The sequence below is a fragment of the Gossypium hirsutum genome, chromosome A03, assembly GCF_007990345.1.
Source record: "Gossypium hirsutum isolate 1008001.06 chromosome A03, Gossypium_hirsutum_v2.1, whole genome shotgun sequence".
In the NCBI taxonomy this organism is placed as follows: domain Eukaryota; kingdom Viridiplantae; phylum Streptophyta; class Magnoliopsida; order Malvales; family Malvaceae; genus Gossypium; species Gossypium hirsutum.
Window position 1 is genome coordinate 25,468,473 of NC_053426.1, and position 72,089 is coordinate 25,540,561.

At 34.6% G+C, this 72,089-nt stretch overlaps 2 long non-coding RNA genes and 1 other non-coding gene across 4 annotated transcripts; 2 read left to right on the forward strand and 1 right to left on the reverse strand.

Annotated features, from left to right (window-relative positions):
• Positions 1 to 19,547: 19,547 nt before the first annotated feature.
• LOC121225590 (small nucleolar RNA R71) lies at positions 19,548 to 19,653 on the reverse strand. The gene has a single exon (XR_005923453.1). It is a non-coding gene; the product is annotated as a small nucleolar RNA R71 (small nucleolar RNA).
• A 26,013-nt stretch (positions 19,654 to 45,666) lies between these two features.
• Positions 45,667 to 48,313, forward strand: LOC121220110 (uncharacterized). The gene is made up of 3 exons (XR_005917286.1): positions 45,667 to 45,830; positions 46,304 to 46,389; positions 47,969 to 48,313. It is a non-coding gene; the product is annotated as an uncharacterized lncRNA (long non-coding RNA).
• A 3,834-nt stretch (positions 48,314 to 52,147) lies between these two features.
• Positions 52,148 to 54,826, forward strand: LOC107888149 (uncharacterized). 2 transcript variants are annotated; one of them, XR_005917296.1, is made up of 2 exons: positions 52,148 to 52,311; positions 54,481 to 54,826. It is a non-coding gene; the product is annotated as an uncharacterized lncRNA (long non-coding RNA). The 2 variants fall into 2 exon arrangements; XR_001681298.2 differs by lacking the exon at positions 52,148 to 52,311 and adding an exon at positions 52,792 to 52,871.
• Positions 54,827 to 72,089: the final 17,263 nt, after the last annotated feature.

Consider the following 72,089-nt stretch of genomic DNA (forward strand, 5'->3'; position numbering starts at 1 on the left):
CCTAAGGAGGGCATGTTAAAGAAGGTATGATTATATACTTTAATACGAGTTGGTACAGGTATGTACTTGAGTTATGTTACAAGTTGTACAAGTAGGTACACTAAGCTTATGAGTAACTTAGCCTTGACAGATTTGAGTTACTGCAGTAGTGTAACTTTGAAAATACACTAAAAATAGTGGAAAATGATTTAAAAGTTGAATACAATATGAGAATAAAGCTTATTGAGTCTAGTTTCTTATAAAAGAAACCATGTAAGCAAAACAATTTCCTATAATGAGATATTCGAAGTTGCATGGGGCAGAGTCAGAATGACTTCGAGATCCCTTATTCTGATTTTAGAAAATCATTATAAATTGTAGAAAAATGGTTATGAGTTATGATTTATATTCTTAGAATCCTTAATGAGTCTAGTTTCTATAAAAATGTATGAGAACATTATTTCAGTCCTGTGCTATGAGATAATTGAACTTTAATGCAGAAAGGTCTAAATCGTTACACAGTGAATCAAGGGTAACTTTGAGGAATAAACTGTACTAATTGGCTAAACCAAAAATTCTGGAACATTTATGGTAGAAAGGTACATGAGTCTAGTATCAAGTAATATTAACGGAACTTAATTTGGAGTTTCGTAGCTCTAGATATAAATAATTTAGTGACTATTTCTCAAGACAATAGCTTGTCATGAACTTGAGTATATGTTGTAAACATTGATAAAACATGTAAATGAGCTGCTAATTGTTTTCATATGAACTTACTAAGCGTAAAGCTTACCCCCCTTCTTTCCCATGTTCTCTAGGGTTGCCAAGTTTGCTCGGGTTGGAGGCCGTCAGAGATATTATCACACTGTCGAGTTCACGCTATTGGTGTAAGTAAATCCTACTGTTTCGAGTCTACGGCATGTATAGGGTTTTAATGTTGAGTATGTGATATTATGATTTAGCCAAAGGTGTTGGCTTGTATTGATAAAGTTATGTATCCATGTGAATTGGCCTATGTTGGCTAATGATGTTGTGGGCCTAAATGATTATTTATATATATATGTATGATACTATCTCTTGTGATATGGCTTATAGCATGTATGCCTAGAGATTGAAATGAGATTCATTGATGAGTTAGTAACTGATGCAAGACTAGGTGATTGGTAAATAGTTAATAATGCCTCATGAATGGGTTGTGGAAATGATTATGTATGCTTAGTGATGGACATGAGGTTTGTGATGTAATGATAGTTATGACTGGTATGTGATAATGATGTGAGCAAATTCTATGGTATTTATTGCATAAGAAAATGACTTGAGCATAACATGTTTGTAGATGTTTAAGAGCTCGTTTATGCCATGTTGTATGTTATTGGATAAGTATGTGTGCACATGTTGTGAGGGTGACAAATAGCTTGGAAAATAGCCTTGCAATTGTCCATACGGGTAGACACATGGGCGTGTGTCTAGACCGTTTGTGACATACGGTCTGCCCCCATGGGCGTGTTGTCCAACCGTGTGTCTCCTGCACCTAAGTTTTTCAAGTTAGTATGCATGGTAGTAGTACACGGGCAATAGACATGGCCATGAGTCTCAGCCGTGTGAAGGACACGGTCATAGGACACGGGCGTGTGCCTTGGTCGTATGGTTTTGGTAGAATGTCCAGGTTTTTGGACACGGGTTCGAGACACGGGCGTGTCCTTAGTACACCGGCGTGTGCTGTATACCCACACGGGCGTGTGAAGCCTTGATGCAAGAGATTTTCTAAGTTTTTCATGAGTTCTCGGTTGGGTCCCGAACCACCCCGGATGTATGTTTTGGGCCTCGTAAGCCCAAATATGGGACAGATTGCATGTGAAAAGAAAAGTTTTAAATTGATTGAAATTTTACAGCATGGTATTTGTGTAATTGATTGAGTTTAAATCAGGTAATACCTCGAACCCTATCCCGACATCGGGCATGGGCGAGGGGTGTTACAGGTCAAATTTCTAACATGAACCTTAGCTTGAAATATCGGTAGAAATGGATAGAGCATGTTACGAGGATCTCAAAAATGTAAAGAACGTTAAAAACGAGGCTAGGAGTCACTTACTATCAAGATTGAAAATGTCAAAACCCTAGCTTATGAAACCCTTGCAAATTTTGGCAGCCACAAGGAAGAAGATGAGTGAATTTTGCTTTGATTTTCCCTTTTTATTTCATTTATTACTAAACCACCAAAATGTCCTTCCTTATTAAACTTAAAATTTTTCATCCATGCCCATTTTTGTCCAAAAACTTAGAATTTGGGAAAATTGCTACTTAAGACCTCTTAGCTAATAATCCAAAACAATTTCATACAAATTGTTTCTAGAACACAAGTTTTACAATTTATTCAATTTGGTCCCTAATTTTTAATTGAACACCTTACACCTAGAATTTCTTCATGAAACTTTCACACATGCATGCTTTCATGTCCTAGACCTCAAAATAATCATAAAACAAATATTTTTACGTCAGATTTTGTAGTCTCGAAACCACTATTCTGACTAGGCTCTAATTTGGGATGTTACATCTATTGGATTAGAAAGAAGCTTTATGTTTTGTTTAAGCAAAAATAGTTTATAATGAATTTTGACTTGTGTTGTGAAAGAATATAAAAGATTGTATCTTTGAATTTTTCTATCATCAGTGTGAGGGGAATACTTGAATTATCATTAATTGATAATTAAGATCGACTCAATTTTCAAACTGTATGAGTTATTTGTTTGAAAGATTAAATGAGATATTTATATCCAAGTCTATTCCCATATCTGGAAACAAAATTTAATTTCTTTATGACTAAAAGACGGGTATTCAGAATGAGGAATGTATATTTTAAAAGACAGTATTATGAGTCGAAGTTGTACTAATTGATAAAGTTATTGCCTTCATGAAAATTTGGATGGTCTATTACATCCTAGTAAGGTTCAAAATGGTTGGAAGTATTGTTAATTGAAATATTAGATTTGAAACAGCCTGCCTCAGGCATAGTGTTTTTGATTTTTTGAGATACGATATTGAATAAAATAGGATGTGTTTCAAGGCCAGAAAGTAATGTAATAGCTAAAAGTATCCAGTGTTATGGAAAGATCTGAATCTGAGATAGCATAGATAATTTGAACCATCGAAAGATGATGAGTTAGTTATTGTTTGATCTTTGAGAACAGTAAAATGTAGTTACTAGTATGGGGGTTGAAAATCCTCGATTTCATTGAGAATGATGGTTATACAATTGATCTTGTCTATTGACGGTTCGGTCTTAGCTGGGTTCAAGACTGAAAATTGAAGTTTTATTGTAAGCCTATGTAACTGGGAAATGCGTTAGTAATTCGTGAACTAAGGGAGTATAGTATTGATACTAGAATGAAATGGGAAAGAGCTACTATAGATTTCATAGCTGGATTATCCCCGTCTCTGAAAAAGAGAAATGTTATGTGAATTGTTGTCCTCTGTTTAGCGAAATTGCAAATCATTTTGGCATGTACAGAATTCTCACTTGATAGGTAAATGGAATTATATGTCTCTGAGGTTGTCAGATTTCTTTGAATGTTAGTCTTCATTGATTGGATTGAGATCTAAGGTTTATATCGTAATTTCTTGGGAATCTAAAAATTTACAGACAACTAAGAGATCGAATTCGCAAACTATCGGGCCATATGAAATTATAGAGAATATAATGCTGTGATGAACTGGCTAGTTTCACCCTTCAAATTCGAAAGAATTCAAGTCTGTTATGTGTATGTGAGTTATGATGGTATGGATCAGATTCTTCATGTATATGAGACCTCTAACATAAGTCAAGATTTAGTTAATGTGTTGTAAAACAAATAAATGCTCATGCCCTTGGAATGAAGGATTGAAGTGTTAGGAACTAAAAGTTCAGTATTAGTAAAGATTCTCTAATGATGTTATGAATAAAGGAGCTTATGCGAAAATCAAACCGCATTTCCAGTAAGATTTTCAGGGAAGAAAATCCCCAAAGGGGGGAGAGTTGTAACAGCCCAATTTTGGGCCTAGTCAGAACAGTGGTTTCGGGACCACAAATCTGACGTAAGAAAATTCATATTTATTATATTTTTATGGTCTACAATTTCATGGAATGATTTTGTGAAAATCTCGTTTGAAAATTTTGACATTTGGGCACTTAATTTAGTAAAAAGGACTAAATTGTAAAAAGTGCAAAAATTGAGTTGTACATGCGAGGTGTCCAATTGTTATGAAATTTTAAATTGGAGGTCCTTATATGGTAATTAGACCATTGTTTAATTTTTTGGACAAAATGGGCATAAACTAGGTGAAATAAAATATTTTTAAGTTAGGGGCATTTTGGTAATCTAATAATTAAAAGAATTAAAAAGCCAGAATAAGCCAAATTGTCCATCTTCTGTAACACCCCTTACCCATATCCAAGGCCAGAAATGAAATTCTATTATCAGACTTGGGAAAAATGATCCTGACATAATTGTCATATGTAATCTTTCAAATAAATAATTCACACAGATTAAACACTTGAGCTGATCTAAACACCGTTGAATGACATTTCAAGTAATCCTTTATTCTAGTTACTAAACAATTCATCATGCAGTCCTTTTCTATTCATTCCTTACGCTAATCAAAACCATCTCAATTGCATTAGCTCAACTAGCCAAAATATCTCAATTGAAGTCATTAATTATAATTGACTTACTTGAGAGAAGTAATCCACCATATCGATTGAAACTCGTGCTTTTATCACTTATGCCTTTACTATTGTCAAATCCTTACACGAAAATTTGAGAAATTCCAATACTAAAATCACCACATTACCAAGATCAAATCGGAAGTATAGTCATGCTTGTCATGATTATCACGAGCTGAAGAACGCACTTCGAACATAAGTCATAATTGACAAATTATGGAATAAAGATAACAAGAAAACCAAATAAAGAAATCCAAGATACGATACTATGCCGAAAAATCGAAAACCAAACTCATAAGAAAATATGGAAGATCTCAAAAATTCCTCAGAGAAAAGAAGTTCAGAAGAAAATATCATTTAATCCCACTAGAATCAAATATAACAAGAACAATGTACCTTCCCATACATATATATCAAATAGAGCATCAAGTAAAAGAAACAGTATCATAATATCATACATATCCTCTCATCAATTCTTATCAGACGAAATGTAATAAAATGCCCGAGGAAATACAGCAACGCAAATTATAAACTAGTCAGACTACCAATGCTTCTATCTAACACCAGAATTAGAAAACATTCCCATATAACAAGAATTTCTTCACAAGATCAATAGCCATTGAAATTTTTCTGAGAATGGATAAATACATAGAACATCTTAGAAGAAACTGTTAAATCTGTTCAGCCTAACTGTCACACTCAGATATTACACATTTCAAATATCATTTCCCACAACTAGTTCTACCATCACAAATTTCATGTTAAACCTTTCACTAAAGAATAGCAGTTCTGAATAAATTTTGATTTACACTTTTCTCGACCATGTACCTGATTAATTCAATTTACCAAAGTAAATTCATTCTCTAACTGGGATAGTGCATAGCTCCAATAATCTTTATGTCAACCTGATACTTTTCTAGCTTTGACTTTCCTTATCAACTCATTCTCAATCTCTAATCATACTTATAATTATTCTATCATTGAACTCTTTGGTTTTTCAACCGGGAAATTATTCAGTACAAATCTCATGAAATTCCATTATAAGTACCACTTCGATAAGGGGAGGGGTTGTAGGGCCTCTGACTCGACTTTTTTATACATATACATATGACACAACTTTTATCATCATATCAACATCGTCAAAACCATGTCATTTATTTCAGGCAACGCAACATTTATGTTGGTTTACACCAATTTTCCAATTATCCCATTTAGACAAGTATACTTATCCATGCATCTTATGTTTTCTAGATAGCTTTACTTATCCATTCATTTAATCAAATAAGTCATGCTCATGACATCACATAAGGGCTAAACAAACATGAATATTTGCATCACAATCACAACTTTCACTTTTGTATCATCATATACATATCATTACAATCATATAATTCACTCTAAACAATTTAACATAGATAAGTTCATTTCGTTATAATTCTTTATCTCATAAAAATATCATTAACATTCATCAACATTCAATGTTCAATCAAGACAATGACATTTTCATTCGTATCATGATATTACGAACCCTTACTCATACCTCTACAAATTTCTATTTATCCCATTCAACTTGTCAAGTAAGCCAAGTGCACTACATCATATGAGCATTAAGAAAATATAGATATTTATCACAACATAAACTTTCATATCACGTGTTATCACATATATATCATAAACTTTTATTCATACTTTTCTGAACTGAGACTTATCATAATCATAATTTTACTCAAATACCTTCAATCACCTTGAACATGGTTGGTACAGCTCGGTTAGAGAGTACCTTTGTCTAAATAAGACGGTGCTCTTACGCGTCGGGAGACATCACACTATCACGGATCCATGGCATGTATAACTAGACTTTTACACATGCTAGGTTAGTCCGAGTACTGACTAAACCATAGCTCTGATACAACCAAATGTAACACCCCTTACCCGTATCCAAGGCCGGAACAGGGTACGAGGCATTACCAGACCTAACCATACGCATAGACGAAAATCGGGACATAAAATTTCATTTAATTCAAAATTTTTCAAACACATGCATAGACCCATATTTAAAGACATATAACATGGCATAAATGAGCACTTACACATCCATAATCATGCAATAACAAACAAAGCTAACTATATCATCACATCAAAACATAGGACACAACATAATTAGTTAAACTTACAAACCATAATGGATAAGGACCACATCTCATGATCATATATGATAACTCAATGCAGACCGGTACGTATGGTCAAAGTCATAATAATAATACATATCACAAACCAACTTCCTATACATGCCACTCACTTGATATTTCTAATATTTGAATTAATTCTCCCAAAAATGATAGCTTGATAGTGTGATTTTACCTTCGATGATCTCCAACCCCGAGCCGACCTGTCAAAACTGAAGACGTAAAGAGGAGGGGTAAGCTTTACGCTTAGTAAGTCCATATGAAGTTGATAAGCAATTACCCACATGTTTTTTTTCAAGGTAAAACATCATAATTGTACAATTTACTCTTGTTCAAGTTAAGTTGTTTTACTGAGTTATAGTTACTAATTCATTTATATCTGGAGCTAAAAGACTCCAAATTAAGTTTCATAAATTTTACTTGAAATTAGACTCATATAAATTTCTCCCATAAAATTTTCAGAATTTTTGGTTTAGAAAATTAGTACATTTTATTCATTAAAGTTTCCCTTGTTTTGCTGTCCAACAGTTCTGACCTCACTTCATTAAAAATTATTTTTCTCATAGTACAGAATTCAGATAATGCTCTCATCTATCTTTCTAGATAACATACTCAATAAGTATTTTAATAATATAAATTACAACCCATAATTATTTTTATACAATTTCTAATGATTTTCTCAAATTGAAATAGGGGATCACGAAGTCATTTAGACTCTGTCTCACATCAATTTAAATATCTCATAATATAAACTTTGATTGCATATAACGTTTCTTCTATGTGAAACTATACTCATCGGGATTTAACCTCATATTTTATTCAGCCCCTAATTCAATTTCCACAATTTATGGTGAATTTCCAAACTTACACCACTGCAGTAACCCAAAACTGCCAAGGCTAAATTTACTCATTCATTACTATTATTCACCAAATCCATACAATATCATTTCATTCATAATGGTAAGAACACATAATTATGCTTCATAATTATCCAAATCATGTCATTTTCATAATATTCACCAAATACTATATACATCATAGATCATCACATGTCAAGGCATCACACATAAGTTTAGTGTACATACCTGTACAACTTGTAACATAACTCAAAGACATACTCACCAATGGCTTATCTAATTGGGATCATCAACGAATACTTTGCCAAATTACCCATTGAACACTCGGAATAAAATCGGATACACGGAAAGCATGCACATAAGTGCCATACCCACAGCTAGACAAACTCAATAGCCTGCGGAATATATGTGTAGCCAAGCTACCATGTAACCCACCCATAAGTGAACTCAGACTCAACTCAACGAGCTCGGGTGTTCGCATCCATAAGTGAACTCAGACTCAACTCAACGAGTTCAGATGCCTAGTTACATCTCACGAACTCAGACTCAACTCAACGAGTTTGGAACTCAAATATCCTAGTGACATGTCACTTGTATCCTAATCTATTACTAAAGTTCAAACAGGATTTTCCTCGATCACATATCTTTTCCGTCTTCCATGGAATGTTGGAACCGATACCTGGTAGCATTTCATATTTATCAAATAGCTCACATAATTTGCATATTACTAAATAATAATCCACAAAGCATAATATTTCATGATAATAATCATCATATCATATAAATAACATTAAATTACTTAAAATAACAATTATGTTAATACATTTACACATGAACTTACATCTCATTTAATATCAAGGCAATAACATTAAATTACACATTGCATTATTAAAAATCATATGAACTTACCTCGTAATCAAAAATGGCTATTTTTACCATTTTGTCCACAACCTGATATTTTTCGATTTTAGCCTGAATTTCAATTTTTCCTTGATCTATCATTTCAAATATAGCCTAATTAGGACTCACATTATTCAAATTAACCCAAAATCATATTTTGGCAAAATTATAATTTTGCCCCTAAACTTTGTCAAAATTACATTTTTCCCTTAGGCTTGTAAATTAAACTTCATCCTATTTCCTTATGTTTTATGACATGCTGATTATATTTCCCTTCTATAGCAACCTCAAATTCACACTTTAACATGTACTTATGAACGTTAGGTATTTTTACCGATTATGTCGTTTTACTCGTTTTCACGTAAAATCGCTTAGTAAAAGTTGTTTAACACAATTTCAAGCTTCATATTCTACCATAAAACATCAAAATAAACACATTTCACCTATGGGTATTTTTCAAAATATAAACCCTAGGTTAAATTATTGCTAGAATAAGCTTAACCAAGTTACCGGATTTCAAAAATGTAATGAACTTTAAAAATGGGGCTAGGGAGCACTTCCAATCAAGCTTGGGAGTTTGAACAAACCTTAACCATGGCTACTACTGGTAGAAACGGTTGAATGAAGAAGATGATAGCTAATTTGGCTTATTTCCCTTTTTTAATTCTTTTAATTATTAGTTTACCAAAATACCCCTAACTTAAAAATATTTTATTACACCCATTTCATGTCTATTTTTGTCCAGAAATTAACCAATGGTCTAATTACCATTTAAGGACCTCAATTTAAAATTTCATAACAATTGGACACCTCTAGTATGTAGAACTCAACTTTTGCACTTTTTACGATTTAGTCCTTTTGACTAAATTAAGTGCCCGAACGTCAAAATTTTCGAACAAAATTTTCACAAAATTATTCCATGAAATCATAGACCATAAAAATGTAATAAAAAATAAAATTTTCATCGTCGGATTTGTGGTCCCGAAACCACTGTTCCAACTAGGCCCATAATCAAGGTGTTACATCTTCTTCTTGTTCTAGCCGAATCTACCATGGAAGCCATGGCTAGGGTTTGGTTCAAGCTTTCAAGCTCCATAGTAGGTGCATCCGAGCCCTGTTTTTAACGTTCTTTACATTTTTGAAGTCCTCGTGACTCGATTTACCTATTTCTACCATTATTTTGAGCTAGGATTCATGTTTAAAAATTTACCCATGAGTGATATGCATGTGTTTTGATGTCTAATGGTAGAAAATGAATGTTGGGTGTTAAATAAACGACTTTTACTAAGTGATTTTAATGAAAATGTTTAAAAGGACCATTTTGTAAAAAAAATATAAAAATGTCATAAAACTGTGATTTAGTGGAAGTTGTAGGCTACTATAGTTATGAAAATGATTCGATTAGGATTAAAGTGCAAAGAAATTAAATAAAAATCATTTTACGAGCCTAGGGGCAAAGTGTAAATATGACAAAGTTTAGGAGCAAAAATGTAATTTTGTCATAATATGATTTTTGGGTCACGATGAATAATGTGACTAATTAGCAAGCTAAATGTGATATTATAGATCAAGGGAAATGAGATTCGGACTTAAATCGGGAAGGTATGAGATTATGGACTAAAAAGGAATAATTAGTCGTGCTTGGATTTGAGGTAAGTTCGTGTGATAATAATAATACATTGTCATACTTTAATTGTAAATTATATTATTGTCTCATAAATTGAATGATGTGACACCCCTAAATTGACCCTAGTCGGAAAGCGGTTTCGGGACCGCTAAACCGAGTCACCAAATTATTTGAATATGATATTTATTGTCTAAAATATGTGAATATGAATGTGTGAAAGTTTTAAGCTTCGATTTAGTCGATTGCATGTGAATTCAGCTAATAGGACTTATGTGTGACACTTTTGAAATGTGATAGGTTAATCTATAGGATCTATTAGTGCATGTAATAAAAGGGTGGACTTGCATGTCAATTTCCCCCTTAATTTAGTAGTGGCCGGCCATGACAAGGAAGGAGGACAAAATGTTATGGGCAAAACATGTCATAAACATGTTATGTTAGTGATTCATGTTAGGAAAAATAAAATAAGGAGTATGGGTAATAATATAATAATGCAAAGGGAGGAGTGATGAAAAAAAAATTGTCTCATCCATGTTCCCCCCCCTCCATTGCCGTGAATTGAAGGAAGAAAACAAAAGAAAAAAAATGTTCATCTTCTTCTCCTACCTCTCTCAAGCCGAAACTAACCAAGAAATGGAAGAAAGCACACCTAAGGCATTCGGCCATCTTGTGTGGGGGAATTAAGGTATGATATCATGTGATTCTTTTGGAATTTTTGTGAAGTTGAGTTTGTTTTGGTGCTCATAACATGACCCATGTGTTAATTTTTGAGTTTGTGTTGTAAGAAACATTTGGTTATGTCCTTATATGTCAAATTGATGATAAATTTTTGATATTTGGTGAATGAATATGGGTTTCGGTCATGGTAGATAACAAAGAATGTGGTTGTTGTTCTTGTTAATTTGGATGAATTTTTGGTGGATAGGTGCTTGAATCAAACAAATGATCATGTGTGTACACTAGGTGCTAGTTGAGAAGAATCGGTCACTATATTGGAGGCCATTGCCGAATATGAGTTTAGTTATTGAGTTGATGGAATAAAAGAATTCTTAAAGATGTGTCACAACAAATTATATGTTAAGCTAAGGTTGTTAAATTATCAATCTTTCTTCCTAGCCGAATATGTGTTTATAAAGTTGAGTTGTTAAATAGATTTTGAAGTTAGCCCATGCATTTATTTTTGAATTTAAGAAGAATGATACATTCGACTATGCTTTGATGTGCTTGGATTGTTGTTCATTGAGTAAATGATTGACGAATGGTTAGAAGAATTTGAATGCTAAACTAGTTGATTTGTTTGATGATATATATATGTATTCGGCAATGGGATAAAATGTGTATTAAGGTAAGTTTCATGGTGATTAATTGGCTATGAAATTAGCTAAATTGAATAGGTATGTTTAATAATATGCTTAGTATAATGTATGATCTTATAACTCGGTTTGGTATTGAGATAAAGGTTAGATGTATGATTGGATTTTGGTATGTGTTAAATTGGTCAATCAAAGATTAAATGATATGTGATTGCTAAATGTGATTGTTAAGTGAATAATATTAGTTAAGTACTTAAGCAAATCTATTGTTTTACTTAAGCTTAAGAGCAAAGAGGATCAAAGTCGGATAAGGGAAAAGAGAAAGTAAACGAATAGCCGTGGACATCTAATCGTCAACCACTTCCGAGGTAAGTTTTAAGTGATTAAACGTTGAGTAAATTCAATCATAATAGGACATAATGAGTTGATTTAATAAGATATGATGTGGCCATGATATGTCTTAAACTCAAATGGTAAGTTCATATGTGTTTGGACTTGGAAATTTAAGAGCAAATTGTAATAATTTGCTTTGGACAGCAGCAGTAACGTGATTTTAGAAAATCACTATAAATTGTTGGTGTGGAATTATAGGCTGCATAAAATATGTAATCAAGGCTTAATTAGTCTAGTTTCTTATAAAAGAGACCTTGTGAGCAAAGAAATTTCCTATAAAGAGATATTTAAAGTTGTGTGAGACGGTGTCAGAATGACTCCGAAATCCCCTGTTCGGTTTTAGAAAATCATTATAAATTGTACAAAAATGGTTATAAGATAAAATTTATATGCTTAGACTCCTTAATGAGTCTAGTTTCAAATGAAATCAAATACAACACATTTTGAATTCTTTAAAATGAGAAATTTGATTCGTAGTGAAGAGTGGTCAGATTAGTCAAACAGTGAAACAGGGGAAACTTTAAGAAAAATCTGGTATTGATTGGCCAAACCTAAAATTCTGGAAATTTTATGGATGGAAGATATACGAGTCTATATTCAGGAAAAATTAACAGAAAGTGATTTGGAGTTTTGTAGCTCTAGTTATAAATAATTTAGTGACTATTGCTCAGGAAAAACAGCTTGTGCTGAATTTGAGATTATGTTGTAAACCTTGATAAACTTGTTTTAGTTGCTTATAAGCTATCGATTAAACATTGGTAATCAAAGTACCAAGTCCGTATTAAAGTGAAGCTATAAGCCACAAATGACTAGTATACCTAGTCAATTTTGTTATGATGAAATTGATGTACAAGTATATATATGTGATAGGGCCGAGTGGCCAATGTGATGAATGTGAACATGTGTATGTGTGATAAGGCCGAATGGCCAATGTGATGAATGTCAACATGCATATATGAGATAAGGCCGAATGGCCAATATGATGAATGTGAACATGTGTATGTGTGATAAGGCCGAATGGCCAATGTGATGAATGTGAACATGCATATATGAGATAAGGCCGAATGGCCAATGTGATGAATGTGAACATGTGTATGTGTGATAAGGCCGAATGGCCAATGTGATGAATGTGAACATGTGTATGTGTGATAAGGCCGAATGGCCAATGTGATGAATGTGAACATGCATATATGAGATAAGGCCGAATGGCCAATGTGATGAATGTGAAAGTGTACATATGTGATAAGGCCGAATGGCCAATGTGATGGATGTGGAAGTGTATAAATGTGATAAGTCCCGAAGGGCAATTGTGTCAGTACTATATCCGGGTTAAAACCCCGCAGGCTTTATGCAAGAATATTATCCTGACTAATGTCCGTAGGCTTCGTGCTCGTACTATATCCGAGCTTTAAAGACCCGACGGCTAAATGCTAGGATTCAAGTAAGACTTTGATATTGAGTATCTGCATTAAGTTACCATCAAATAAGTATTATGTATTCAAGATGTTCAGGTACGTATTACTTACTCATCGGTGGAGTGATTTCGAGGTGAATTATCAGTATCAAAGAGGTAGGTAAATGTGATTAATATTATAACTCCAAATGTGAGAATGATCTAATTGGTAATGGTATGTTTGTATAATAAAGTATGCGATGAAATATTCTTATGTATTAGTGCATATTCTGCCCAAAAGCCTTATGATCTGAGTATGGGTTGGGTTGAGCTAGATGTGCCAGTACAAGGTAAGGATTATGATTTGTAAGCTTACATATATGTGATAAAGAATATGTTGGTTCTTTATGTGCCTATGGTAATTTAGTACTTGTCATGTTGAAATACTTAAAAGTATGGATGTGATTATGAACAAGTGGAAAGGATTATTGAAAGTTGAAAATCGATGAAGAATGTGCTTTGGAAATATTTGACCATCTAGGTCATTATTATTCGAAAGTATATATGTGGCAGCCAAGTGTTGCGTTTAATGATATTATAGATCGAGATGAAGCTCTAGATTAACTTCATCGAACAGTTGAAATGAATGACCAATGATAGTGATTGAGAACACTTTGTTTTGCTTAAAACTTACTAAGCATTAAATGCTTACTCCGTTCTTTGAATCTCTGTTTTATAGATTTTGGTTCGTCAGCTATCAGACTCGGGATTATTGAAGTCGAAGTCGCCCACACTATCAAAACCCTTTTGGTACACTTTTGGTTGAACTCTGAAAATGGCATGTATAGGACTACCCTTTTGTTGTTGGTCATGTACCCTTCGGTTTTGTATAATTTTGGATAGCCATGCGAAAATGGCTTATATATGTTTGAGCATAATGTTATAATCATTTGGTATGGATATGGTTATTGAGAGGTGTGGATATGCTTAACAAGGATTGGCCATGGGAATGGTTAATCACTATCATAATTTGTGCTATTTATGCTAAAAGGGCTAGTTGAATCATGAAAACTATGAAATAGGTAAAGTCTACCTTAAAGGCAGATACTGACAGCAGCAGTGATGTAGATTTGGAAAATCACTAAAAATAGTAGGAATGGAATTAAATAGTGAATAAATTATTTAAATGAACCTTGATGAATCCACTTTCATATGGAAGAAACGAAACGGTCATATGAGTGGTATGTTAAGAGATAATTAGGTTTTCGTGAAACAGGGCCAGAACAGCTTCTGGATTCCCTGTTCCGACTTTGGAAATTCATTATAAATTAACCAGAGATAATTAGAAGTCATGCCATATATGTATAGATTCCTCTCTGAGTCTAGTTTCTATAGAAACAAACATCATCAGTATTGAAGCCCTGTACAGGGAGATATCCAAATTGTAATGCATGAAGGTCAGTGTAGTCGCACCCTGTAACAGGGGAGACTTTAACTAATAAACTGTACTAATTGGCCCTACCAAAAATTCTAGAAAAAGATATCTAGATGGACATATGAGTCTAGTTTCAGGGAAAAATCACGAAACTGATTTTTGAGTTGTGAAACTCAAGATATGATTTTTAAGGTGACAGCGACACAGTTAGCCAGCTGTCTGGAAAATTTTAAAATGGACTGCGATAGTAAGCGAATTTAGTCTGTGAACCCCTCGTGTCCGACTCCGGCAACGGTCTCGGGTACGGGGCGTTACAAATGAGTTGTCATACGGATGTATACGTCGAGAATTTGACAAGTAAGTACCTACGATAATGTTATCGTTGATTGTGTCTGAATCTAAATTAGTAAGTTGATTTGAACTTGTTGAGTTAAAGGTTATTCTATGCTATGCATAAGAAGTGATCTATAATATGTCTATGATGTGTGATGACAATGTGATGAATTGTGATTTTGTGTTAAAAAGTGATTATCATGATTATTAACAATATGTGAAATCATGAGCTTAATTACCATCATGAGATATATGATTCGATCCTAGGGACAAATTTCGAAGAGATGTGTATTCGAAGAAGCCCCAGGTGACGCTGAGGAATGTTTAGGATTCGGATATCATGACACCATCATTTATGAGATCCCCTGTAAGACCATGTTTGGGACATGGCATCGACATCCTAGATAAGAGCCAGTGTAAGACCATGTATGGGATATGGCATTGGCGTTGATATGTGTGCCAGTGTAAAACCATGTCTGGGACATGGCATCGACGTTGATATGTGTGCCAATGTAAGGCCATGTCTAGGACATGGCATCGACGTTGATATGTGTGCCAGTGTAAGACCATGTCTGGGACATGGCATTGGCATTGATATGTGTGCCAGTGTAAGGCCATGTTTGGGACATGACATCGACGATGATATGTGTGCTAGTGTAAGATCATGTCTAGGACATGGCATCGGCACCGATATGAGACTTCGTATAAGACCATATCTGGGATATGGCATCGACATGTAGATCCATGTAAGACCATGTCTGGGACATGGCTTTGGTACTTTATTTGGTGTATGATGATTCTGAACGTCCTTCAGTATTCGGAGCTATCAACGGACCATTCAAGATTTTTGGTTAAGAAGTGGAGTAATATGAATAAGAATATGTGGTACAAGTATGTACGCGAATCTCTAAGCTCATGGTTATTAAGATTTTGAAATGTCGAGACCTCGTTGAGCTAAGATGTATGAATTATGATCATGAATTTTGTTGCAATATCATGCTAACTTACATTGTGTAATTGAACATGGAATTCATGAGATGGTGAGTTCATGATTAGTTGAAAATGAACTTATGATAGTTATCATTATATTGCTCTAAAATAGTGTTGGACAGCAGCAGTAGTCTGACTTTGAAAATCCACCAAAAATTGTGGAAATCGAATTAGAGACTGAGTAAGATATTAAATTAAAGCTTATTTAGTTTAGTTTCACATATAGGAAATGGTGTAAGCAAAAGAATTTCATATTATGAGATATTTAATTTTTGTGAGACAGGGCCAGAGTGATTTCGGGCTCCCTTATCATAAATTTGAAAAATCACTAAAAATTGTACAATAATAATTATGGGTTAGAACTAATATGACTAAGTTCTTAATGAATATATTTTCAATATAAAACAAACGGTAACATCATCTGAACTCCATACGATGAGATAATTAATTTTTAGTGAAGAAGGGTTGAAACTGTCAAACAGCAGTACATGGGAAATTTAAAGAATAAACTATACTTATTGGCTAGACCAAAAATTCTAAAAATTTTATGGTAATAAGATATGTGAGTCTAGTTTCAGGGAAAATTAGTGGATCTTAATTTGGAGTTCCGTATCTCAAGATATTAATAATTTAGTGACTATGCCTCAAGTAGACAGCTTGACTGGATTATGAGCGAATAGTGGAATTATGTGCAACTTCGATTGTGTTACCATGAGAATATGTTGTAAGAATTTGGAAAAAGCACGTTAATAAATTGCTTATTATTATTTTCTTACGGACTTACTATGCTATAAAGCTTACCCCCTCCTTTCCATTTCTTTAGTGTTGTCAGGTTAGCTCGGGTTTGGAGATCGTTGGAGGCAGCATCACCCTATCAAATTATCAAGTTGGGGTATTAATAAACCTTAAGTGTTTTGAAGTGAGTTGCATGTATAGAGACTTAGTACTTTATGATATGTTTTCATGAATTGGCCAATTGAGTTGGCTTATAATGATTCATTTGTATAGAGCCATGAGATATGGCTGATATTTGATCATTGGGTTGTAAACTTAATTGATTTTGCATGACTGATCTAATGTCTTGATGATGTGCATGTTGTGATGGCTTGGTATCAATGAATGTATGATATAGTTTGCATATTTGATGGATGAACTTTGATCAATAGATGTGACCATATTCTTAGTATAAAAGTGTAAATTTAGAGTAAGTTAATGATGTTAATGAAGAATGAAATTAGTTAGAATTCCTTATGGAAACATGTTAAAGATGAGTGTGTAATATGTGACATTAAGGATATGAATTAGACATGAGGATGAATGCTAGATGACTAAGTTGAGAATATCAGCATGAAGACAACCATGGTATAAGGTATAAGTGGTAGTGAAGATTACAAGGCCAAATGAATATGATTTGGTATGTCTAGACTTGATATAAAATGAGTATGAGAAACACAAGTATGATGACATGAAAATGCAATGTTTGTGACTTAATTGAGGATGTTTAATCATTAAATGGATGCCGTGTTATATATCCTTGATGTTATATAAATGTGTGAGGGATTAAGGTTGACCAAGGCTTGGAAACTAGCTTAAGTGTTGGCCACATGGGCAAAGACACGGCCGTGTGTTTCAGTTGTGTGGGGAACACAGCCTTAGCACATGGGCATGTGATTTGGTCGTGTGACCCCATTTCGTTGCTGACATCATAAACAGAGAGTTTCAGGCGCTAAGGACATGGGCGTGTCCCAAGCCACACTGGCGTGTGTGACCACATGGCCTAATCTACACGAGTGTGTGACTCTCTAAACATGGAAAATTTCTCTAAGTGTTGTAAAATTTTTAGAAGTCCTTGGTTTAGTCCCGAACCACCCCCGATGTGTGTTTTGGGCCTTGTAGGACTGTATAAGGGGCGATTTGCATGTGTTTGAATGTTTTTGAATTGGTTGAAATTTTATGGCCCGGTTTTACATGTATGTGTATGTTTAAGTCTGATAATGCCTCGTATCTTATCCCGACGTCGGAGACGGGTAAGGGGTGCTACATTTTCAAATAAAATCAAGTCTTTATTTCATTTATGCATGATTGAAAGGCACTTGAATTAGTTAAGCGATCCTAACCAGACGATGGCTACTGGACGCATAATTGAAATGTGCATGCTCATTTTATATCCTAACATCATTAAATTGCAGGTTGCATAACAACTCTAACCAAGATCTATTATCTGGAGAATTTTATATTTGTGTGATTAAACTTTTTCAAACCTAACACGTCCCTGTTACCTCACACGAATGCTAAGAAACCCTTAGTAAATAAGGATCAGTAAAATGCGTATTTACTAAGTAAAGTATTCTGAAGGACCTAATGTGATTTTCCAAACTCATTAAAGATCAAGCTTCAATGGAATGTTTTTTTTGAATGTTATTAAGCATGTTGATAATAAATTGAGTTTAATTAATGTAATTGTCCTAGTTTATTTATGTTATAATTGTTGCAAATTGTGTTTAATTTTGCTAAAATCTATTTCATTCATATAGTTTGCATACTTAGGATAATCTGCATTAGGGACATTGCATTTAGTTTAATATATTCAATTTTCACTTCTCAACCATATTGTGTTTTTATTTACCAAGTTGTTAGTATAATTTTACAATTAAGTGATTAAACACAAATACAATCCTTGTAGAGATGATAACTTTATACTTACTTATTACTTGATAAAGACTGTGTACACTTGCACAAACCTACGCATTACAAGTTTTTGGTGCCATTACAGGGGATATTTAACTGTTGCCATTGTCTTTTTTTTGTGAAATTATTTACTTCCAATTTGGTTTATTTCTAACATTACTAACTTATTCTTTTTAATTTTGTGATTTTCTTTTCAGGTGTTTATAAGCATAGATCAGATTATCGATTTACTCCCTGTAGACCTTGAAATTGAGTGAACTTTTAGAAAAAGAAGACATGAACGAACAGCTCAAAGACAAGTCGAGATGGACCTTGGAAATCAAAATCAAGACCAAGGTAATGAAGCCAATCATGTACGAAACCCAATCCTCATTGCCGATGATAGGGATCGATGCATCAGACAATATGCTGTGCCACTTTTTAGTGAGTTAAATCCAGGAATTAGAAGGCCAGATATTGAGGCAACCCAATTTGAATTGAAACCAGTGATGTTTCAAATACTTCGAATGGTGGGCCAATTCAGTGGTATGCCCACGGAAGATCCACATCTCTACCTTCGATTGTTTATGGAGGTGAGTGATTCATTCAAGATAGCCAGTGTGACTGAAGACGCACTGAGGTTGAAGTTATTTCCATACTCATTGTGAGATCGAGCATGAGCATGGCTCAATTCATTGCCACCAAGTTCCATATCTATATGGAAGAATTAGCAGAGAGATTTTTAGTTAAGTATTTCCTGCCTAGAAAAAATGCTAAGTTGAGGAACGAGATCACACTTTCCAACAATTGGATGATGAATCTTTATATGAGGCTTGGGAGCGATTCAAGGAGTTACTTCGTAAGTGTCCTTATCATGGGATTCCTCATTGTATCTAGTTGGAGACATTCTATAATGGTCTCAATGCACATACAAGATTGATGGTAGATGCTTCTGCGAATGGTGCAATTTTGTCTAAGTCTTATAATGATGCTTATGAGATCATTGAGAAGATCGCAAGTAATAACTATCAATGGCCAACAAATTGAATAGCTTTAGGAAGATGTGTAGCTAGAGTTCATGAAGTTGATGCCCTCACTTCGTTATCAGCTCAGCTATCGTCTATTTCCTCTATGTTAAAACAATTTATCGCTAATACTGTTAATAAATTTGCAGTTCAGTCACCAACTCCGTTTAAAGTAGTTTCCTATGTGTACTGCGTGGAGGGTCATTCTTTTTAGAATTGTCAATCAAATCCCGGGAACCAATATCAAAATAGGAGTGGATAAGGACCTCAATCCAACTTCTACAATTCTTCATGGCGTAATCATCCAAATTTTTCTTGTAGTAACCAAGGAAATGGACCAAATAACAACTTATTATAGCATAGACCCAACCAATCTCAAGGGTTTAATTAGCAAGCTTCAAAACCACCTCAAGCTGAGGCATCGAATAGTTTGGAGAACTTGTTGAAAGCTTACATGGCAAAGAATGACGCTTTGATCCAAAGCCAAACAACAACATTTGGAAAATGGGTCAGTTAGCTACAGAGCTTCGTAATATATAGCAAGGAACCTTGCCGAGCGATACTGAGAATCCAAGAAATTTGGGTAAAGAACATATCAAGGCAGTGGCATTGCAAAGTGGTAAAATTCTGGAAACCCGATTGATTGATGTCGAAGATAAGCCCATTGAGAAGAATCAACCGGCTATTGAAATTCCTATACCAAAAGAGACAGAATCTGCAATGACTGACAAGGTAAATTCTACCTTAGTGAAATCAGATACTTTAACATCTTCTTTGGATGTAGATTTACCTACTTAGAAGAGTTATTCGGTTCAACCGAAAGTTCCATCACCTCTAAATTCACAAAGATTGTAGCAACACAAGTAGAAACAGGGGGTGCAATTCAAAAAGATTTTGGATGTTCTGAAGCAGTTACACATCAATATTCTGTTGGTGGAGACTTTAGAACAAATGAAAATTTATGAGAAGTTTATGAAGGATATATAGTCTAAGAAGAAACGACTGAGTGAGTATGAAACTATTGCCTTGACAAAGGAGTGCAGTGCGTTCTTGCAGAACAAACTGCCACCGAAATTGAAAGTCCTAGGAAGCTTTACTATACCCTGTAACATCGGTGAATCTTACTGGGGTAAAGCTTTGTATTATTTAGGAGCAAGTATCAATTTGATGCCTAAGTCTATTTTTAAGATGCTAAGGATAGGTGAAGTAAGACCTACAACTGTGACGCTTCAGGTAGCGGATCGATCTTTAGCATATCCTGAAGGAAATATCAAGGATGTTTTGGTAAAAGTCGATAAAGTTATTTTTTTTGCTGATTTCATTGTCTTAGATTTTGAAGCAGATAAGGAAGTGTCGATCATCCTTGGGAGACCTTTCTTAGCCACGGGAAAAACGTTAATTGATGTGCAGAAAGTTGAACTCACCATGCGAGTTCAAGATGATTAGGTAACTTTAACATTCTTAAAGTAATGAAATTTCCCTATCCGGTAGAAGAGTGTTCAGTTATGGAAGAGATAGAAGCCTTGCTTTCTATGGAAAGCAATTTTGAAGAAGATGTATTAGAGAAAGACTTAGATCTTAACCCTTTGGAGGATGAAGAAGGTGAAGAAAACATGGCTTTGACAGAAGCCAACCCAAGAAATTTTATTCAATCCACACGGTTTGAACCGTTGGAGTTAAAAGTCAGAGAATTTGTGCAACCCAAGTTGTCAATTGAAGAACCACCTAAACTCGAACTAAAGGTACTTCCTTCCCATTTGAAATATGTTTATTTAGGTGACTGTTCCACTTTGCCTATGATTATTTTAGCAGAACTGATGAAAGATCAAGATGAGAAACTAATTATTGTTCTAAAGAAATTTAAGAAAGCAATTGGTTAGACCATAACTGATATTTAAGGTATAAGCCCTTCTTTTTGCATGCATAAATTAGAATAAGGTGAAAGAGCTCGAATTGATGGGCAAAGGAGGCTCAATCGTATTATAAAGAAGTTGTGAGAAAGGAAGTGATCAAATGGTTAGATGCAGGAATCATCTATCCTATTTCAAATAGTTCGTGGGTAAGTCCGGTTGAGTGTATGCTGAAAAAAGTTGGAATCACGATTCTTGAAAATGAGCACAACGAGTTGATTCCATCGAGAACTATTACAGCTTGGAGAATCTGTATTAATTACAGAAAATTGAATAAAACAACTCGGAAGGACCATTTTCCATTGCCTTTTATGGATCAGATGTTAGATCGACTGGCAGGTAATGAATTATATTATTTTTTAGATGGCTATTTGGGATATAAACAAATAGTTGTAGCTCTAGAGGATCAACATAAAACAACCTTTACTTGTCCATACGGTACGTTTTCTTTTAGGCAAATGCCTTTTCATCTATGCAATGCACCTGTAACATTTCAACGATGCATGATGGCAATATTCACTGGTATGGTTGAAAATTTTGTTGAGGTTTCCATGGATGATTTTTTTTTTGTTTTTGGCAACACTGATGATATTTGTTTGAGTAATTTGGCTACGATACTGAAGAGATGAGAAGAGACGAATCTTGTCCTTAACTGGGAAAAATACCATTTTATGGTTAAGGAAGGGATTGTCTTAGGGCATAAAATCTCAAGAGAGGAATTGAAGTCGACAAAGCAAAGGTGGATGTAATTGAAAGATTATCGGCCCAATTAATGTGAAAGGAGTCAGAAGTTTCTTAGGCCATGCCAATTTTTACCAAAGGTTTATCAAAGATTTTTTGAAAATTTCTAAACCATTGTGTTTGTTGTTAGAGAAAAATACAGTGTTTGATTTCAACAAAGCATATTTGGGAGCTTTTGAAGATCTAAAAAAATAGTTAATCTCAATGTAACACCCCACACCCGAGCCCTACGCTGAGACGAAATACGAGGCGTTACCACACTTAAACACATGCATACAATCCTTTCGATGTCATCAAGAGTTGTTTAAATTTAAAACTTTTTAAACATTGTCTAAACTCATTAGCATGGGCCTACGAGGCCTCAAACATCCATTGGGAACCATTCAGGACCAACTCGGGTCCTTTAACCAACTTTAGAAAAATAACCCTTGAAATAGGGCACACGCTCGTGTGGAAGGGCAACATGCCCGTGTGAAAATTGTACATGGTCGTGCTGATGGCCCGTATGGCTCACACAACCTAAGTATCTAGTGGCATGCCCGTGTCCCCCTGCCCGTGTAGATTTATTTTTCAATTCAAATCTACAGGGGTTTTCACACGGCCTGGCACACGCCCATGTCCATGGCCCGTGTCCTTTACGTGGCCATGACATGTCTGTGTCTTAGGCCGTGTAAAAAAACTTGACATTCTGTTTCTGACGTCAGCATCCAGTTTAGGGCATACGGCCAAGGGACATGCCCGTGGCCATAGGCTGTGTCCTCTATACGGCTGAGACACATGGCCATGTCTCTACCCGTGTTTTTACTACCATGCATACTGACTTGCAAAATTTATGTGCAGGGGACACACGGCCTGATAACACGGCCATGGGGCTGACCGTGTGTCACACACAGCTTAGACACATGCCCGTGTGTCTACCCTTGTAGACAAAATAAGGCTATTTACCAAGCCTTTTTGCCACCCTTACTTGCATTAACCTACATAACATCTAACATGACAAATACACACAATAATATAAGGTCTAACCAGCCATACAAGGCATTATCTCATCCATGAAAATATCATCATTTGCATATATCAATAACAAACATTAGCCATTATCCAAGGCTTTATACAAAATGAAGGGATTCATCCCAAGCCAACACATTTGGCCAAATTAACATTGACACAAAACTCAAAAGTCTAAGCCCTATACATGCTATATTCAAAATAATAAAACCAACTATACCAAATGCTTCGATTGATAGTGTGATCGATGCATCTGATGTCCAATGATCCTCGAGCTAATTAGGCTGCACTATAAGAAAATGGAAAGGAGAGGGAGTAAGTATAAAGCTCAGTAAGTTGCATGCAAATAAATATAACAACAACTCTACCATTCATCATCATGCTCATAGTACAAAAGTAGGCATAAGCACAAGTTACTCATCACTATCCAATACAATTCACATAGCATATATTGAGCTCACATCTCATACATTTCAAATAGGTACCTGTACCACTCACAACATGGTTATACTTTTCTCATTTAACTTAAACTGTTACTCTCTCCAATGAACCATTTGGAATGCTATCGAATATTCACTAAGCCTCAAACATAGGGTATAATGCCGATGCCATGTCCAGAAATGGTCTTACACTGGCTCATCCATCAAGCCGATGCCATGTCCCAAACATGGTCTTACACTGACTATCGAAATCAAAGCTGATGCCATGTCCTAGACATAATTTTACACTAGTTCTCACATATCTGTGGCATCTCTCGTAGCCGATGCATATCGCAAGCATGTCTTACACTGGCTTACATATCGAGGCCGATGCATGTCCCAGACATGTCTTACACTAGCACACAAATAACCCGAATGTCATGGCATGAATATCCGATTTATTTCTCAAGGTTCAAACGGGAGTTCTAATATCTCATTATTCATCATACATAATCATTTCCACAAACAATAAATTTATTCTATATCAATTCAAACATATATAATACAACATAATTGTATTATTTACATACAACTTACCTCGGTATACAAAATGTAGATGACTAGTTTGGCTTAGTCCACTTGTTTTGCTTTTCCCCGATCTAGCCCAAATTTTGTAATTCTTGATCTAAAATGATATAAATTTATTCATTTCATCAGCATATTAATCTAGGCACTCGAAAAATCATAATTGGGCAAAATGACCATTTTGCCCTTAAACTTTCACAAAATGACCACTTTACCCCTAAGTCCGAAAATCAATTTTTATCATATTTTCTCACTAATCAAGCCTAGTTGAATACTTTTTATACTAGGAGTAGCCTACAATTCTCATTATTTCACAGATTTATCAACTATTTTACAAATGCAAAATGGTCCTTAGTTAGGGTTTCCATGAAAACTACTTCACAAAAGTTGTTTATTTCACAACTATGATTCATTTTCTTCCATAAAATTTCAAAAAACAACATGAACACTCTCATGGTAAAACACTATACTTTCAACCATTTTGCAAAATATTCCCCTTATTTGAAAGCTCATGCTATAAGGAGTCCAAAAATACAAAAATTATCAAGAAAAACTATCAAAATAACTTACTTGTGAAGGTAAAGAGTGGCTGCAATTTTTCAAGCTTCTAAACCACTATTTTTGCTGGTATTTTTGGTGGTGAAGAGGGTGAGAAAAAGATGATATCCTTTCCTCTTTATTTTATTTCGTGTTGGTCAAATAAATTACCAAATTTCCACCTAACCTTGACTTTCTCTATCTTTTGTCTCCTATGGCCGACCATCACTTATCCAAGGGTCCATTTTCCCTTTAAAGACCCCCAATTTTGGTTTTCTAGCTATTTAACACCCTTAGCTATCAAAATAGGACTTTTGCTCTTTATGCAATTTAGTCCTTTTTCACAATTGAGCTCACAATCGCTAAAATTAATTCACCAAAATTTTCATTTTTCATATAATCATGCCACAACACATAAAATAATATTAAAAATAATTTCTCTGACCTCGGATTAGTGGTCCCAAAACCATTGTTCCAGTTGGGCCTAAAATCGGGCCGTTACACTCAACCCTAATAATCATTACACCTGATTGGAGCTCACCTTTTGAGTTGATATGTGATGCAAGTGATTATGTTGTTGGAGCTGTGATGGGTCAAAGAAGAAACAAAGTGTTTCACCCTATTTACTATGCAAATAGAACTTTGACGGGAGCCCAACTAAATTATACAGTAACTGAAAAAGAACTCTTTGCTATAGTTTTTGCTTTTGAAAATTTTTGTTCATATCTTATAAGTACCAAAGTTACAGTATTTACTGAGCATGCGGCCATTAAATACTTGCTCACAAAGAAAGATACGAAACTGAGGCTAATTTGTTGGATACTGTTACTCCAAAAATTTGACTTTGAGATCCAAGACAGAAAAGATGTCGAAAATCAAATAGCTGATCATTTGTTGAGGTTAGACCGAGATAAGGTAACTCGATCATGTGTGCCTATCAACGAGAATTTCCCAGATGAACACTTGTTTGGGGTGAGTCGAATTCATGAAACACCTTGGTTTTCTAATTTTGCCAATTATCTTGCATGTGGAATAATTCCTCGAGAAATGACATACCAACAAAGGAAAAAATTCCTTTATGATAGTCGATATTATTTTTGGGAGAATTAGTTTTTGTTTAAACAGTGTGCAGATAATATAATCTGAAAGCGAGTAGCTGAAAGTGAGATTGCTGAGATCTTATATCATTGCCATTCATCTCCAAGTGGGGGACACTTTGGTGGTTCACGTACTGCAACAAAGATTTTGCAAGCAGGTTTCTTTTGGCCTACACTATTTAAAGATGCTTACACTTATGTGAAGAACTGTGATAAATGCCAAAGGATCAGAAATATATCAAGAAGGAATGAGATGCCATTGACAAACATTTTGGAGATTTAATTATTCAACGTATGGGGCATTGACTTCTTAGGTCCGTTTCCTTCTTCGTATAGGAACAAATACATCTTAATTGCTGTGGACAATGTATCCAAGTGGGTTGAAGCTGAAGCATACCCTACAAATGATGCTAAGGTAGTCATGTGATTCCTAAATAAGCATGTGTTTACACGATTTGGGACACCAAGAACTAGTATTAGTGATGAAGGTTCTCACTTTGTGAACAAATGACTTAAGTGGTTGCTTGAAAAATATGATGTGAAGCAGAAGATTGCTACTACCTATCACCCCTAGTCTAATGGGCAAGTTGAAAAAGTGAACCGTAAAATCAAAGGTATCCTTGAAAGGGTAGTATGCCCTAGCAGAAAAAGTCTCGAAGGCTCGATGATGTATTATGGGCCTATCGAACATCATTTAAGACATCGTTAGGAATAAATCCTTATCGGTTAGTCATTGGGAAGGCATGTCAATTGCCATTAGAGTTGGAGAATAGAGCTCACTGGGCTTTGAAGTAGTTGAACTTTGATATTAAGCAAGCCGGTGAGAGAAGATGTTACAACTTGATGAATTGGAAGAGCTGAGGTTGTTTTCCTCTGAGAATGTGAAAATGTGTAAAGAAAGATCAAAAAGATGGCATGTCAGAAGGTTTTGTTGTTTAATTCAAGGTTGAAGTTATTTCCTGGGAAGATTAAATCCCAATGGAGAGGACCCTATACCATCTACCGAGTTTATCCTTATAGAGCTATTGAATTATACAACAATTATAGAGGTACATTTAAAGTTAATGGTCAACATTTCAAACACTACTAGGTTGGTGAAGTTGAATGAGTTGAATCCTCGTTCAAATTAACAGACCCTTGATTTTTCATGAACTCATTTTGTAAATAAATAAACAATTAGAACTTATTTTTTTTAACTTATTACACTTAATTAATTCTATCTAAGGAGATTGGAATTTAAGCTAGATCGTTATGACCCCTCTAACCTTTCCTGGGAATTAATTTAATGTAATTTGTTAAGAAGAAATTTTCTAATTAAGATTTAAAATTTTTAAGTTTCATTTGTTTTGTTTAAATTTTAATTTTTTATATTAATAAACGGGTTCGAATTTGGCCCAAGTACTAATCAGATTTTTTTCTTAAGTAAGTTTATAAATACAGTCAAGTCTGAGGCCCAAGAAAACAAAAAGAAGGGAAAAATCCATACTTCATTAGCACTCCCATCACTTGCTGCCCAAGTAACCCTAATGTAGCTAAATTTTCACTACATGTTGCCCTAATTCTTCCCTATATAAACTCCTTTTCATTCTACTATTTTTCATATCCCTCAAAGCAATTTGCTTAATGCTAAAAATCCCCAAATCTCCCTCTTATACTGTTAGCCTCAAATCTTAAAAGAAACCCTAAGCATCTCTTCCCTTTTTGTTGAAATCACCTATTGTCGCCGCAAGAAGATTGTCAAAGCATATTGTTGTCATTGCCGTACACTATCGTTGCTATCACACGTTGTTACTATCACTACACTATCCTTGTCGTTGCAAGATTTTCATTGCAGCAAGTCCTTACCCACCTTGCTGATTTCTCTTTTCCCCCTTTTGCAGAAACTTTGCCAAATTCTCAAGAAAAGATACCATGTCTCGCAAAAGAACCAGATCTTCAAATACTACTATTGGAAACCCGATTTTGATCGATGAAGAAGTGAAAGAGAGATTTGATTCAATCTTCAAGCATCAACCTATGATGCCGAAAAAAGGTTTTAACTTGAAAAGTCATGATTTGATGGTTGTTTCTATACCGATTAGAAAGAAAATCAATGCTTTCCAGTGGGAATGATTTTGTGATGCTCATTCACTTCCCGATGATGAACTAGTTCGAGAATTCTATGCTAGTTTGACTATACAAGATGCCACTGAGGTTATAATTTGAAAGAAAAAGGCACCTCTTACTTCTAAGTCCATCAATGATTTGTTTAAATTATTTGATGTTAAAGAAGATGAGTACTACCCTATGATGAAAAATAACAATTGGGATTTTCTTCACTATGTGCTTAATGTTGTGACAATTTCCGGATCCCAATGGATTATAAGAAAGTGTCGGAGCCATTCTTGTTGAAGGGAATACCTCAAACTAGTAGCAAAGGTATGGTTTTATTTTGTTCGTTACAATTTTATGCCTATCTCACATAGTTCCACCATCTCGATGGAATGGATGCTCTTGTTATATGCAATCTTGACAGAAAAGTCCATTAATGTTAGGAAAATTATTCTCAAGGAGATTCATGATTGTGCTAAAAAAAAGAGAGGAAGTGATTATTTCCCATCATTAATCACTTCACTTTGCTTAAGGGCCCATGTTAAAACACAAGCAAATTTGAAGGGGCAATATGTTCAAGGGTGCATTACAAATCATGATCTTGAAAGGTTAGTAGTGAAGGCGCATGAGCTGAATCAAGGCAAGCAAGAAGAGCCAACTGAATCAGATACCGATGAGTCAACAAAGGAAACTGAAACTAAAACTAATTCAGTTACAGACACTGAAGAAAATGAATCTAACAAGGAATCGAACAATTCTAAACCAGTTGAAGGATCTACAACCCCTGAACCAGTGGTTGAGCCAGAAAAAGAAACAATCAAGTTAAGTGTTGAACCTGAGTCTACAACTCCAATGCTGACTTTCGCAAGTGCTTCAAATAAATCGGAGTTGTCAATTATGATGGATATGTGCAAATTCATGCAAAATCAACAACAAACTTACTGGAAATATGCAAAAATTAGAGATTGTAACACCCCTTACCCATGTTCTAAGCCGGAACAAGGTACGGAATATTACAGATCACGAAAACATGAATTCACACATTTACCTGATCTTATATAATTAATTCCTCTAGTTTGAACAAAAATAGATAACATTAACAGATATACATAAATACAAGTAAATTATCAAATTTTGAAAAGTAATATTTTAAACCAAATTAATTATGACATATAACAAAATCATTCAGCCCTCTATACATGCCATAATTCCAAAATAGTGTTTACAAAATACCAAAAAGTATTGATAGTTTGGATGGGTCTCTGACGATCTCCAAATCTCTAGCTGGCTTAGTAACTCTATAAGACAAGAAAAAGAAAAGAAGGTAAGCACATAGCTTAGTAAGTAAGTACGAAATTGATATTCAATTTATCAAAGTAAAACAATCATACTAGTATATAATCACATGTTCAGGATAGGCTGTTTTCTGGAGTCCTGGTTTAAAAAAAATCATATCTCGAGCTACAAAAATCGAAATCCAATTCCATAAATTTTCCCTGAAAATAGACTTATATGTCTACTTACTAGTTGTTTTCTAGAAATTTTGGTCTGGCCAATTAGTACAGTTTATTAGTTAAAGTCTCCCCTGTTTCAGGGTATGACTACTCTGACCCCTGTACACTACGAACCAAATTTCTCGCTGTACAGAATCCCAACGACCATGCCGTTTGTTTCCCTTAAAAATATACTCAATAAGGAATCCATGAATGTAAGGTATGACTCTTAATAATGTTTGTACAAATTATGGTGAATTTCTAAAGTCAGAACAAGGGATCTTGAATTCATTCAGACTCTGTTTCACAAGAATCAAATATCACACAATATAGAATTCTTTTCTTCCCCTATTTCTTTTATGTGAAAATAGACTCATTAAGATTTATTTTCATATATCATTTGCATTTTTATTCAACTTCAATGATTTTTGGTAAATTTTTAAAATCATGTAACTGCTGCTGTCCGACACTATTTTATTTCTAACATTCACTCTTGCATAATTCCACCTAGTCCTTTTTGTTATACTAGAATTCACTCAATTATCGAGCACATAGCTCCTAACTTTTCATAAACATAAATTTTCACATATTCACCTTATTACTTTCACATATTACCACTTTATCGATTTTCCCCGTTGAACTCAATGGAAAAATAACAAATATACCATTGTTTACACATATTTCCCCCTTCCACACTTACAGACGAAGCTATCTGATACACATAGTAGCCTGCACTTAGTACTACACATGCGATCAATAATTCGGTACACGTAGTAGCCTACACTTAGTACTACACACGTGACCTCATCATCTGATACACATAGTAGCCTGCACTTAGTACTACACATGTGATCGAAGTCATTGAGTACGCATAGTAGCCTGCACTTAGTACTACACATGCGACTTAATAGTATGATACACGTAGTAGCCTACACTTAGTACTACACACGCGTATTCACAATGGGTCATTCTTATTGTTCCTGTTTCGAAGTTTCAACCGGAAAATCTTTCCTTTTTCACTGTTAACACTTATTCATAATCTAATTAAATTTACAAATTCCATCATGTAATCATTCTATGGACAATCACCAATTCATATGATAACAACATAAAATAACATAAAAAATTGATAAATTATTCATGTACGAACTTACCTCGGTGTAAACTTTAGAAATGTTATAATTTAGTCCGAAAGCTTTTCTTTTCCCCGATCACGATCGATTCCACGTCTTTCTTGATCGATAACAATACATTTAGCTCATTTAACACTCATACTATTTATTTCAATCCAAAAATCACATTATGAAAAAATTACGTTTTTGTCCCCTAACTTTTACAAAATTATGATTTTTCCCCTAGGCTTGGAAATTTAATTTCAGCCCTTATTCTTATGTTTTATGACATGCTGAACATTTTTCTCTTCTATGGAAACATCAAATTCTCACTTTAACATGTACTTATGAACATTAGGTATTTTTACCGATTATGCCGTTTTGCTCGTTTTCACTTAAAACCGAGTAGCACAAGTTGTCTAACATAATTTAAAACCTCATATTTTATCATAAAACACCAAAATACACAAATTTCACCTATGGGTATATTTCCAAATATGAACCCTAGGTTGAATTATTGTTAACATAAGCTAAATCGAGCTACCGGAATTTCAAAAACATAAAAATCATTAAAAACGGGGCTTGAAATCACTTACTATGAAGCTTGAAAGTTGAAGAAACACTAGCTATGGAGAGGGGGGAAATTTGGCCAAGCTTAATGAAGATGAACACATTTTTGTGTTATTTTTCCCATTTTATTTCATTTAATATGCAAATGACCAAAATGCCTTTACTACTAAACTTTCCAAAAATTCCATCCATGTCCAATTTTTGTCCATAGACTTAGAAATTGGTCAAATTTCTATTTAATACCTCCTAATTAATATTCCAAAGCAATTTCATACTAAAAACTTCTAGAATGCAAGTTTTGCAAATTATTCGATTTAGTCCCAAATTTCAATTTAAGCACTTTATGCATAAAATTTCATCACGAAATTTTCACAAAATCATGCAATCATATCATGAACCTCAAAATAATTATAAAAAATTATTTCTATCTCAGATTTATGGTTACAAAACCACTATTCCGATTAGGCCCTAATTCGGGTTGTCACAGAGATGGCTCAATTCGAAATACTTTTAAAAATATCTTTAAGATGGAGCTAAAGAAGATGCTATCTTTGAGAAATGGACGGGAGATACTGACTATGCAAGCGGAGATGGAGCTAAAGAAGACAAGGGGAATGAGTCAGAAAAATAAAAAGGGGGATTCCTGTCTTGTTATTTATTTAATCATTTTTAGGTCTTTAGGAATTTATTTCTTTCGTAATTAGGATTTAATTTCTACAGAATAAAGCATAACAAGTATGAATAAACTTAACACTTCTTTAGAAAGAAAAAGACTAAGCAATGTGGTAATAGGAATGAACATGTCTAGGATTGGGTTATTAGGAAAGACTTGGTATTTAAGCAGTCTTAATGACTCACCTCCCTTTCTTTACAATCTTGCCTAGTGTTTAGTTTTCATTCATTACTTTGTTCTTACAATGAGGACATTGCTTCTTTTTAAAGGGGGTAAGGCAAATAAATTGCTCAAATATTTAAAATTTTTCAAGTATGTTTCAATCATTTCTTTCATAAGTATGTTTTAATAAATGAATACTTAGAGACATTTTTTGTTAATGAGATAGTTTGTATGCAAGTATGAATGATGATTTTATCTAAGTGAAAGCATGTTATCATGAAGAATGGAATGCTTGTATGATCTTAGCCTTAGTAATGTTTGCCATGAAAACTTAGTTTCTCTTGAGATTAGAAATGCATGAAGGTTTATATATTTAGATTTGACTTAGTAACTTTCTTGAGGCGAAATCCTAGGGGACATAAAAATCTAAAATGATATAGGCACTACTTCATCGGATCGTTTTAGCCTTTTCAAGCCAACCCTATGATATTAGACCCTTGAAAATATAGTTTTGAGCTTAAAGGCCTGTTTATTGTAATGAACCTACATTATAATCCACATTATCATCTTTTTAAATTATCCTAATTTTGTGCACCCATCTTAACTAAAGTTGTCTTGGTAGTCAACATTTGAGGAAATTTTCAAAAAGATGTATGTGCTCATGCTTAAAAAAAAAAGAGATGAAGGAAGAGAAAAGAAAACTTTTCTCAATCTCCAAAAAGGAAAAATATATGAGCTTGAGTTCAAAATAAGTTTGGGGGTGTTCCAAAGGTTCACTTAAAGAAAAGGTTGTATTTCGAGAAATCCAAGACAAAGTTAAAGGTTGAGATTTTGAAACCAAAATGTCTCATCTCTTAAAATCCCCACATTTAACCGAGCCCCATTACAGCCTTATAAAAGACCTATTGATTTTATGATTATGTCATCTACATTAGTGGAGAGGAAGTACTAAATTCAACATATGAAGATCATAAATAAGCCTTATGATTGTTTACTTGATTGATAAAAAATTATGTTGAATGAAGAATATTATCTGTGGCTGTGACACACATACAAACTATGATTCATGTTGGCATATTTTGAAACTTAGTATAAAACTCTGAAGAATATTATCTGTGGCTGTGACACACATACAAACTATGATTCATGTTGGCATATTTTGAAACTTAGTATAAAACTCTAAAAATGCTTGCATATGAATTACATGTTAATAAAGAAGATCTATGAACATGAAGTGATTAATGCATGATTATGGGACAAAGATTGATGCTGCTTACACATATAGCAATTTTGCCTTAGCAAGACCGTTTGCTGTGCATAAACATTACTCGAGACGAGCAATGATTTAAGTTTGGGGGTGTGTAAACTAAAAAATATATAGGATGCTTCCTATGTAATTTATCACCAATTTATCACCTTTTTACTTATATTCATTGTTAAAACTAAGTAATTGTTTAATAAATTAATAAAATATGTGAAAATATGAAATTAGGACTTGGGAATTATTAAAATGTGATTTTATGCTTTATTATGTAGTTTTCATGCATAAAATGGCTTATTTTAGATTTATTTGAACATAGTATATTTTTAAGACATAAAATGGGCCATGCATGATTAAATTAAAGAATAAAATAAAAAATTATATTTAATAATTCATCTTAAAATATTTCATTAATAATTTGGGTTTTAATTAATTATTTAAATTGGATAAATTTTGTTCTTTGGTCCTCTAATTTATCTATTTGTTTTGGACAGGTCTAATAGCTTTGCTAGATTACAAAAAAAAATTCCAAATTGAAGACCAAGTTAACCCAAATTCGGCTACACATGGCTGTCCACATAAAACACTTTTTGGTTTAATTATACAAGGTCCTTGCAATGTTGAAGAAATTAAAGATTTGCCCAAAGATTTACATTTGACCGAGTCTTAGTCCTGAGTTGTTATGGCATTTAAATTGCTTAAAAATCAAGCAAAATTCAACTCAAATCCACCAAGCATGGTCGGCCACTCATTGTAAAAGCTTGAAGAGACTAAACCTCTCTATTTTTAGCAAACTACCCTCCTCTCTTCACCTATAAATAAGACCTCATTTGATCCCTCATCATTCATCCCTCATCCCTCATCATTCTCTTTTCTCTCTCAATTTTCTTTAGCATTTTCCATTTCCCACGCCTAGCATCATCTCTTCATAGAGATTTTAGCAATTAAGCCTCTTAAAGTGCTCTCATTCGGCCACCTTGGAGAGCCATCAGCAAAGGATCATCTTAATAACACGTTGGTCAGAATCTTGGGTTACAGCCGCTCTGATTTGGGTTTAATCTTTCTTTTCTTTAATTTAGTCTAAAAATGTTTGCTATGTGTTATTTGTTCTTATTTACAACAATGTTAAGCTAGGATGACCGCTTTGATTAAATAATATTTATTTGATTCATACATATAATGTTTGTGCCTCAATCGATCATGTTTTCAATTAAAATCAAGTTTGTATTTCATTCATACGTGATTGAAATACACCTGAATTAGCTGAGCGATCCTAACTAGACGACGACTAGTGGACACATAATTGAAATGTGCATACTGAATTTAGATCCTAACCCCATTAAATTGCAGGTTGCATAACAACTCTAACCAAGCTCTGTTATCTGTATAGTTTTAGATTTGTTTGATTAAATTGTTTCAATCCTAACACGTCCTTGTTACCTCACATGAATGCTAAGAAACCCTTAGTAAATAAGGATCAGTAAAATGCGTATGTAATAAGTAAAGGATTCCAAAAGTACCTAATGTGGTTTCCAAACTCGTGAAAGATCGAGTTGCTATGGAATGTTTTTCCGAATGTTAGTAAGCATGTTGATAATAAATTGAGTTTAATTAATGTAATTGTCCTAGTTTATTTATGTTATAATTGTTGCAAATTGTGTTTAATTTTGCTAAAATCTATTTCATTCATATAGTTTGCATACTTATGATAATCTGCATTAAGGATCATTTCATTTAGTTTAATATATTCAATTTTCACTTCTCAACCATATTGTGTTTTTATTTACCAAGTTGTTAGTATAATTTTACAATTAAGTGATTAAACACAAATACAATCCCTGTGGAGACGATAACTCGATACTTACTTATTACTTGATAACAGCTGTGTACACTTGCACAAACTTACGCATTACAAAAATCTACAAATTTAGGGAGATTACAACTCTTCCCTCCAAAAAGAAATTTCGGCCTCAAAATTTACCTAACTCGAAAAGGTAAGGGTATTGTTGGCGCATCAAGTCCTCAAGCTCCCAAGTGGCTTCCTTAGAACCATGATTTTGCCAATGTACTTTAACTAGAGGAATGGTCTTCCTTCTCAAAACTTTAACTTCATTATACAATATCTGAACCCGCTTCTCCTCAAAAGACAAATCTGGCTTTAACTCAATCTCCTCCACTGGGACCATATGCGAAGGGTCAAATCGATAACGTCTCAACATGGACACATGAAATACATCGTGAATACAACCCAACTCCGGACATAATTCAAGCTAATAAGCAATAGGCCCAACACGCTTCAAAACCCCATACGGCCCAATAAAACGAGGGATCAACTTACCCTTATGACCAAATCGAGTATGTTTTTCTAAGGAGACACCTTAAGAAAAAAAATCCTCAGCCTCATACTCTATCTCACGCCTTTTAAGATCTGTATAAGACTTTTTCCTATCAGAATTGGCCGTTAGTCAATCCCGTATCAAACGAACTTTGTCCTCAGTCTCTGCCACCAACTCGGTACCCAAAACTTTCCTTTCCTCTAACTCAGTCCAACAAAAAGAAGTGCGACACTTCCAACCATATAAAGCCTTATAACGCGCCATCTGAATACTTGATTGAAAGCCATTATTATAAGCAAATTCAACCAGTGGCAAAAACTCCTCCGAACTCCCTTGAAAATCAATCATACAACTCCAAAGAATATCCTCTAAAATCTAAATTACCCTTTCTGATTGACCATTAGTCTGAGGATGGAAAGTCATACTAAAATTCAGACGAGTACCCAATGCCTCATCTAGCTTCTACCAAAAATGTGAAGTAAAATGTGGATCTCGGTCCAAAATAATGGATACTAGAACCCCACACAATCGGACAATCTTAGAAACATACAATTTCACTAGCTTCTGTAACGAGTAGTCAGTCCTTACCGGAATGAAATAAGCAGACTTAGTTAATCGATTTATAATAACCCAGACTGAATCCTTCTTAGTAGACGTCAGAGGCAACCCACTAACAAAGTCCATAGTTATTCGTTCCCACTTCTACAATAGAATTTTAACGGGCTGCAACAACCCAAAAGGAAGTTGATGCTTAGCCTTAACTTGTTAACACATCAAATAATGTGACACGAACTTAGTCACTTCACGCTTCAAACCTGACCACCAATACAAATCACGAAGATCGTGATACATCTTATCACCCCTATGATACATAGCATAAGAGCTACTATGCGCTTCCAGCAAGATAAACTTTCTCAATTCCATATCTAAATATAACACCCCTTACCCGTATCCGAGGCCGGGCTAAAGTACGAGGCGTTACCAGACAAACATACAAACATTAAACTAAAATACAAGCCATAAAATTTTATTCATATTTCAAAGTGTTCATTTTCTTACACATAGTCCCTTATTTGAGTCTACGGAGCCCAAAACATACTTTAGAAAGGGTTTGGGACTAAACCGAGAACTTACGAAAATCTTGGAAATTTCATGCTTTAAGGCTCCACACGCCCGTGTCCCAAAGTCGTGTTCCATACACGGCTGAGACACATGGTCGTGTCTCTGCCTGTGTGGAATATACCTAGGCTATTTTCCAAGCTTTGGTCAACCTTGATCTCTTACACACTTATACAAAATCAAAAGCATATAACATGGTATTCATTTAATGATTAAACATCCTCAATTAAACCACGAACATAGCATTTGTATGTCATCATACATGTGTCTCTCATACTCATTTTACCTTGTTTATTATAGTACCACTTATACATTTATACCAAGATTATCATCTTACCAAATATCTTCAGCTTAATCATCAAGCATTCATATTTAAAGCTAGATCATATCTTTATAAAATACCACGATTCAGATGCGCAGAATAACATGTTTGCCTGAAACATTTCAATTCAATTCCATACCCAACAAGCATTACATTGAGACTAGTCATAAATATATATATACATACATGTCATGATACATAACATTCTCTTTTTGTTTTCTTATAAACACATATCATTTATTTCATTATATCAATATTTCATATACCATAGTTTCCATGTATTCCACATATATTTATTTTTTCATCCTCCTCCTCTCCATTCCACATCCTTAATGTATATAGCATTCTTGTAAGTACGATTTCACAATTTACTAATAAATGTTCACATCAAACAGTCCACACGAGTCATAGTCACTTAATTATTTATAATTCGAGCTACAGAGCTCTAAATTAAGATATGTAAATTTCCCCTGAAACTAGACTCACATATCTTTCCACCATAAAATTTTCATAATTTTTGGTTTAGCCAATTAGTACAGTTTATTCATTAAAATTTCCCCTGTTTCACTTTCTGACAGTTCTGATCTCTCTTCACTAAAAAATAATTATCTCACAGTACACAACTCAGATAATGTTCTTGTTGATTTATCTTGAAAATAGACTCATTATGGATTTTAAAATTATAATTTTGAGCCTCTCATTATTTTTCTCCAAATTTTTGTGATTTTCCAAAGTCAGAACAGGGGATCACGTAATCATTCTGAATCAGTCTCACAAAAACATAAATATCTCAAAATATAGGATTCTTTTGCTTGCTCTGTTTCTTTTATATGAAAATAGACTCATTAAGCTTTAATTTGATATCACATTCAGTCTCTGATTCAATTTCTAATATTTTTGGCGATTTTTCAAAATCACGTCATTGCTACTGTCCAAAATAGTTTTATTGCTAATTCACTCTTTCACAATTTCTTTGTATTAACCTCATTTTAACATACATATCACAAATCATTTTCACCACATTTCATACATCACAAGTATAGGCCCATGATCACAAGGTCACCATAAAATCATCCTCATGTATAACTTACTTGTTTATAACCTTACCACATCCTAGTCACTTAATGAACACATCATTCACATAACCAAGTTCCTGCACTTATTCATCACAAAACTCACAAAGCAATACATAGAGAGTCTCCCGTTGAACACTTCAGATCAATCCTCGATACTTGGTAGTTTCAGCACATAGCACCACCCATCATATAGTTCGGCTCTCTTGTACACATGGTGAACACTTAGTACCACCCATGTGACCTAGCCAGTTTATCTCGTAGCTCTCTTCTCTACATGGTGTCCTTCACTTGGAACCACGCATGCGACCTAGCTACATATATCCCGTAGCTCTCTTGTCTACATGGTGTACACATAGTATCACCGATGCGACCTAGCTACATCATAATGCCTTGTAGCTCTCTTGTACACATGATGTGCACTCAGCACTATACATGTGACCTAGCTACATACCATCTGTATCATCCAATCTTTCCGAAGGTTCAACTGGGATTTCTCTCTCTTTTCCAACAATTTCACCAATCAAGTAATTATCCAATACATATTTCCAATATTTTTATAAAATATCATAATACAAGTAATAGTGATGTATTACTTACATATAAACTTACATCTCATTTAATATCAACGCAATAACATTAAATTACACATTGTCTTATTAAAAATCATATGAACGTACAATTTCCCATAATATCCATAATCATAGAAATCACATTTATGTATGATAATTCAATGCACTTCATGTACCATAGACATATTTTTAAATCAATTCATAAACTTGGCACCATAATCATTTAATTTAACATAATTCAATTAATTCACTAAATTTAACTTTGAAATATAAATTACAGCATTATTGTTGTATTATTATCATACCAACTTACATACTTTCAACACCTCGGAGATCATAGTAAATATATCAATTTTACATTGAAACATGCATAAATTAATGCTTATTATACATATGAACTTACCTTGATATTAAAACGGCCATTTTACCAACTTTTCTAATTTTCGATTTTTCTCTCATTCTAGGTTCAAATCTCGTTTTGCGGGATCTAAAACATCATATTTTACTTATTTAATTAATGTACTATTCAAAACAGTCCTTAACTCAAACTTTGTAAAAATTACAATTTTGCCCCTAAACTTTTTCATATTTACACTTTTGCCCCTAGGCTCGGGAATTAAACTTCATCCCTTATTCTTATGTTTATGACATGATGATCACTTTTCCCTTCTATGGCAACATCAAATTCTCACTCTAACATATACTTATGACTATTAGGTATTTTTACCGATTAAGCCATTTTGCTCGTTTTCACTTAAAACCGAGTAGCACAAGTTGTCTAACATAATTTAAAACCTCATATTGTATCATAAAACACCAGAATACACAAATTTTACCTATGGGTATTTTTCCAAATATGAACCCTAGGTTGAATTATTGCTAGCATAAGCTAAATTAAGTTACCGGGACTCCAAAAACGTAAAGAACTTGAAAAACGGGGTTAGAACAGACTTACAATTGAGCTTGGGAAGCTTGAAAACCCTATCCATGGAGTCTCCCTTGGTATACACGTCCATGGTGAAGAAGATGAGCAAAATTGGCTTTTAATTTTGTATTTTAATTCATTTTACCCCTAAATGACCAAAATACCCTTACTACTAAACTTTCCAAAAATTCCATCCATGTCCAATTTTTGTCCATAACTTAGAAATTGGTCAAATTGCTATTTAGGACCTCCTAATTAATATTTCAAATCAATTTCATACTAGAAACTTCTAGAATGCAAGTTTTGCAACTTATTCAATTTAGTCCCTAACTTCGAATTAAGCACTTTATGCATAGAATTTCTTCACGAAATTTTCACACAATCATGCAATCATATCATAGACCTAAAAATAATCATAAAATAATTATTTATATCTCAGATTTTGTGGTCCTGAAACCTCTGTTCCAACTAGACCCAATTTTGGGCTATTACAACTCTCCCCCCTTCAGAGATTTTCGTCCTCGAAAATCTTACCGGAATGAGGTTTAGTAGCTTTCTCATAATTTCCAGCATTACTAACTAATTGTTTTCAAGACAATACTTTCAGAAACACTCTGTCATCAATTTGAATCCCAAGATAACTCAGTAAACTCTGATATTTCTCTAACTCTGTCCTTCACTTGTCAACCATTCTCAGACTCTGGTCATATCTATAATTATTTTATCACTGAACTCTTTGATTCCACACTTAGGAACATAGTCAACATGATTCTCATGAATTTCCGTTATATACACCTCATGGGTAAGGGGGTGAGGTCGTACAGTCTCTAACTCGATTCTGACATATATCTATATGACACATTTTTTTCATTATCCACATATGTCATTATAATCATACTATCCACTTCAAACAATTTATTATTCATACCTGTCTTACATAAAATTTCCAATTATCTCATTTCAAACAAGTGCACTCACTCATACATTCTATGAATTTTGAATAACTTTAATCGTCACATTTACTAATTAATTTAGTCAAGCATGCAACAGCATATGAAGGCCAAACAAATATGAATAAATATATCACTATATAAACTTTCATCTCACATATTATCACATATACATATATCACGAATTCTTATTCATACCTTTTCGAGTTTAAGACATCATAGCTACACTTTATTCAAATACTTCAATACCGCTATCAAATGGTCAGATGTAGCTCGGTTGGAGAATATTTCATTTTAAACAAAATAGTCCTTATTAGTGTCGGGAGACATCACACTATCACATATTTGTGGCATGTATAACTAAACTCTTACACTTGCTATGTTAGTCCGAGAATCGACTAAACCTGCTCTGATACCACTAAATGTAACACCCCTTACCTGTATCCGAGGCTGGGTTAAGGTACGAGGCGTTACCAGACAAACATACAAACATTAAACTAAAATACAAACCATAAAATTTTATTCATATTTCAAAGCGTTCATTTTCTTACACATAGTCCCTTATTTGAGTCTACGGAGCCCAAAACATACTTTAGAAAGGGTTTGGGACTAAACCAAAAACTTACGAAAATCTTGGAAATTTCATGCTTTAAGGCTCCACATGCCCATGTCCCAAAGTCGTGTTCCATACACGGCTGAGACACATGGTCGTGTCTCTGCCTGTGTGGAATATACCTAGGCTATTTTTCAAGCTTTGGTCAACCTTGATCTCTTACACACTTATACAAAATCAAAAGCATATAACATGGTATTCATTTAATGATTAAACATCCTCAATTAAACCACAAACATAGCATTTGTATGTCATCATACATGTGTCTCTCATACTCATTTTACCTTGTTTATTATAGTACCACTTATACATTTATACCAAGATTATCATCTTACCAAATATCTTCAGCTTAATCATCAAGCATTCATATTTAAAGCTAGATCATATCTTTATAAAATACCACGATTCAGATGCACAGAATAACATGTTTGCCTGAAACATTTCAATTCAATTCCATACCCAAAAAGCATTACATTGAGACTAGTCATATATATATACATACATGTCATGATACATAACATTCTCTTTTTGTTTTCTTATAAACACATATCATTTATTTCATTATATCAATATTTCATATACCACAGTTTCCATGTATTCCACATATATTTATTTTTTCCTTCTCCTCCTCTCCATTCCACATCCTTAATGTATATAGCATTCTTGTAAGTACGATTTCACAATTTACTAATAAATGTTCACATCAAACTGTCTACACAAGTCATAGTCACTTAATTATTTATAATTCGAGCTACAGAGCTCCAAATTAAGATCTGTAAATTTCCCCTGAAACTATACTCACATATCTTTCCACCATAAAATTTTCATAATTTTTGGTTCGGCCAATTAGTACAGTTTATTCATTAAAATTTCCTCTGTTTCACTTTCTGACAGTTCTGACCTCTCTTCAGTAAAAAATAATTATCTCACAGTACAGAACTCGGATAATGTTCTTGTTGATTTATCTTGAAAATAGACTCATTATGGATTTTAAAAATATAATTTTGAGCCTCTAATTATTTTTCTCCAAATTTTTGTGATTTTCCAAAGTCAGAACAGGGGATCACGTAATCATTCTAAATCAGTCTCACAAAAACATAAATATCTCAAAATATAGGATTCTTTTGCTTGCTCTGTTTCTTTTATATGAAAATAGACTCATTAAGATTTAATTTGATATCTCATTCAGTCACTGATTCAATTTCTAATATTTTTGGTGATTTTTCAAAATCACGTCACTGCTACTGTCCAAAACAGTTTTATTGCTAATTCACTCTTTCACACTTTCTTTGTATTAACCTCATTTTAACATACATATCACAAATCATTTTCACCACATTTCATACATCACAAGTATAGGCCCATGATCACAAGGTCACCATAAAATCATCCTCATGTATAACTTACTTGTTTATAACCTTACCACATCCTAGTCACTTAATGAACACATCATTCACATAACCAAGTTCCTGCACTTATTCATCACAAAACTCACAAAGCAATACATAGAGAGTCTCCTGTTGAACACTTCGGATCACTCCTCGATACTTGGTGGTTTCAGCACATAGCTCCACCCATCATATAGTTCGGCTCTCTTGTACACATGGTGAACACTTAGTACCACCCATGTGACCTAGCCAGTTTATCTCGTAGCTCTCTTCTCTACATGGTGTCCTTCACTTGGAACCACGCATGCGACCAAGATACATATATCCCGTAGCTCTCTTGTCTACATGGTGTACACATAGTATCACCCATGCAACCTACCTACATCATAATGTCTTGTAGCTCTCTCGTACACATGATGTGCACTCAACACTATACATGTGACCTACCTACTATACTTTGAACACCACGGAGATCATAGTAAATATATCAATTTTACATTGAAACATGCATAAATTAATGCTTATTATACATATGAACTTACCTTGATATTAAAACGGCCATTTTACCAACTTTCCTAACTTTCGATTTTTCTCTCATTCTAGGTTCAAATCTCGTTTTGCGGGATCTAAAACATCATATTTTACTTATTTAATTAATGTACTATTCAAAACAGTCCTTAACTCAAACTTTGGAAAAATTACAATTTTGCCCCTAAACTTTTTCATATTTACACTTTTGCCCCTAGGCTCGGGAATTAAACTTCATCCCTTATTCTTATGTTTTATGACATGATGATCACTTTTCCCTTCTATGGCAACATCAAATTCTCACTCTAATATATACTTATAACTATTAGGTATTTTTACCGATTAAGCCCTTTTGCTCGTTTTCACTTAAAACCGAGTAGCACAAGTTGCCTAACATAATTTAAAACCTCATATTGTATCATAAAACACCAGAATACACAAATTTTACCTATGGGTATTTTTCCAAATATGAACCCTAGGTTGAATTATTGCTAGCATAAGCTAAATCAAGTTTCCGGGACTCCAAAAACGTAAAGAACTTGAAAAATGGGGTTAGAACGGACTTACAATTGAGCTTGGGAAGCTTGAAAACCCTATCCATGGAGACTCCCTTGGTATACACGTCCATGGTGAAGAATATGAGCAAAATTGGCTTTTAATTTTGTATTTTAATTCATTTTACCCCTAAATGACCAAAATACCCTTATTACTAAACTTTCCAAAAATTCCATCCATGTCCAATTTTGGTCCATAACTTAGAAATTGGTAAAATTGCTATTTAGGACCTCCTAATTAATATTTCAAATCAATTTCATACTAGAAACTTCTAGAATGCAAGTTTTGCAACTTATTTAATTTAGTCCCTAACTTCGAATTAAGCACTTTATGCATAGAATTTCTTCACGAAATTTTCACACAATCATGCAATCATATCATAGACCTCAAAATAATCATAAAATAATTATTTATATCTTAGATTTTGTGGTCCTGAAACCTCTGTTCCAACTAGACCCAATTTTGAGCTATTACACCATAAGTATACAAATACGACCTGAGAAACACAGAATTCCATCATCATTAGATCCAAAATTTGTAGCCTTACCTTCATCCATCAACTAAACCTGCTTAACCAGAGACTCATCCTGAGACTGTTTACTCCTAATATCACCCAACAAGATGGCTTAACTTTAAACTTAGCCAGAATCCCACCATTGTTGAATAAACTTCGACGACGAAGCATCACCCTCAAATCAATCATTGGTCTCCGACTAATAGCATCGGCTACCACATTGGCCTTGCTAGGATGATACTATATCAAACAATCATAATCCTTACGCAACTCGATCTAGCGATATTGCCTAAGATTTAATTCTTTCTAAGTGAGGAGATATTTCAAACTCTGGTGATCTATATCAATAATGCATCTCTCACCATACAAGTAATGCTTCCATATCTTAAATGCAAAACATACAACAACAAGCTCAAGATCATGAGTTGAATAATTACCTCGTGCTGCTTAAGTTGCTTGGACATGTAAGCAACGCTTTACCATCTTGCATTAATACATAACCAAACTAGTATGCGATGCATCACTATACACAATAAACTCCTTCCTAGACTCAGGCTGAAGCAATACGGGTGCCTGAGTCAAAACCGATTTGAGCTTCTTAAAGCTCAACTCCTGCTTGCCATCCCAAATAAATGGAGTATTCTTACGTAATAACTTAGTCAAAGGTGCCGCTATCAAAGAAAACTCTTTCACAAATCTTCTATAGTACCCTGCCAAACCCAAAAAACTTCGAAGCTCAGTTACATTCCGAGGCTGCTTCCATTCTAAAATCTCCTCTATCTTTTTACGACCCACTCGAATACCCTCAGCAGAAACCACGTGTCCCAAAAAGGTAACCTCACCCAACCAGAACTTGAATTTTCTTAGTTTAACATACAGTACTTTGTTGCTGACGCTAGAAACAGAATGTCAAGGTTTTTAGACACGGGCTAAGACACAAGCGTGTTATAGCCAAGTGAGGGACACGGTCCATGGACACAGGCTCGGGGCACGGGCTTGTCCCTTTGTGTGTAACAGCCCGATTTTGGGCCTAGTCGAAACAGGGGTTTCGGGACCACTATTTTGAGGCTAGAAAAAATTATATTAGTATTATTTTATGAGTTATAATATAATTTTATAAGTGCATGTAAATTTTGGTAAGTTAATTTTAGCAATTTCTAGTCCAATTTCGAAAAAGGACTAAATCGCGTAAAAGGTAAAAAGTTGTGTTTTAATACCTAAAGGTGTTAAATTGCCTTGTATCTTAAATTGGGGGTATTTAAAGTGAAATTAGGCCATTGAAAGTGTGATGGCCGGCCATAGGAGACAAAATTGTTGAAAAGTCAAAATTAGGTGAAATTTGGTCACCAATTTTGACTAGTTTTATTATTAACAAATCAAAAAGAAAAAGCTATCATTTTTCTCTTCTCCTTCACTGAAATATGCAGCAAAGAAAGGGCTTTGAAGCTGGAAATTTTCAGCAACATATTTCCCTTGCTTGTAAGTGATTTTAATGTCTTTGCTTGATGATTTTTACATTTTTGGAACCCCTAAAGCATGAGCTTTCATAAGAGGGGACTATTTTGCAAAATGATGAAGAGTCTAGGGTTTTTCCATGAGAGTAAATGTGTTGTTTGCTGTGTTTTTATGGAAGATTATGAGTCCTAGTTGTCTAATAAACAACTTTTGTGGAAGAAATTGCATGAAAACACCTTAAAAAGGGCTAGATTGCTAAGTTGTAAAATGAGTTGTAAATGTGTGAAATAGTTGAAATTATGAGTTGCTATAGTTATGAAAATGGTTCATCTAGACTCAAGGAGTAAAGAAATGTGATAAAAATTATTTTACGAGCCTAGGGGTAATTTGGTAATTTTGGCAAAATATAGGGGCAAAATTATAAAAAATTGCCCAAGTGTGTCAATGGACTAATTTGATCAGTACATTGTTTTAATAAGTTGAATGTGCTATTTTAGATGATGAAAATCGAGATTTGGACCTAGAACGGAAGAAATCGATTAAGGGATAATTACGTCTTTTTTTTCACCTTTGTGGTATCGAGGTAAGTTCATGTGTAAATAATGTAACATAATTGTTATTTTTAAGTTATTGATGTTAAATATATAATATGCTGATTTTTATCATGAAATATATGCTTAGTGGTTATTTTCGAATAAAATGCAAGTTATGTGTATTATCTGTTAAATATAAAGTGCTACCGAGTATTGGTTTCGGTATTTTACGGAAGATGGCAAGGATATGTGTTCGAGGAAAATCCCGTTTGAACCTTAGGAATAGATTAGGATACAAGTGACATGTCACTACGATGGTTGAGCATCCGAACTCGTTGAGTTGAGTTCGAGTTCACTTAATTGGATGCGAATGTTTGAACTCGTTGAGTTGAGTCTGAGTTCGTGAGATGTAACTAGGCATCCGAGCTCGTTGAGTTGAGTTCGAGTTCACTTATGGGCGGGTTACATGGTAGCTTGGCTACATATGTGGCACTTATGTGCAAACTTTCCATATATCCGAATTATATTCAAATGTGTTCAACAGGTAAAATTCTACTCAAATGGAGGAATACTCGAGATGAAAGGGATGTATTGGTAAATGTTGTGAAATGGATACTTTGAACAGGTATGTACTTAACCCTCAGGTTGAAAACTCGACATAACAACAATATGGTAAGATGGTAAATGAAAATGTGTTATGAATGTCTCGGTGATGATTATACAAACGATGTTGTATTAATTTTGTGAACAATGATCATGAATGAGTAATTTAGCCTTGACAGATTTGAGTTACTGCAGTAGTGTAACTTTGAAAATACACTAAAAATAGTGGAAAATGAGTTAGAGGCAGAATAAAATATGGGATTAAATCTTAATGAGTCTATTTTCACATGAAAGAAACAGGGGAAGAAAAAGAATTCCATATTATGTGATATTTGAATTCTTGTGAAACAGGGTCTGAATGAATTCGAGATCCCCTGTTCTGACTTTAGAAATTCACCAAAAATTGTACAAAATTATTAAGAGTCATACCTTACATGCATGGATTCCTTATTGAGTCTATTTTTAGGGGAAATAAATAGCATGGTCGTTGGAACGTTTTACAGGGAGAAATTCGGTTTGTAGTGCACAGGGGTCAGAGTGGAAATACCCTGAAATAGGGGAGACTTTAACTAATAAACTGTACTAATTGGCCTAACCAAAAATTCTAGAAAAAAATTAGTAAGTAGACATATTAGTCTAGTTTAAATAGAAATAGACGAGAACATTATTTGAGTCTTGTACTATGAGATAATCAAACTTTAGTACAGAAGGGTCGAAACTGTCAGACAGTGAATCAGGGGTAACTTTGAGGAATAAACTGTACTATTTGGCTTAACTAAAAATTCTTGAAATTTTATGGAAGAAAGGAAAATAAGTCTAGTTTTAGGGAAAATTAACGGAACTTAATTCGGAGTTTTGTAGCTCCAGATATAAATAATTTAGTGACTGTTGCTCAGAAAGACAACTTGTAGTGAACTTGAGAATATGTTGTAAACATTGATAAAACAAGTTAATGAGTTGCTTATTGTTTTCATATGAACTTACTAAGCGAAAGCTTACCCCCTTCTTCTTTCCCATGTTTTCTAGAGTTTCCAGGTTAGCTCGGGTTGGAGGCCGTCAGAGATATTATCACACTGTCGAGTTAACGCTATCGGCGTAAGTAAACTCAAGTGATTCTAGTCTATGGCGTGTATAGGGTTTTAATGTGAGTATGTAATATTATGATTTAGCCAAAGCCATTGGCTTGTTATTAAGGTAGTATTAGTCATGTAAATTGGCCTATGTCGGCTAATATCGTTATGGGCCCATATGATTATTCTTATGCATTATGTTATTATCTCTTGTGATGTGGCTTACAACATGTATGCCTAGAGATTGAATTGAGATTCATTGACGAGCTAATAACTAATGCAGGATTAAGTGATTGGTAAATAGTTAATAATGCTTCATCAATGGTTTGTGGATATGATTATGCATGCTTTGTGATGGACATGAGGTTTGATGACATGTTGATAGCTATAGCATTAATATGGTAAAGATGAAAGAAAAACTTATTGTAATGGTTGCATGTGAAATTACCATGGTCATGTCATGTTAGGAAGGTTTAAGTGCCTAATTTTGCCATGTTGTATGCTATTGTATAAGATGCGTGCATGTGTTGTGAGTGTGACAAAATGGCTTGGAAAATAGCCTTGTATTTGTCCAGGTTTTGGACATCGGTTCGGGACATGGGCGTGTCCTTAGCACCCGGGCGTGTGTTCTATACCTACACGGGCGTGTGGAGCCTTGATACAAGAGATTTCCTAAGTTTTTCATGAGTTCTCGATTGGGTCCCGAACCACCCCGAATGCATGTATTGGGCCTTGTAAGCTCGCATAAAGGACAGATTGCATGTGAAAAGAAAAGTTTTTAATTATTTGAGATTTCATGACCCTGTTTAGTACGAAAGTGTTAGTAAAAGTCAGGTAGCACCTCGAACCCCGTCCAGGCATCGGATGCGGGCGAGGGGTGTTACATTTAGTGGTATCAGAGTATAGTTTAGTCGGTTCTCGGACTAACCTAGCGTAAGAGAGTCTAGCTATACATGCCATAGTATTACTTGTGATAGTGTGATATCTCTCAGGCCTAAGAAAACTGTTGATTAAGAGAGGAATGAGTTCCAACCGAGCAAATCTTGATAAAGATACGAGTAAAGTTGAGATTATTGAATCATGCTTATGATATGCTGAAAATTGGGAAAGGTATGAAAAGAAATCCATATTTTTTTCATATGAACTACTATTCATTATGTGATACTCTTGAGATAAAGAATGTGAAAAATGCTTTTATGCATATTAGTATTCATACGATGTTAAATGTCCAACTTGATTTGGCCAACTGTTTAGGAAAAGAAAGAAATTTGCTTGAAGTGACAGAATGTATGTATGAATACTTTTATTGCATGATTAGTAATCAGTATATACATGAGGTTGACATTTATGTCTAGATTAATGAAGTTAAGATGCTGAAATGTTATGCCTTATAATCTTACTTACAGAATCATAAATGTCACAATAGCATGAAAGTTGTAATGAAAGATCAAATTGGGTGGAACGCAGGGAATGAGTACAATCGTTTACTAATGAATTGACGGAAAAGACTATGGTTGGACCATGATAATACATGAGATTTGTGTGCCAGTGTAAGACCATGTATGAGACATGGCATTCGCATTGAGACGAGGGCTAGTGTAAGACATGTCTGGGACACGCATCAGCCACAGCATGAGAGCCAGTGTAAGACATGTCTGGGACATGCATCGGCCTCGAGATGTTAGCCAGTGTCAGACATGTCTGGGACATGCGTCGGCTACGAGATGTGCTAGTGTAAGACATGTCTGGGACATGGCATTGACACAGATGGATGAGAGCTAGTACAAGACCATAGTTGAACTATGGCATCAAGTAAACAATGTACTCAAAACCATGAGATGTTCTCCAATTTGATAAATATTGGCAAGTGATTAAGACTAAATATGGGAATTTGATAAAACATTAAGGGTAATTTGAGAAAAAGAAATGAAAGTTTGAGTTATGATAAACTCACTTATGTTTAGCTAATATTCGCATGAAATAAAGTTGCATGTATTACTGAGATATGTGAAAATGTGTTTATAACAAGTTGGAAATTTGAAATGTTTGAATCAATATGCGTAAAGCTATGTTGTTGTTGAATATGTATTTGCTTGAGAGTCAAAAGTTTAGAGGCTTTACAATCGTCGCCCCCTTACCAGAATAGAGTTATACGATGAGATTTTCGAGAGATATGTTGCATAAGCTTGCAAAAGTGAAACTGAAGAGTACAAAAATGGAATAGTATGAGATTAGCGAAGACAGAATTAGTTAGAGGAATAATGTCGGACTTGCACAGATGTCTGAGTATGATGAATTCAATTAAACAAAAGTGATGGCTATCTTTCTCTTCTGAGTATTCTATATTTTCCTCAATTCTGGGGAATACATATGGTTATCCCTTTCAACTGAGAATTCTATTGTGTGAGTATGCTAGTAACTGTGATATTAGATGAAAAGTTCTATTGGTCCAGTTAGTTATGATCTACATTTCCCCATCTCTTCAGATTTCTATTCTGATATATTGGAATGAAGTTGACAGTAAAAATCTATGTAAGATTATTCTGATGTTCTATTGATTATGGTTTATATATGCAAGAATTATATTATCTCTGTTACGAGAAATTCTAGAGCGTACAGACAGTAGTTTCTTTCTTGTTTTCTCTAAGGGATTTTCCAGATCATCTATATTATTTTCTTCTAGATTATATTCTCGGATTTCTGGTATAGTCTTTATATCTTGGAATTTCTTATATTAGCTTTTCTCTCGTTCTTGTTTCGAGAATTATCAAGCTTGGCTTATCTTTACGAGTAATCCTTGACTTGCGATATTAGAATCTGTTATGATTAAGCTTCTAGCTCGACCATAGAAGTGTGGGGATTTCAATGTCGAGATTTCTTTAAAATTCCTGGGGTAAAGAATGGTTATTATACAAAAGTAAATCTGAGTTATGTGCATTTAAGTTTATTCTCTGGTTCAAGAATAACGTTACGTGTTCCTTGGTAAGTAGTCGTACAGTCAAAAATGATGAGGTTTTATTCTTGAAAGTATGTTATGGAAACATATTAGTTGGATTTCTCTTGTTCGAGAGATGTTATAAGTATAGTTATCCTGATTAATAAAGAGACCACATCTATGAAGTTGGAACCATTTGATTCATGTTAGTAAAGTTTCTAAACAGTTGATGATCAGAGTATAGAACTGTGGCTATAAGTGGTAAATTAAACAAGTACAGCATGATTCGACTTTTAATTTGGAATTGCAGGGAGGATTTGATTTCTAGTTTCTATTACTATTAATTCAGAGTAAGATTTCAGTACTGAGAAACTCTGGGTATATAGAGAATTAAGTACAGAGTTCACAGCAGTATCTTGTCTATTCGTTCAAAGGATGTCGAATTGTTTATAGGGTAAAGCCGAATATCAAATGTATTCGAGATTATTATTGTCAGTGATGACAGTGGGAAGAAAATGAGAAAGGACAATTATGAATTTTGTATCGGGATGTCTCTCATTCCCAGGAAAAAGGAGGGATGCAAGTTGAATTGTGATAGATTGATGATGGAAGTCCACATGATTATTTTAGTATGTACAGATATAGTATTCGACAGATGTGACAGAGTTGTATGTTTCTGAGTTTATAGTTCCAAGAATGTCAGTCTCCAGTGTTTCAAATTGAGCTCCGAGGTTTATACCTCAACTATGGAAAAGCTATAGGAAATATTGAGTATGAGCTTGTGCTGAGTTGTTTTGTAAGTTGTGAGAAAAAGATATAAGTGACTCGTGAAAGTAGAGAGCAACTTCTTCTGGTAAGATTTTCGAGGACGAAAATCCCTAAAGGGGGGAAGAAATGTAACAGCCCGATTTTGGGCCAAGTCGAAACAGTGGTTTCGGGACCACTATTTCGAGGCTAGGAAAAATTATTTTAGTATTATTTTATGTGTTATAATATAATTTTATAAGTGCATGTAAATTTTGGTAAGTTAATTTTAGCAATTTCTACTCCAATTTCGAAAAAGGACTAAATCGCGTAAAAGGTAAAAGTTGTGTTTTAATACCTAAAGGAGTTAAATTGCCTTGTATCTTAAATTGGGGGTATTTAAAGTGAAATTAGGCCATTGAAAGTGTGATGGCCGGCCATGGGAGACAAAATTGTTGAAAAGTCAAAATTAGGTGAAATTTGGTCACCAATTTTGACTAGTTTTATTATTAACAAATCAAAAAGAAAAAGCTATCATTTTTCTCTTCTCCTTCACTGAAATATGCAGCAAAGAAAGGGCTTTGAAGCTGGAAATTTTCAGCAACATATTTCCCTTGCTTGTAAGTGATTTTAATGTCTTTGCTTGATGATTTTTACATTTTTGGAACCCCTAAAGCATGAGCTTTCATAAGAGGGGACTATTTTGCAAAATGATGAAGAGTCTAGGGTTTTTCCATGAGAGTAAATGTGTTGTTTGCTGTGTTTCTATGGAAGATTATGAGTCCTAGCTGTCTAATAAACAACTTTTGTGAAAGAAATTGCATGAAAACACCTTAAAAAGGGCTAGATTGCTAAGTTGTAAAATGAGTTGTAAATGTGTGAAATAGTTGAAATTATGAGTTGCTATAGTTATGAAAATGGTTCATCTAGACTCAAGGAGTAAAGAAATGTGATAAAAATTATTTTACAAGCCTAGGGGTAATTTGGTAATTTTGGCAAAATATAGGGGCAAAATTGTAAAAAATTGCCCAAGTGTGTCAATGGACTAATTTGATCAGTACATTGTTTTAATAAGTTGAATGTGCTATTTTAGATGATGAAAATCAAGATTTGGACCTAGAACGGAAGAAATCGATTAAGGGATAATTATGTCTTTTTTTTTCACCTTTGTGGTATCGAGGTAAGTTCATGTGTAAATAATGTAACATAATTGTTATTTTTAAGTTATTGATGTTAAATATATGATATGCTGATTTTTATCATGAAATATATGCTTTGTGGTTATTTTCGAATAAAATGCAAGTTATGTGTATTATCTGTTAAATATAAAGTGCTACCGAGTATTGGTTTCGGTATTTTACGGAAGATGGCAAGGATATGTGTTCGAGGAAAATCCCGTTTGAACCTTAGGAATAGATTAAGATACAAGTGACATGTCACTACGATGGTTGAGCATCCGAACTCGTTGAGTTGAGTTCGAGTTCACTTAATTGGATGCGAATGTTCGAACTCGTTGAGTTGAGTCCGAGTTCGTGAGATGTAACTAGGCATCCGAGCTCGTTGAGTTGAGTCCGAGTTCACTTATGGATGCGAACGCCCGAGCTCGTTGAGCTGAGTCCGAGTTCACTTATGGGTGGGTTACATGGTAGCTTGGCTACATATGTGGCACTTATGTGCAAACTTTCCATATATCCGAATTATATTCCGATGTGTTCAACGGGTAAAATTCTACTCAAGATGAAAGGGACGTATTGGTAAATGTTGTGAAATGGATACTTTGAACTGGTATGTACTTAACCCTCAGGTTGAAAACTCGACATAACAACAATATGGTAAGATGGTAAATAAAAATGTGATATGAATGTCTCGGTGATGATTATACAAACGATGTTGTATTAATTTTGTGAACAATGATCATGAATGAGTAATTTAGCCTTGACAGATTTGAGTTACTGCAGTAGTGTAACTTTGAAAATACACTAAAAATAGTGGAAAATGAGTTAGAGGCAGAATAAAATATGGGATTAAATCTTAATGAGTCTATTTTCACATAAAAGAAACAGGGGAAGAAAAAGAATTCCATATTATGTGATAATTGAATTCTTGTGAAACAGGGTCTGAATGAATTCGAGATCCCCTGTTCTGACTTTAGAAATTCACCAAAAATTGTACAAAATTATTAAGAGTCATACCTTACATGCATGGATTCCTTATTGAGTCTATTTTTAGGGGAAATAAACGGCATGGTCGTTGGAACGTTTTACAGGGAGAAATTCGGTTTGTAGTGCACAGGGGTCAGAGTGGAAATACCCTGAAATAGGGGAGACTTTAACTAATAAACTGTACTAATTGGCCTAACCAAAAATTCTAGAAAAAAATTAGTAAGTAGACATATTAGTCTAGTTTAAATAGAAATAGACGAGAACATTATTCGAGTCTTGTACTATGAGATAATCAAACTTTAGTACAGAAGGGTCGGAACTGTCAGACAGTGAATCAGGGGTAACTTTGAGGAATAAATTATACTATTTGGCTTAACTAAAAATTTTTTAAATTTTATGGAAGAAATGAAAATAAGTCTAGTTTTAGGGAAAATTAACGGAACTTGATTCGGAGTTTCGTAGCTCCAGATATAAATAATTTAATGACCGTTGCTCAGAAAGACAGCTTGTAGTGAACTCGAGAATATGTTGTAAACATTGATAAAACAAGTTAATGAGTTGCTTATTGTTATCATATGAACTTACTAAGCGAAACCTTACCCCCCTCTTCTTTCCCATGTTTTCTAGAGTTTCCAGGTTAGCTCGGGTTGGAGGCCGTCAGAGATATTATCACACTGTCGAGTTAACGCTATCGGCGTAAGTAAACTCAAGTGATTCTAGTCTATGGCGTGTATAGGGTTTTAATGTGAGTATGTAATATTATGATTTAGCCAAAGCCATTGGCTTGTTATTAAGGTAGTATTAGTCATGTAAATTGGCCTATGTCGGCTAATATCGTTATGGGCCCATATGATTATTCTTATGCATGTATGTTATTATCTCTTGTGATGTGGCTTACAACATGTATGCCTAGAGATTGAACTGAGATTCATTGACGAGCTAATAACTAATGCAGGATTAAGTGATTGGTAAATAGTTAATAATGCTTCATCAATGGTTTGTGGATATGATTATGCATGCTTTGTGATGGACATGAGGTTTGATGACATGTTGATAGCTATAGCATTAATATGGTAAAGATGAAAGAAAAACTTATTGTAATGGTTGCATGTGAAATTACCATGGTCATGTCATGTTAGGAAGGTTTAAGTGCCTAATTTTGCCATATTTTATGCTATTGTATAAGTATGCGTGCATGTGTTGTGAGTGTGACAAAATGGCTTGGAAAATAGCCTTGTATTTGTCCAGGTTTTGGACATCGGTTTGAGACACGGGCGTGTCCTTAGCACTCGGGCGTGTGTTCTATACCTACACGGGCGTGTGGAGCCTTGATACAAGAGATTTCCTAAGTTTTTCATGAGTTCTCAGTTGGGTCCCAAACCACCCCGAATGCATGTATTGGGCCTCGTAAGCTCGCATAAAGGACAGATTGCATGTGAAAAGAAAAGTTTTTAATTATTTGAGATTTCATGACCCTGTTTAGTACGAAAGTGTTAGTAAAAGTCAAGTAGCACCTCAAACCCCGTCAAGGCGTCGGATGCGGGCAAGGGGTGTTACATTGTGCATAGGCCGTGTGTACCACACAGGCCTTTAACACGATAGGTCAAATGGGCCACATGGGCGTGTTGCCTTTCCACTCGGGTGTGTGCCCTTTTTTCAAGTGACATTTTTTTTTTAAGTTTTCAAAGATGTTTGGATTAATCCCGGGATATTTTCAAGTGTAATTTGGGCCCCGTAGGGCAATATTAAGAACTTTTAGATTAAGAGAGAAAAGTTTTAAATTTGATCTAGTTTTTGTAACTCGAAAATGATTGTATGCGTGTGTGTAAGTCAGGTAATGCCTCGTGCCCTGTCTTGGCCTCGAACTCGAGTAAGGGGTGTTTTATAGATCTAGAACAATCTCTGCTCACAACTATCTCAACATTGGAATAGAAATCTCTAATTAAGTGAATATAAAAATAATTAACTAAAAACTAAGAATAAAATTTCAATCCCCCTTGACTCTGGTTATAATGTTGTTTATATAGGCTAAAATCCAAAAGCTTAAAGTGCCCCTTCGTTTATAATGTTAATTAAGGTTTTAGGTTGGCAAAAGACCCTAATTGCCCCTAAAAATTTCAGTCAAAGCACGTAGGGATTTTTCGGCCGCGCAGAAGTCGTGTTGCAACATAGGTCTGTGTCGCAACACAGCAGGAGGCATGTCGCGACACAGCAAGCAATTTCATTCCAAGCCTTTTTTTTTTGCTTCTGTCTTCGGTGTTGTGACATTGGTGTCTTAGTGTCACGACATGGGCAGTAAAAGTTTCAACTCAAATGTGCATCTTTAGCTCTGGATTTGACCTACATAACCACATAACCCTATTTAGATATCTAAGATGTAATAAAAACTAATAAAAAAACATAGATATATACTAAAATGATTTGAGATAACTATTAAATAAGCTAAAGTTATGTGAAAAAGAGATGTTGATAATAGTGTAATTCGTGGCAGATCACTCCCCACACTTAACCTTTTACTTGTCCTCAAGCAAACCATAACACATACATGCAATAAAATAAGAAAAATAATATATATGAAAATGACTTGATTTCTCTATTTAAACAAGCTAGAGTTAGTAAAATTGGATGTAAATGAGAACCTAGATTGTGCAATATCACACCCCTACACTTGAACTCAACTACTCCCCTACACTTAACTTTTTGCTTGTCCTTAAGCAAACCAAGTCTAGACATATAGCATGCAAAAAGACGTCCCTTGGATTATCTTAGTTACTAAGAGCATGGTTGTCAATTATTAAAGATATAACAACTTTTATCTCACATGCAACTTAATTTTAATAACTTGAAAATTTTTAAAGTAAATTCTGATTAGTTTACCAAGTTACATTACTAACAATCTTAGAAGTAATTCCCGTAACCAAATATTTAACTCTATTACCATCAATTTGATTCATACAAATATATAGCATATACAATCATGCGAATAAAAAATATTCATTAAGTTCACTTGTTAGCAATTCCAGAAAATTATGCAAAGAGAATGCTTAAGTCACATAGGTCTTCTAAACTTCTAAAGTTCTGAGGCTTAGGACAGTATGAGTTCAATTATTTATGGCTTAAAATTATTCAAACACTAGAAAAAATTATGCACATGGCATTGTTCCCTTTTCTTCCACAATTTTATCTTTTTAGGTCTCACCCCCTTATTTCTCCTTCTCTCACCTTCCTTATTTCTCCATATATAAGACACAACATGATATTGGTAAGTACAGTCTGCTTAGTGAGTTTTGTGCAACATGAATGAAAATTTCCCAAGTATTTGTGGTTTTTATTTTATCATTTTATTTTGCTCTTTTTCACTCACACTGCTTTTAACTTATTCTATGCTTTTATGTCTCTCGCTTGGATTTTAACCTTTACAATGCTTTTGTTCTCTTAATATTTTTCATTTAGGCACTTAATTATAAGAACCCTATATTTACTATATCATTGTTTCTTATGTTTTGGATTTGCTGCCTTGAGTGTAGTATATTCATCTATAAACTAGTAATTTTTTCGAATAGATTGGTTAATAAAACAAATTCATTGATTACAATTAATATACTTTGTATTATTTTCCTCATGTAGTTTTTACACACAAAGTGAAATAGAATAAAAGGTTGCCTATTGGTTGTCTAATGTTTAAAGTGATAATAAGAAATATAACATGGTTAGATCGTAATACGAAAAGACAACTTGTATTAGTATATGAACCTACACATGGCCTTAGTTTAATCGGAAATAAACAAACTGATTGAAAGAATAATATGTCGTATACCAAGTCCAATTGGGGAGATATCTTGTCCTGGTCATTGGAACGGATGACACCCAAAAGATAGAGACTAAATGTGACTGCAACACCCCTTACCTGTATCCGACACCGGGACAAGGCTCAAGGCGTTACCAAACTTAAACGTAAGCAAATATACAAAATCAAGCCATAAAGTTTCATAATTTTTAAAACCATTTATACATATGAATATCATCCCTATTACAGGCCTACGAGGCCCAAAACATACATTGGGAGTGGTTTGGGACTAACTCGAGAACTTTGAAAACATTTGGAAGACTTACAAAATTTTTCATAGAAACAGGGTCACACGCCCATGTGGGTATGTGGTCACACTCCCGCCCGTGTGGCTTGGGACACGTCTGTGTTCTCAGCCCGTGTAACTCTCTGTTTATGAGGTCATCAACACAATTAGGGTCATATGGCCAAGTCACATGTCCATGTGCTAGGCCGTGTGGCAAATTAAATTCCAAAAATTAAGTGCAGACTTCACATGGCTGGGGCACACGCCTATGTCCTAAGACCGTGTCCTTCACACGGCTGAGACACACAGTCGTGTCTTTGCCCGTGTGCTTACTACTGAGCATTCTGTTTTACCTAATTAAGGTGCAGGGGACACCTGGCCGGATCACATGCCCATGGGGTAGACCGTGGGTCATACACGGCCTAGACACATGCCCATGTGTCTACCTGTGTGGACAACTTTGAGGCAATTTTCCAAGCCATTTGTCACCCTTAAATGCTCACTCACTTATACATTTTTTATGACATCCAACATAGCATATTTAGTCACTCAGATACTCACAATCATGATTAATCCATGACTTTGTAATGTCAACATATCACATACTCAAACCATCATGCTTTCATACGACATTCCACACCAATTTCATATTTATTCATTCTTATAAACCTACCTTTAATCTACTCAATTATGCCATAGCTATGGTCATACCTATTAGTCCCAATTCATTCAGTGAGCGTATGTGCCATTTATCACATCCATTACCATCAAGCAGCCACCAACCACATCATAAAGCCTAAACACATTGCATGCATGCATAAATAATTAGGGTTATAACCCGAGAAGCAAATATAAGCCACATCTCATGGCCTTATACAAAATGAATCATAATACCATCATGAGCCAACAAAAATTTGGCTATTCAAAATGACACATAACAAAATGACCAAGTCTCCTATACATGTCATACTCAAAATATTGAGACTAACTATACCCAAATGTCCAATTGATAGTGTGATCGAGTCTCCGACGTCCTTCGATCCCCGAGCTAGCTTGGTCACATTATAAGAAAGGGAAAGGAAGGGGAGTAAGCTTAAAGCTTAGTAAGTTCACATGCAAACAATAAGCAACATAAATCATACAATTAATATAAGGCAAAGATTCATAAATGTCATCAAGCCCCATAAGCACAACTTTCTCATATGCATTCTTACCACATGTTTATAATATACGGAGTTCTCTACTCATGAGTTTTACGTACATACCTGTACCAACTCGTAGCACATTCTCATAGTTCCTCATTATTGACTTACTTGTCGCTTAACTCACTGATTTACCTATTGAACTTGGAATACTATCGGATACACGGAAAGCTTGCACATAGTGCCTCATACGTAGCCACATGCTACCTCATATCACAAATCACACATTGCTCGCTCTTGAGCTAATCATGGGCCTGCACACACAAGCTGACAATCAGGTCGTAACTACACAGGTTCTCACACAAGCTGACAGGTACCCACAACACATGCCTGGCTACCCAACCACCGGTAGAATGTAAAAGACCAAAACCCAGATTCACATAGTCATATATACACATAATCTCATGAGTTCATAATCACATAATTCCTAGTGACATGTCACATTGTATCCTAAATTATTCCTAAGGTTTAAACGGGATTTTCTCAATGCCACATCTTCGTTAAACTCGTTTACAATGTCATTCTCATATACCATAATTTTGTTCATTAAATATAGAAATTCATTCATTGATAAGGCATTAAAACATGATACAACATTGCATTATTTAGATATGAGCTTACCTCGATACAAAAATAGTAAAAATGGATCTAATCGTTGTACACCTTTTTTTCCCCCGATCAAGGTCTGTTCCTCGTTTTTCTTGCTCTATAATACCAAATTTAGCTTATTCAATACACACATTATTCAATTCAGTCCATAACTTATATTTTGGAAAAATTACCTTTTACCCCTCACTTTTCACGTATTTCATACTTAGTCCCTAGGCTCGTAAAATGAAATGTGTCTATTTTCTTTGTCACCCAAGCCTAGCCGAACTTAACACATGCTTATAACAACCCATATTTTCCTTCAAATCATATTTTTACTACTCATTTTTACAACTTTTACAAAAAGGTCCTTTTTAGGAATTTCCATGAAAAATCACTTAGTAAAAGTTGTCTAACACACATCAAACATTCATATTCCTCCATTAAACATCAAAATACATGCATGTCACACATGGATCAATTTTTAAATATGAACTCTAGCTCAAAATAAGGCTAAAAATAGGTAGATCGGTTGAGGACAACTTCAAAAATGTAAAGAACATTAAAAACGGGGCTAGGATGCACTTACTATTGAGCTTGAAAGTTGAAGAAAAACCCTAGCTATGGCCCTTCAAAATTTCGGCACACACAAGGAGAAGATGAGCCAATTTTTGCTTCATTTTTCCCTTTTTATTCTTTTATTAACCAAATGAAAAAAATACCCTTAAGGCTTTTCTTTCAAATTTTTCCTATCCATACCCATTTTTGTCCATAAAATTAGAAATTGATCAAATTGCTATTTAAGACCATCTAATTAAAACTCCATGGCAATTTCATGCTCAAATTGCTAGAACATGTATTTTGCAGCTTATTCAATTTAGTCCTAATTATCAAATTGGACACTTTATGCATAAAATTTCTTCATGAAATTTTCACACAAGGATTCAATCATATCATAGACCTCATCATAATCTTAAAATAATTATTTTTACTTTAGACTTGTGGTCTCAAAACCACTATTCCACTAGGCCCAAAATCAAGATGTTACAATTCTTCCCCTTTAGGGATTTTCGTCCCAAAAATCTTACCGGTAAAAGGGTTTGAGTATTGGTTTCTCATGTTTTCCTCGAGCTCCCATGTAGCCTCTTCCACCCCATGTCTTTGCCATAATACATTCACAAGGGCAATACTTTTGTTTCTCAATTGCGTGGCTTCCTGAGCCAAAATCTTAAGTAGCTTTTCGCCATAGGTCATTTCCGGTCAAATCTCAACCTCTGTCAATGAAACCACATGTGAAGGGTCTAATCGGTATCAACGTAACATAGACACATGAAACACATCATGAATTCTTTCCAACTCAGACGATAATACCAATTGATATGATACTGACCTTAACCTTTCAGTAATCTCATACGGTCCAATAAAACGCAGACTTAACTTGCCTGCCAAATCTGAGAACTTTCTTCCACGGAGACACTTTCAAGAATACCTTATCACCAACCTGAAACTCAATCTCTTTCCATTTCAAATCCGCGTAGGATTTCTGTCTATCCGAAGCAGCTTTCAAACAATCACGAATTACCTTTACCTTTTCTTCAATTTTTTGACTAAATCAACTCCATGAATTTGATTTTCTCTAAGTTCAGTCCAATACAAAGGCGTTCGGCACTTACACCCATACAACGCCTCATAAGGCACCATTTTCAAACTCGACTGAAAACTGTTGTTGTAGGTAAATTCCACCAATAGTAAGTACTTTTCCCAAGTACCTTGGAACTCAAGAACACAACATCACAGCATATCCTCAAGAATCTTAATTATCCGCTCAGAATGACGTCAGTTTGCAAATGAAAAGCAGTACTAAAATTCAACTTTGTACCCAAAGCTTCTTGTAACTTTTTCCAAAATCGTGATGTGAACCTCAAATCTCTATTCGAAATAATCGACAAAGGCACTCCGTGCAATCTCACAATTTTAGAAATATACAACTCAGCTAACTTGTCAAGTGAGTAGTCGGTACGTACCGGTATAAAGTGAGCCGACTTTGTCAATCGATCAACAACAACCCATACCGCATCTTTCTTTCTGGGTGTCAATGGCAAGCTCATCACAAAGACCATAGTAATACGGCCCCATTTCCACTCAGAAACCATCACAAGTTGAAGTAATCCGAAAGGTACTGGTGTTCAACTTTTACTTGCTAACAAATCAGGTATCTCGATACAAACTCGAAAATATCTCTTTTCATATCGGCCACCAATACGACTTCTTCAAGTCATTGTACATTTTCATACTACTCGGATGAATAGACAAACAAACTATGTGCCTCATACAAAATCTTCTAAATCAACTCAGTATTTTTAAAAACACAAATCTTATCTCGAAACATCAAGCAACCATCGGAACCAATCTAGAAATTTGATTCAATACTCGACTCACACTGAACCCTCTTGTCTTGCAAATCACTGACACTTTTTTGAGCTTCATGAATCTCTTGGAGAATCATCGGTCTAGCTCTCAACTCAGCTAAAATAGAACCATCATCTAATAAAGCTAACTGAGTGTTCATAGCCCTTAATGTAAATAATGACTTTCTACTCAAAGCATCAGTGACCACAATCGTCTTTGCCGGGTGGTAGTCAATCACTAACTCGTAATCTTTTAACAACTCCAACCATCTCCTTTGCCGTAGGTTCAAATCCTTTTGAGTCATTAAGTACTTTAGACTTTTATGGTTAGTGAATACCTGACATTTCTCACCATACAAATAATGTCTCCAAATCTTCAACGCAAACACAATCGTGGCTAGTTCCAAATCATGGGTCGGATAATTTTTCTCATGTGATTTCAACTGCCTCGAGGCATAAGCTATTACCTTGTCTTCTTGCATAAGTACACAACCCAATCCATTCAAGGATACATACTATAAACCATAAATTATTTTCCCGGCTCAAGTTGTACTAAAATCGGTGCCTCGGTCAATAATGCCTTTAGTTTCTCAAAACTCTGTTGGTACTTTTCTATCCATTCGAACTTGACATCTTTCTGTAACAACCTCGTCATCAGAATAGCAATCATGGAAGATCCTTTAACAAACTGTCTGTAATAACCGGCCAAGCCTAGAAAGCTTCTAACCTCAGTTACATTACTCAGCAATTTCCATTCAATAATAGCCGAAATCTTACTTGGGTCAACTCTAATGCCATCACTCGAAACAATGTGGCCCAAAAATCCAACTTCTCTAAGCCAAAATTCACTATTACTAAACTTAGCATACAACTGCTTATCTCTCAATGTTTGTAAAGCCGTTCTTAAGTGCTCGGCATGCTCGGTCTCATCACGAGAATAAATCAATATATCATCAATAAAAGCAACGACAAACTTATCCAAATATGGTCGAAAAATACGGTCCATCAAATCCAAAAATATAGTAGGAGCATTCATTAAACCAAAAGGCATAACAAAAAATTCTTAGTGATGATACCTCGTCCAAAATGTAGTTTTCGGCACATCAGACACCTTAACTCTTGATTGGTAGTAACCGGATCTCAAGTCTATCTTTAAAAACATCTTGGCTCCCTTCAATTGATCAAACAAATCATCGATCCTTGGCAAGGGATACTTGTTCTTTCTGATCACATTATTGAGCTGCTGATAATCAATGCATAATCTCATTGAACCATCCTTTTTTTTTCATAAATAGTACTAGAGCACCCCACGGGGAATAATTAGGTCTCGCAAAACCTTTATCCGTTAACTCTTGTAACTGAACTTTCAATTCCTTTAATTCTGTCGGAGCCATCCTATATGGAGCAATCGAAAAAGTTGTAGTGCCAAGAATCAAATCATTACCAAATTCAACTTCTCTAATAGGCGGCAATCCGGACAACTCTTCTGGAAACACATCTAGATCTCACATACTACTGGCACGGATTCAATTTTCAACTCAGACTCATTTATGTTCAGTACAAAGGCAAGATAAGCTTCATAACCCTTTCTTATACATTTCTGAGCAGTCATAGAAGAAATCACTACAGGCAAGTTATCTAATTCATATGGTTCAACCAGAAAAATATCCCTATTTTCACATTTCAGTTCAATAAATTTTCTTCCACAATTTACTATCACATCATGAGCAGTTAACCAATCCATACCAAGAATTATATCATATTCATCAAATGACAAAAGCATAAGATTAGCCAGAAAACAATGACCTCTAATTATCAAAAGACAATTCTTACATACTTTGTCAACTAACACATATTTGCCTAGAGGGTTTGACACTTTTATCACAAATTCTGTAGACTAGCATAATCATGCTAGGTACCAATTTCACACAAACATACGAATGGGTAGATCCCAGATCAATCAAAGCAACAATAGAAGTATCATAGAGAGAAAAAGTAACCGTAATCACATTTGGAGATGGAGCCTCTTCGCAGGCACGAATGGCATAAGTCTTCGCAGGTGTTTGACCCTTGGGCCTCACAACTAGATCTCTAGATGCACTCTTGCTACTCGCTTCACTTCCTAGATTTCTTTGTGGCCTCCCTCTAGAAGCAATATTACCAGATCTTGCACTATGGAATTTCTCTTTCTCAACCATCTTAGGACAATCCCTGATAAGATCATCATGTGATCCACACTAAAAACATGTCCGGTTATTCAACCAGCACTCACCGGGGTGATGTTTGCCACAATGTTGACACTTGAACCTATAAGTTCGAGCATTACCCACACTCGCTATCGAAGTAATCTAAGCCTTATGACCTGAACACTATTTCCTATGGTTTCTATTTGAAAACCCAACTGAAGCACTTGATCGAGTACTAAACTCTCTCAGTTTCTTAGATGAAGACTGAAATGACTTACCCATCTGTCTCTTCTTCAAATCTCGAGACTGTAATTCAGCTTTTCTTTTCTCCTTAGCCAATTCTTTAGCCTTACAAGCTCTCTCTATGAACACAACAAATTCTTTCAATTCAAGGACACCAACCAACAATTGGATGTCTTCATTTAACCCATCTTCAAATCTTTTACACATAATGTTCTCAGTCGATACACATTCTCTATTTCGTTACAGTCATTCGGCCCTATTTGGACTCAAGGAATTCCTTTCTTTTCTGATCAATAAACCTCTAGCTAATATATTTCTTACGGAACTCTTCTTGGAAGAATTCTCAATTAATTCTCTCCCTTGGTGCAACCAACATAAGGGTACTCCACCACTGATAAGCCAAGTCTCTCAGGAGTGACACAACACATTTCATACATTCCTCTGGTGTGCACGATAACTCGTCAAATACCCTGATGGTATTCTCAAGCCAGAGCTCTGCCCTTTCGAGATCATCTTCTATACCCGCTCAAAATTCTTCAGCCTTTTCTTTTTGAATCTTATCAATTGGTGGTCTATTCAATCTTATGAAGTTCATACCTTAGGGTGCTACGGGGATAGGTTGAGGAATAGGTGGGGGTAGAGGGGGTTGAGCATTCAGGTTCATTCGAACGAACATCATATACCAGGCATTCATCATATGGAGAAAGGCTTCCCTGCCTCCTTCTCCTCGGCTAACTGTAGGGGGCCTACTATCAGACGGCACTGCCCCTTCAGCGGGATCAGGTGCGTTACTTTCAACATCATCCGCCACTACTCTGTCGGGATCCATTTACTATATGAAAACACATTTTAAAATCGTCAAAAGTCGTCACACTGTCATAATATATGTATGGCATGTATAGCTAGACTCGTACACGTGCTACATTAGTTTGAGAATCGACTAAACCGTAGCTTAAAAACCACTAAATGTAACTTCCTTAATCATATCCGACACCAAGACAGGGTTCGAGGCGTTACCGAACTTAAACGTAAGCAAACATACAAAATCGAGCCATAAAGTTTCATAATTTTTAAAACCATTTATACATATGCATATCGTCCCAAAACATACATTGGGAGTGGTTCGGGATTAAACCCAGAACTTTGAAAACATTTGGAAGACTTAGAAAATTTTTCATGAAAATAGGGTCACACGCCTGTGTGGGTAGGCCATGTGGTCACACACACACCCGTATGGTTTGGGACACGTCCATTTCCTCATCCCATGTAACTCTCTGTTTATGATGTCAGCAACACAATTAGGGCCACACGGCCAAGCCACACACCCATGTGTTAGGCCGTGTGGCGAATTAAATTCCAAAAATTAAGTACAGACTTCACACGACCTAGGAACACACCCAAGTCCTAAGGCCGTGTCCTTCACACAGCTGAGACACACAGTCGTGTCTCTACCCGTGTGTTTACTACTAAGCATTCTATTTTACCTAATTAGGGTACAGGGGACACACGGCCGGATCACGCGCCTATGGGGCAGACCGTGTGTCACACACGGCCTAGACACATGCCAATGTGTCTACCCGTGTGGACAAGTTTGAGGCTATTTTCCAAGCCATTTGCCACTTTAACTGCTCACTTATTTATACATTTTTGATGACATGCAACATAGCTTATTTAGTCATTCAAATACTCACAATCATGATTAATCCATGACTTTGTAATGTTAACATATCACATACTCAAACCATCATGCTTTCATACGCAATTCCGCACCAACTTCATATTTATTCATTCTTATAAACCTACCTTTAATCTACTCAATTATACCATAGTTATGGTCATACCTAAAAGTCACAATTCATTCATTGAGCATATGTGCCATTTATCACATCCATTACCATCAAGCAACCACCAACCACATCACAAAGCCTAAACACATTGCATGCATGCATAAATAATTAGGGTTACAACCCGAAGAGCAAATATAAGCCACATCTCATGGCCTTATACAAAATGAATCATAATACCATCATGAGCCAACATAATTTGGCTATTCAAAATGACACATAACAAAATGACCAAGTCTCTTATACATGCCATACTTGAAATGTTGAGACTAACTATACCCAAATGTCCAATTGATAGTGTGATCGAGTCTCCGACGTCCTTCGATCCCCAAGCTAGCTTGGAGACACTATAAGAAATGGAAAGGAAGGGGAGTAAGCTTAAAGCTTAGTAAGTTCACATAAAGCAACATAAATCATACAATTAATATAAGAAAAAGCTTCATAAATGTCATCAAGTCCCATAAGCACAACTTTCTCATATGCATTCTTACCACATGTTTATAACATACTGAGTTCTTCACTCATGCGTTTTACGTACATACCTGTACCAACTCGCAGCATATTCCCATAGTTCCTCATCATAGACTTGCTTGTCGCATAACTCACTGATTTACCCATTGAACACTTGGAATACTATCGGATACACAGAAAGCTTGCACATAGTGCCTCATACTTTTAATCACATGCTACCTCATATCTCACATCACATATTGCTTGCTCTTGAGCTTATCACAGGCCAGCTCACAAAAGCTGATAGTCAGGACGTAACTACACGGGCTGCTCACACAAGCTGACAGGTACTTGCAACACATGTTGGGCTACCCGACCACCGGTAGAACTTACAAGACCAGCACTCGGATTCACATAGCCATATATACACATAATCTCATGAGCTCATAATCACATAGTTCCTAGTGACATGTCACATTGTATCCTAAATTATTCCTAAGGTTCAAATAGGATTTTCTCAATGCCACATCTTTGTCAAACTAGTTCGCAACATCATTCTCATATACTATAATATCATTTATACACTTATCATAACAATTAAATATAGAAATTCATACATTGATAAGGCATTAAAACATGATACAACTTTGCATTATTTACATATGAACTTACCTCTATACAAAAATAGTAAAAACGGATCTAATCATCGTACACCTTGTTTTTCCCCCGATCAAGGTCTATTCCTCATTTTTCTTGCTCTATAATACCAAATTTAGCTTATTCAATACATGCATTATTCAATTCAGTCCATAACTTATATTTTGGAAAAATTACCTTTTACCCCTAACTTTTCACATATTTCATACTTAGTCCCTAGGCTCGTAAAATGAAATGTGTCTATTTTCTTTGTCACCCAAGCCTAGCCGAACTTAACACATGCTTATAACAACCCATATTTTCCTTCAAATCATATTTTTACCTCTCATTTTTACAACTTTTACAAAAAGGTCCTTTTTAGGAATTTCCATGAAAAATCACTTAGTAAAAGTTGTCTAACACACATCAAACATTCATATTCCTCCATTAAACATCAAAATACATGCATGTCACACATGGATCAATTTTTAAATATGAACTCTAGCTCAAAATAAGGCTAAAAATAGGTAGATCGGTTGAGGACAACTTCAAAAATGTAAAGAACATTAAAAACAGGGCTAAGATGCACTTACTATTGAACTTGAAAATTGAAGAAAAACCCTAGCTATGGTCCTTCAAAATTTCGGCACAAACAATAAGAAGATGAGCCAATTTTTGCTTCATTTTTCTTTTTTTATTCTTTTATTAACCAAATGACTAAAATGCCCTTAAGGCTTTTCTTTCAAATTTTTCTTATTCATGCCCATTTTTGTCCATAAATTTATAAATTGGGAAAATTGCTATTTAAGACCCTCTAATTAAAAATCCATGGTAATTTCATGCTTAAAGCTTCTAGAACATGTATTTTGTAGCTTATTCAATTTAGTCCTAATTATCAAATTGGACACTTTATGCAAAAAATTTCTTCATGAAATTTTCACACAAGGATGAAATCATATCATAGACCTCATCATAATCATAAAATAATTATTTCTACTTCGAATTTGTGGTCTCAAAACCACTATTGCAACTAGGCCCAAAATCGGGATGTTACAATGACTTACTGGACTAACAATACATCAGACTAGACCCAAGTAGAATAGATCTTGAATTCATTTATGGATTTATTCACTTGTTACATTCATAGTTGGCATACCTAAATCTTGAGTGGATGGCAAACTATGTATGCGTGACTCATACACTTTGATGTAAGTAAAAGCTTGAGTTTGAATATATAAGGAACTAAAACCTTGTGCTTGGACGATTTCTACAATACGTAGCATCATTCAAAATAGTGGAATTCATAACCCTAGACATGGGTAAATGGTATCCTCTCATTGTCATTACATGGTTGATGAAAAGTAAATGGGGCCACGAGTTGTTTGTCTTTGTGATGAATGACTTGATTACTATTTAATAGTAATTGAATTTTCATGAAAGAAGATGTAATGATTATCATAAGGTAAAAAATGATCATACTGGGAGAGCGAATATTATCCCAAAGAGATTAAGGATATCCTATGAGGTAACACACTTATGACAAGGCCATTGGAAGAGCATTGAGTATATGCTTTTTTAATGGTATGTCATTCGGGAGATCTCAGTAATGATACTATAGTGAAATGATTTTGTGACTAAATGAGTTTATAATTAATAGGAGAAAAGTTAAAAATTAATTATAAATCATTTAAACCCTAGTTGCTTGTCCAAACGATCCCTCAGTTAGCTCTTTAAAACCAAAAATGAATTACATGTTTGAATCGAAATGAAAATAATGAATGAAAAATAGAGAAATAGGAAACATTCAGGAATGATTATGGTTTTTTTTCAAAATGGATAAATTGAATCAGTTGGAAACGAATGTAGGTTTTTTAAAATGGAAATGGAAATGGAAATGGTAGTGTAGGGACCAATTGGCATATGTAATTAGGGCTCAAATGATTTATAATTAAGTTCCAGCTTTTCGCCTATTAATTCTAAACTCATTTAGTCAAGAAATCATTCTACTATGGTATCGTAACTAAGCTTTGCCTAACGACATACAATTACGAAAGCAACTACTCAATGCTCATCCAATGACCTTTTTATAAGTGTGTTTCCCTCATAGGATATCCTAGATCTCTTTGAGATAATATCCCTTCTCCCAATATAATCCTATTTTATCTTATGGTAAGCATTACATCTTCCTTCATGAAAAGTCAATTACTATCGAATAATAATCAAGTCATTCATCACAAAGATGAACAACCTGTGGCCATGTTTACTTTTCATCAACCATGTAATGCAAATGAAAGAATATCAATTATCCATGTTTCAGGTTACGGATTCCACTATTATAAATGACACTACGTATTGCTGAAGTCGTACACCCAAGTACTAGCTTTCAGTTCCTTATCTATTTGAACTCAGGCTTTTACTTACATTAAAGTGTATGAGTCACGCATACATAGTGCGCCATCCACTTAGGATTTAGGTATGCCACACTATGAATGTCACAAGTGAATAAATCCATAAATAGATTCAAGACCTATTCTGTTTGGGTCTTATCCGATGTACTGTCAGTCCAGTCAATCACATCTATGTCTTTATCTTCTAGGAGTCATCCGCTCTGATGCCCAAGAAAAAAAATCTCTTTCATTGGACTTGATAGACAACATATTAGTCTTTAAATTGGTTTGCTCATTTCCAATTAGACTAATGACATACTTAGGTTTGCCTTCTAATACAATGTGTTTTGTTGTATTACGATCTAACCACATAATATCGCTTAGTATTAGTTAAACATTAGACAACCAGTGAGGAACATTTGCTTCCATTTTGTTTTGCATGCAAAAACCGTTGAAGGACAATAATACAAAGTATTAATGTAATTCATGAATAATCTTATTAACCAATCCCGAAAAATTACAAGTGCACTTAGACGAAAATTCTATACTTAGGGCACCAGATCTAATATGAGCGGGATGCTTGCTTAAGTCCATATATGGATCTAAGTAGTTTGCAAACTTTATGCCTATTTCTTTTAGTTGTATATCTGGTGGGTAGCATAATATAGATGCTCTCTTTAAGATAGTTGCTAAAAAACTTTGTCTTAACATCCATTTGCCAGATATCGTAATTGAAATATGTTGCAATGGATAATAATATATGGATTGACTTTAGCATGACAACTAGAGAGAATGTTTCTTCGTAATGGATACCTTCTCTTTGAGTATAACCTTTTGCTACAAGTCTAGCCTTATAAGTTTTCAATTTTCCATCCACATTTCTTTTCCTCTTATAGACCCACTTACACCTTATGGGTTTTATCCCTTCTGGTAAGTCTACAAGTTCTCACACTGAGTTAGAGTCTATAGAATCCATCTCAACTTTCATAATTATTTCCCAAAGTTTGGAATTAGCACTCTGCATCATTTCATCATAAATAGATCCAGGATCTATTCTTCTTGGATCTAGTTCAATGTGTTGTCAATCCACTCAGCCATATATATGTCTCTATCTTTTGAGAGTCACCTGTTCTGATGTCCAAGACAAAACATCTCCCCAATTATACTTGATAGATGACATATTAGTCTTTCAATTGGTTTGCTCATTTTCAAGACAAAACATGTTTAGGTTCGTGTGAAAAAACCATATGAGGACAATCATACAAATTAAATTAATGTAATCAATGATTTTTTTTTTATGAACCAATCTATTTGAAAAAATTACAAGTACACAAACGACTATACTATGCTCAGTGCACCAAATCCAATACTAGGTTAATAGGAAATATAAAATGTGAATTGGTTAAATGATTATTTGAAATGATTCGATAGTACGAAATGGTATTACAAATGCATATATGAGATATGTGATTATCGATAGCATGTGAAAGACCATGTGGACTAATTAAAAATGAGCCCTAGAGATAGAATTGATTGAACGAGTCCATAGACTCGAGAGAGACAAAATTGAATTGAAAAATGAAAGATTAGATGTTATTGATTGAATAATGGTTGTTTACTATCATAGTGTTAAATGTATATGTGTGTTTGTGTGTGTGTGTGTGTGTGAAATTGAGATGGAATTGAATTGTATCATTGGGTATAAAAACTATGGTAAAGAATGTTCAATTGATTAACAAATGAGATTATGTATGAAATTGATATTTGTGTGATGATCAAGGAATTTGAAATGGTTGTATCATAGCATATATTGATTGAAATATTCTTGTGATTATATTCATTTTATGACTTGAATCGTGGAGGTATAATTGAGCTTTATCGCTTAACGAACAATTTATTTCGTGCGCAGGTGTAAATGAATCTAAGATTATGAAAACTGATCCAACATCTAGATAGGACCCTTGACTCAGCAATGTTTTTATAGTTCCTCTTGTTTTGATAAATGGCATGTACTTAGGTTTTGAGTTGGTTTTGTATCAAATAGTCTTTTGGTACATTTAATTGGCATAAGTTAATTAAAGTTTATGTTTTGAAGTGTTAAGTAGATATTTGCATATATAGTCCCTAGTTTTAATGTTACAAAGGTAGAATTTGTTTTGTATATTTTGGTTAGCTTGATCAGTTTTATAATGATGATATATTTAAGGTTTTTTATAAAG